This window comes from Strongylocentrotus purpuratus, unplaced genomic scaffold (assembly GCF_000002235.5).
Source record: "Strongylocentrotus purpuratus isolate Spur 01 unplaced genomic scaffold, Spur_5.0 spur5_scaffold_20, whole genome shotgun sequence".
Classification (NCBI taxonomy): domain Eukaryota; kingdom Metazoa; phylum Echinodermata; class Echinoidea; order Camarodonta; family Strongylocentrotidae; genus Strongylocentrotus; species Strongylocentrotus purpuratus.
This window is the reverse complement of record NW_022145606.1, coordinates 36632851-36688013: the sequence shown is the minus strand read 5'-3', so window position 1 is coordinate 36688013 and position 55163 is coordinate 36632851. Positions and strand designations below refer to the sequence as shown.

General features: G+C 36.2%; 4 protein-coding genes and 1 long non-coding RNA gene across 5 annotated transcripts; 4 read left to right on the top strand and 1 right to left on the bottom strand.

Moving 5' to 3' along the window:
- Nucleotides 1-16: 16 nt before the first annotated feature.
- Nucleotides 17-7251, top strand: LOC105447454 (receptor-interacting serine/threonine-protein kinase 4-like). The gene is made up of 7 exons (XM_030993907.1): nt 17-22; nt 529-706; nt 1429-1505; nt 2131-2292; nt 3384-3608; nt 4015-4108; nt 7244-7251. The coding sequence occupies exons 1-7, from the start codon at nt 17-19 to the stop codon at nt 7249-7251; spliced, it is 750 nt and encodes a 249-aa protein (XP_030849767.1).
- Nucleotides 7252-13499: 6248 nt separating this feature from the next.
- Nucleotides 13500-26039, top strand: LOC115927712 (transient receptor potential cation channel subfamily A member 1 homolog). The gene is made up of 5 exons (XM_030993906.1): nt 13500-13729; nt 14009-14123; nt 22277-22425; nt 24803-24924; nt 25876-26039. Exons 1-5 carry the CDS (start codon nt 13500-13502, stop codon nt 26037-26039), a joined length of 780 nt encoding a protein of 259 aa, XP_030849766.1.
- Nucleotides 26040-32164: 6125 nt separating this feature from the next.
- LOC100888874 (transient receptor potential cation channel subfamily A member 1) lies at nt 32165-35714 on the top strand. The gene is made up of 5 exons (XM_030993905.1): nt 32165-32282; nt 33133-33224; nt 34256-34468; nt 34793-34861; nt 35643-35714. Exons 1-5 carry the CDS (start codon nt 32228-32230, stop codon nt 35712-35714), a joined length of 501 nt encoding a protein of 166 aa, XP_030849765.1. The 5' UTR covers nt 32165-32227.
- Nucleotides 35715-35856: 142 nt separating this feature from the next.
- On the top strand, nt 35857-38291 carry LOC115927117. Its single transcript, XM_030992592.1, has 2 exons — nt 35857-36027; nt 37941-38291. The coding sequence occupies exons 1-2, from the start codon at nt 35863-35865 to the stop codon at nt 38253-38255; spliced, it is 480 nt and encodes a 159-aa protein (XP_030848452.1). The 5' UTR covers nt 35857-35862; the 3' UTR covers nt 38256-38291.
- Nucleotides 38292-48387: 10096 nt separating this feature from the next.
- Nucleotides 48388-54661, bottom strand: LOC105447450. The gene is made up of 4 exons (XR_004065426.1): nt 54525-54661; nt 52457-52652; nt 51437-51476; nt 48388-48607 (listed from the first exon to the last, which is right to left on the bottom strand). It is a non-coding gene; the product is annotated as an uncharacterized LOC105447450 (long non-coding RNA).
- Between the last annotated feature and the right edge of the window lie 502 nt (nt 54662-55163).

Below are 55163 nucleotides of genomic sequence, written 5' to 3'. Positions count from 1 at the left end.
TTAAGCCTATTTCAAAATGCATGCATTCTGATTCGTCTTTTATCCATCTGTCCAGCTCTTTATTTTGTTTACATGACTATACCCTGTCTCCCTCTCTCTCCTTCTCTATATCTATCTAATGCCATCTCTCTCTTTCTGCACCTCTCCATATGAGATCCTTAAAACAAAACCCGGGCCACCGCATTCGTTTTCAGTTACGAATTTTTATCTCGTTATTATTATTATTATTATTATTATTATTATTATTATTATTATTATTATTATTATTATTATCATTATTATTATTATTATTATTATTAATATTGTTATCATTATTATTAATATTTTTATCATTATTTTCATTGTTATCATTACTACTATTTGTATCGTTAGTATTGTTATAATGATCATTATGATCTCTATTAATCGTTATATTTATTATCATCATTACTCTTATTAGTAGTAGTATAAAAATAATCATATTATAATATTAATATCATCATTATTATTATAATCATTGATATTATCATTATTTTCTGTTGATCATAGCTCGTGAAAGCCGAAAACCCCAGCATCAATAAGGCCAAGGACCTCCTCTCAGACTTCACCCCTGATGAGATTAGACAAGCGATAGAGCAGAAGGACGCAATAGGAAACAGTGTGATCCACTATGCCTGTGCCAAGGCACTCGTACCCTGGGTAGAACTTCTCATATACAACAGAGCAGGTAAATAGAGAAACACGAGCTTTTCCAAAGACTCGGTTTTTTGTAGGTTCGTTTTTCCGAAGGACTGGGTCTTCTTGTTCCCGTTACTGGAACATGAAGACCCAGTCCTTCGGAAAATGAACCTACGGGATTCTAGTTCATAACTTCGAAAATGAGATAAGTTTTACGATTAACGAATCATATTCAATTTTCGTAATTGTGAACCTTGATAATTATGAACCTTACTTTGAGTTCCTTTGTGAACCTTCGGAGTAGCGAATATTCGAAATTGTGAGCTATTGAAAAAGCGATATGTAACCGGTAAATTGTAAATTGACAAGTTCATAAATTCGTAAAACTATTAAAGCCGATCTCAATTAAATTTAAGTACTGGCAAGTGGTAGATCCAGGATCAGTTTCTATCGGGGTGGGGCTGTAGGGGTGTTGGAGTTGAGAGGTTTTAATCATTTGACTTGAAATACAAAAGTCTCGGGTTCGAGCCCTAGCACGGCACTTGTGTCCTTGAGCAAGGCATGTTATCTACATTCCTCCTCTTCACCCTGGTGTTAAGCGGGTACCTGGTAGAATGTGAATGGCATTGTGGTTGGATTAGCATGTACGTGCCCATAAAAGGGTGATTATGTGAAATACTCCCCATGGACGGAAGAATGACGTCCACTGTAAATGTGGAGAAAGTCTGGAGATGCTACTTGTAACAATTCGATATCACTTTTCATTCCTAGATTTTAATGTGGCAGGCGAAGGTGGACAAACACCTATTCATTTCGCAGTTAAAGGAGAAAACAAAAACGTCAGCCAAGTAAGTTTTTGTATATATATACAGAGCCTAGCCGGATCTCTTGCAATAATTTTGTTCATTTAAACGCAACTTGATTTCAACCGAAATCATGATCGTGTATTTGGGACTTGGTTCAAAGATTTTTTTTTATTTGCCTCTAAGCGCACCTTTTATCCCTTTTTTTTTTTGGGGGGGGGGTGCAAGAGGGCCCCAGTTGTGTTTGATTCACCTATCTATATGCCAAAGTACGGAGAGTTAGCCCCATAGCGTATTGAGAGAGATAGTTGTGACACGCGCACGCGTACCCGATCAAATGTCAATTCATGGAGCTACAAAAAGTTCGCTCCCACAAATAATTTCTACGAAAGGGAACTTTTTCAGACTCCATGACTAGACATTTTTCTTATTTTAATCAAATGTTAATATGCATTAATCTTTGCTAAGTGCCTGGTTACAAATGATTTCATTCGACTGTTTCAAAATTGTATTTCAATCGTCAGAATATGAATTTCAAACATTATGTAGCATTACAATACAATTTTTTTTGGCAAATAAGAAAAACATCATATGATCAATTAAGCCCGTAGAAAAAAATCACTTCCCTGAAAGTGTATATTGTTATACATGTAATTGTACCTTTTGTCAGGTTAAGGACAGAGTTACAGTGGTGAAACTATTAATAAAGGAAAAGGTACCTGCAGACAAGAAGGACTACCATGGTCGTACACCATTACAATTAGCTTGTGACGTCAAAGGTCAACACAAGGTCATCCGTGCCCTACTTTCAGTTAGAGAGATTGATGTAAACGTAAGTACAGATCAAAGCCCTGCTTCACAAATACAAAATCATCCTTTTTGGGAAATGACAAGTGTTAACAAATCGTTTAAAGCCAATGAAATGAATTGAATTAAACGATATGAAACAAAAGTTTTACTTAAATATTTTTTACTTAGAGCCTTAATTCTTTAAACATTGAAGTAGAAAAGGCCAAACAAAAAATTAAACAAACAAACGAACAATGAGGTCCTTGAATTTACATACATTTCAGTTCCCTTGAACTCCGTTTCTTCTAAATCCATCTGTTATTACGTTTTGAAATATAGTTTGGTCTATATGAAGACAAAAATCTATTTTCTGTCTTTTTTTAGTGCGTTTGTCAAAAAGCGATCAAGGGTAATTAAAGCAAAATAGTTGACAGAAGTGTGTTTAAAAAACAACCTTCCTGATATATCGTGAGGAAGCAATGTCGTTTATTGGTAATTAAAGGTAATACAAAGTTTTGGGAATTTTAAAAATTGGGTGGATAGTGATTCTTTACAATTTTGATATATTTGGATGCCCCTTTGGATGTATTATAAGCACTAGAAAATGTAGCTCCTAAAACACTTCTGCTTTTGAGAACGCTCCTGACTCTCAAACAAAGGTTCCAGGTTCGATTCTTTCTTCTTGTTTTACATCCCTGGACAACGCGTACTGCCCACAATGGTGCCTCTCGACACAGATGTACATGGATACATGGCGATGCTGGGGTATTAAAATAGCAGGTTCGCAACGAGGAAGAATCAAGTAGTTTATAATGAATATAGATGTGTCTTTCAGCTTGCAAGGAGGAACTTATAGGAGAAGAAAGAGTGGTAGAAACCAAACAGAAATGGGACATGGATTGCATTGACGGGAATTTCAGTTGAGCAGCTAACTGGACAAGCTTAAGACTGACTGTAGCCCCAACGGCCTACATGCTATGGGACATAGATAGACAGATATCTTTTTTATTACTTTCTTGGAAAAGCAGACAAAATCATTATTTATTAATAATTTATATCATGCATCGCGTGAGAGTTAAGCAATATTAAATCATATTTTAATGAAAATTGCGCTTTATTCATCTTCCTTTCTAGCAAGATGTAAAGACCGGAACAGTAACTTCATCCCTTTTCCACATCACATGCCAGAACGATCAGTTTGAAAATGCCCAGGTGCTACTCAAGCACCGTGCCGATCCTCTGGCAAAAGATAGCCTTCGGGGTGATACACCGTTTCACATCATCCTTAGGAAAGGGCAAGTGAAGTTTGCCCTTCGATTCCTTAAAATTTGCAAAGAGAACAGAGACGTCGTGCGAGAGGTTAGATATTTTATTTTAATTAAATTTGAATTTATTTGATCGGTCATGTTAATGGATTTATTTTTATTTTTGCCGTTTTATAGAGCAATTTGCCAAGCAAATATTAAATTTAAAACTGATGACATGTGATGAGGAAGGAAGTACAGGGTATATCCCATGCATTACCAAGTATAATTGATGATTAATTTGATTATTGATAATAGATCATTAGGACTATTGCTTTCACTTGCTACATGTGCCCCACGTTTTGTTTGAAGGGGGAGGGGCATGGTGGGGGAGACTTGAGAACCCGACCCAACCTCGATTAGAACCGCCCCTGCTTGCAAGCCATTTGTGTACTGATTTTGATATTAGCATTATTATTTTCATTCACATGTGAAAATGTTGTGCTTTCGTTGTAACACAGATTTTGTTAGCCCAAAACGCGTACCAGCAAAGCGTGCTCCATGAGGCGGTCAAGTGCGGTGACAAGGAACTCGTCTCATACTGCTTGGAATACGGTGAGTATAAAGCCCCGGCCTCCCCACTCAGTAGGGCGCTTTAGCAACGCGATGGAAGGCAAAGCGGACGGGAGAAATCACTCAACCAATCGTCCTGTACTATGCTCCCGTCTTCATTTGTAGCCTGTATATAGAGTGATTTTGCAAACACGACGGAAGGCAAAGACGAGGTTAACCGCGCAAAATAATCAATCTGCGCATGTGCGAACCAGAATTTTCTCCGTCTTGTTGATTCCCACGACCGTTCTCAGCCATAATAGCGTTCGTTCCCTAAACACGACGGAAGAGTTGTATCGCCGTACAATAGACAATTTTCATAATGTAACCAAATTAAATGCATAAGTCTTTGTGAAGTGCCTTAATACAAATTATTTCATTCACCTGATAAGAATAATAGTATTTCAACAGACAGAATCCGAACTGCATACATTATTTGATCTCGGTTTAGTGAATTCTCCCGTCCTCTTTGCCTTCCGGCGCGTTGCTAAAGCGCCCTGGTGTTATTTGGGGTACGCATATTAATGTTCCCTCCTTTCGAAAACACCCCCTAAGTCCGGTGTGTAAAACGGGCTTTTGTGTACTACGAGCCGGACTTTGGTGCGTAAAAAGTACCCCTTTACCGGACATTTTGGTAAAACACATGGTATCCCTCCGATCACGGAGTAGGGGGGGGGGGGGTGAATAAAGCCCACCGCGCACTATGTATACGACCTAACTGCGAACTTACTGCAACTTGACTACGATTTTGATTTTGGGGGTGTTGGAAATGTTGAGTGTGAGGCATACACATGGTTTGAGTCCTATCTCATATCTATCACAGATTGTTTATATAAATGGTTGCAGATCAGTTGCCTTGCCTCTCTCCTATGGTGTGCCACAGGGTTCCGTTGGCAGGCCGATTCTTTTTTTTTTCAATTTATTTAATAATCTTTGTTACCACTGACAGGATGCTTACACATTCTCTGAAATTGAATTTAGACAAATGTGAATTCCTGATATTTGGTTCTAAAGTGCAGCTCAGTAAAAATGAGAGTAGTAACAGCACTAACAGGGGTATGCGTAGCGCAAGCGCGGATCCAGGATTTCTTAGGTGTGGGGGCCCAAATTTGAAATCAATTTGAAATTTAGGTTGCTGAAATATGAAAATCGTGCCGGCCAATAATTCACTCAGTGGGCACTAATTTTTTTGGGGGGCCCTCGAAAGTTTGAAAAATTGCACCCCCCTCCCTTGAGCGTTGGGGGGGGGGGGGGGGGAGAATCTCCCAAAAAAGGTAACATTAACGTTAAACATGTAAAAATACACATTTTTTTTTCCCAGGGGGGAGCCGGGCCCCCCAGGTACCCCCCCCCCCTGGATCCGCCAGTGGCGTAGCGGTTTCATTGTTGGTGTACTAGAAAATGGCGTTTTACTACTTAATTCATTAGGGACTTTTAGATTTGCGTGGACATGGACGTGTGGCGTCCTTTTAAGGCACTGGCAGTGCCCTAAAAGGATGTTACACGTTGCAGTCCACGTTCTCGTCGTGCAAATCGAAAAGTCTCCATTGAACGCCACTCTTTGACGCCAAGGAACGGGCATAATAATAACTGCATTGAGGATATTTCGGACCACAATCGTATACCATACTATAAATGTTTATTTTTATATCAATATAACCCGAATTTGATTGAATTGGAGAAAAAAATGTTCCGCGCCAGGGATCGAACCCACGACTTTTTGCATTTCCAAACGAGAAGGGCGTCTGCACTACTTTGGCCAGAGGGGATTAGACCTCCTTGCAAGATCATTGATAGGTGGTTATCTTATCAAATCAGCTCTCAACTAACATAAGAAAAAGGGGATCATGGGGGACCAACAGGCACTGATTAGGCATTGTTTGCTATATAGAGGGCGCAAGTAGCTTTAAGTAGTGCAGTGGAGCTTTAAAGCACTCGACTACGACAACCTTACGTTTTTGAAATATTGAAATTTTTGAAATATCACTTTTAGTTGGTCGCGCTGACCTCATGAAGATCATTTCAAAGGACAACTCGACATTGATGCACACTGTCTGCAGACATGGACATCACGGTATTGTCAAAATGCTCGATGAAATATGTCCTAACCTCCTGACCTGTCCAAACATGAGACGATTAACGCCGCTACACGCTGCCTGCAGTCGAAACCATTTCGAGGTGACTAAAGTCGTCTGTTACCTGTTAAAAGAGAGGTAGGCATAAACATTTTGAAACGAAACTCTGAGTTTTCTCAACCTTTTCATGTCATTGATTGACAGCATTTGCTTTTGGGGAAACACCCGAACGGTGGCGATTTCGCAAGGAGAGCCCGCCCTTATACGTTTTTAAGAGTGATAAGTAAATATGACCGTGTGTGATACTTCTTAAGTATTTATTGACGCTTCCTCATTTATGGGATGATATTTCATGTTCGGCTGCACCAAGGTCAACCTAAGTGCCTTGCTTAACAAAGTAAAATGGTGATATATATTTATATCGCCCACATATCCACCATCCAAGGTGCTCAAACCGGTACCCATTTATCACCTGGGTGATTGTGGCTTTGGATTGCTAATCGAGAAAAAAAACTGCTTAAGCCCCTTTGACACCGGATCTGCGTACAGTTGCGTAGTGTGACGTACCATGTGGCGTATACGAATTAGGCTGCGTATTCATTAACAAATATGTTGCTTCGGCGTAGTCCCTGCGTAGGTTATGCGTAGGCTGGCATACGATGGCGTACGTTACGTGCTCTGTGCATAGGTACCGCGTACCTTCGGCGTATGCAATTGGCGTACCTACGCGTACGATTGCGTATAACAGGCGTAGGGTTGGGTACGGTTGCTTACTGTGTGCGCAAGCTTTTACTGCTTCGTCGGACTGGCGTAGGGTAGCGAACTATTGCGTAGGCTTGGCGTACTGTAGCGTAGTGTTGCGTAGACTTGCGTACACAACATATGAACAAGTGTCTTTTGGCGAGTCTCGAACACATGCTCGCGCATGTATTATAACCAATGGGCACAGGCTTAACAAAAATTATTTTGTCAAAGATATTGGTGTAATGTTGCAGTGCTGCTAAATACAAGGCTGGCGCGAACGGTATTCTATTGTCTATACGTTGTTTTTTGTATTCTCCAGAATATTAGAAAATAACTCTATGTATTCGCGTCGAAAAAGGCCTCGAAAGAATGATTTTCAAGTGAATTTTGACACCTGTTCAACCCTTCCATAGCAATGCACGTACTTGCACAATTCGAAGCAGGAAACATAATCGATAACCCCGTGTTTGAGACTCTGTATCCCGGCAACGGATTATCCTACGCATACAGCGCTTTCACTTTCCAGTGCGAAATTTATCCCTCCCTATCCTTGAAAAAGTAAAAAGATTAATCTTTTCCGTCCAATCACATTTGGCGACACTCCGAGCTCATTAGCACAGAGAGTTATGACGTCATATCACGCCATGACTCGCCTTTGCGTGGGTGTGTGTGTGTAGGGTCATGAATTATTCATGAGACGTACCTGCGCGCTGAGCAAAGAAAGACACGCACAATTCCACTTTAGTGGAATTTCGGCCTGAAACTTTTCCATATGGCGTCTAGCGTCTACGCCGAAAGTACTTTTTGTGTCCATCCCCAGTACACCTTTGCGTCCTTCAGCGTATATTTGCGTAGGCCAGCGTAGGGCTGCATATGATTGGCGTAGTTGGTACGCAACACTACGCAACTGTACGCATTGTTCGGTGTGAAAGGGGCTTTAGAGTTGTCGCAACTGGGTTAATACTAACTTATATTGTTTGAAAATTGACAAATCACTCTCATAGCAATAGGCAATAGAACAGTTTACTAACATATCAAATTTGTGGGCATAAATTTTAAACAAATGTTGTTCTTGACCACCTGAAGGCTTGTCCAAGGCTTGTCCTACATAGCAAAAGAAATACATGCAAACTGTATTCCGAGTTTTGAAGTTTATGCATTAATAATAATAGATTAATGAATTTACTCGTCCCCGGGAAGGAAACATCAATAAGTTTGAATATGTTAGTAAAACGGTATATTAGAACAGTGAAATTTGTTTTTACTCACACTGTAGGACTGTTACCTGAAAAAAAGCTTTTACGATACATTAAAACATATGTTTATACATAGCACTTGTGATGAGAAAAAAATGATTAAAAAAGAGCAGCGATTCGATGAAGGTAGAAGTAAGAAGTAGTGTCATCTTACAAGTTCTCCCTATGGCCCTTTCCCTGTTCCATCTTCTTTGTATCTATCATCTTTTCTCTTCTTCCACATTCAATTTTGTGTTACTTTTTTCAGGTTATTTTGTTTTAATTTCAATATTTTTTGGTAGAGGGTCCCTGTGCCAAAGGTGTCTCTGCACCACTATTCTGTAATGATAAACCCTTTTTTGTATATTCACAACATTACCTGTAAAAGACGGGATAAAGACATTCATATCGGTATGAAGGACAGCAATTCAAGAGAGTCGCCATCTTTATTGAAGTACGCAGCCGAGAAAGGCGCTATCGACTGTCTGGTGGTCCTACTCCAACATCAAGATCAGCAAACAATATTTGAGTTACTGAAGTGGATCGCGGCGGAGAAAAACCTCTTCAAAGTACTTCAGGTATGTCCACTCCACGAAGCCGGTGCCGTATGAGACGATATACGGACCGACCTTAGACGGAGGCTTGATTGCTTAGTGGTAGAGCAGTGGTATCGTATACGGGAGGTTCTGGGTTTGAAACCAAGTCGATGCACTAGAGCCCTTTGCATCAGGACTTTCGTCTTTTTTGTGCATGTTTGATCGTCAACGAAACGAAATTCTCGGTTTCGTTTTTTCTGGAACGCTGTGTTTATATATATACAGTAGAGCTGTGAAAGTTTTATCATAACGTAATCACAATCATAATTAATATAAATGACACATATTTGTGTTTCGTTTAATCAAATTATGGAAAGGCAAACATTATTTTAAACAAGTTCCGGTTTCATTTTTCTGGGACGCACTGTATAATCACTTTATTGTATTTATCTGTTCGCTCTTTCGCTTATTTTGACTTGTTCCCGCTATGCAAAAATGTTTATACGTATGTTTTTTATTAGACATATTTTTTTATTTCCGTTTTCTTTTGTTCTCATTTCCAGAAATTGCTTAACAAATCTGATGAATTCAAGGTGAGCAAGAAGCAAATCCGGACAAGGGAATTGACCCGACTTTGTGCAGAAAAAGGCCGAACAGAGTAAGATTTTACATTTTTACAATACACGAAATATGAATAATATTTTTCCAAGTCAATTCCAACTGATTGGTCAAACCAAGCCACGTGTGATTTATTCATTGAGACTTTCCCACGTTTTTCCATGAAAAAGCGTGCAACAGTTTTCAGTATTATTCAACTAAGCACATGATGCGCATCAGGGCGTGAGGAAGTTAGTGCACTTAAACTGCGTGTGGGCCTACACTGTCTTGCGTACCACTGCGTGTAAACGGGTATAGGTGTAAGTGTATCTATATCTGTGTGTAGTTTTTTGGTCAGCGATATTGACACGAAACAATATTAAAAATAAATCCCATTATTTATATCAAATAACAGAAATCTACGAGTGTCGTTTATAAAACAAATTATGCATGTTTTCATTTGCTCATTGAACATTCTATCCCCTCTCAATAGGGCTGTTTTAAGCAGCTATCGTACTCAGCCTGACGGCTCCGTACGACGGATGGCTACAGCCTCAAGTCTAGTATGGTTAGATCGTAAAATGAACTCGTTATCATGCATCATTTATACAATGTCACATTACACACAACTACCTACACACTTGAAAACCAAGCCGCACCAAAAAGAGTATTTCTTTATGCTATGAAAACGCTTTTCAATAATAACCATGGGTGGTATTCTCGAAAGCGGCATAAGTTAAACCTGGCCTAACTTAGTCCGTGGTTTAGTTAGGCCAGACTTAACTTAGGACGCTGACCTAAGTCATTTTCATTTCTCGAAAGGTGGCCTAACTGATCCAATGGGGCTGTTTTAAGCAGCTATCGTACTCAGCCTGACGGCTCCGTACGACGGATGGCTACAGCCTCAAGTTTTGCATTTATGCTACAGCCTCAAGTATGGTTTAAACCTGGCCTAACTTAGTCCATGGATCATTCACCATGGTTACAGTTTGTGCACATGCTCAGTACCGAAGCTGCGACGTCACAATGGACTAAGACAATGGGCTACGACAATGGATGCGCGCAGTGTGGAGAGGATGCACCAACGTGATCAATGTGACGTCCAGGGGCGGCGGAGCGACTTCCAAAGCGGGGGGGGGGGGGGGAATTTACCCGGTAAGAAATTGCTCAATCTCAGGAAACGAAAATTTTTACCGACAATTTTTTGCACGTATGGGACTGGTCTGCGAACACTGTGAACATTTACCAAGTTTTCCCCAAATTTATTCAGTTAAAAGCATTTTAGATTATCACCAGTAAAGCAACATGAAAGTAACAAAAATACTTTATTAGCTGGTGTAACTTTGATGAGCGCTTATCCATACAGAAGAGTGTAAATTGTTATCAAATATACAAATTCAAATGCAAAACTTACCGTTCACTCTCCGCGGACAGTCGATTTAACTCAAAAGTGACGTCACGCGAAGTTAGGCCGAACTATGACGTATTTAAACCTGCCCTCTCAGCGGCCTAAAGTTAGGCCGAACTATGACGTATTTAAGCCTGGCTTATCTTTAGGCCACCTTCGAGAATAGCAAAAAAGATAGTCCATGGTTTAAACCAGGTTTAGGCCACTGATTTAACTTAGGCCGCTTTCGAGAATACCACCCCATGTGTTTAAGGTAAATATTTGTGATAGACAGCACACAAACTAAAGCAACCGTTCTTTTAGACTTAATTTAATGTCCTCTACTTTTTTTGCCAACTACCTGGCGTTTCCACTAAATCCTTTAAAAATGTACTAATTTGTAAACCGCCTCGTTAAGGTAAGCCTATTATTACAAGCCCTAATATGTTAATAAATTTCGTTTTTTACCCGTATAGATCTTCATTAGCGAATCAGCAAATACGTCAAAATATCTTAAACTTTGTGAACATTTTCTCCGAAAAATTATTGTACTTTTTCTATCCAAGATGTAATTAAACCTAAAATAGGTATACATTTCGTAGAATTTTTATTCCCTGTAAAGCGGGACTGCACTACTTGCGCCCTCTACATAGCCAACGATGCCTACCGAAGTAGGATGTCACACTGGCCAAGTTGTCAAGGTTGCTGTTTCCAAACAATGTTAAACAATTGTATGAGGGTCACCTTGCCCTAGCCCGTAGCTTGAATGATTTCGCGATGAACCTCATGCGCTGTCCCTGTTGTTTATAACGAGTATACTGGACGAGGAGCAAATTGATCTACTGCCTTGATTGTTGCTTGTCGCTCGCCCAATCAGCTGAGAAAATAACCTTAGCCTTTTTTTTTTGTGGGATGCGTGTAAAATATTATTGAAGAATAACAAAAACAAAAACGGCCAGAATCTGGACTACGCGCAAATATGACGTTAGCACTTTGGTACCAAATGTGAGGTAGATAGCATTTTGTTCATCAAATGAGAAATAGTCTTTCAATTACAACTCTGTGATGATAATCGTCACATTTGTATAGCGCCTAATGCTTCGTTTATATTATATACCTCTCTTTAGAAATCTGGCCATCTGATTGGTCAAAATTGGACTCGCAATTTTAGCCATTTCCGTAAAGAAACGAACAATGCCAGTAACGGTCAATAGTTGATGAAGAGCCTGATTCCAAAAGGAGCTAAATCCATTTTTTTTTCTTGAAATAATCAATTCCTACATGAGAACAAAATGCACTATGTCACAATATAAAATTTCACCAGGAAGTATGAACATTTTTAGGTTCAATGTCATGTTTCATTCCAAAAATGAGCTAAATCCAAATCGGTTCCGTCCCAAAAGAAGCTAAATCCAGTTGACTAATCACAGCACAATATAGAACACACGCACCTCTGACTTGGCGTTGCTTCCTGGCACAATGTACTTTCTGCTTCAAAGATTTCACACTTATGCTTGTGATCGTCATTGCTCCAAATAAAATACAAAAGCTAATGTGGAACTGAAATTGATTTATCCGTTTTAGAAAAATAAAAAAAGAGATCACTGTACCTTATATTCAATCTTAAAGCAGCTTTTAATTTAAAAAACTCTGTTTTGTATCATGATATTTGTGTCTAATTGTTACATTTATATAAACACCGCACAAAATGGTCTATGTGATGAAACAATTGTGAGAGAGAAATATTCTCGAAAGTTAACAGATTTCGTGATAGGACAATGCGTGTATAATTTTTTTTTTTTGTTCTTCTCAATAAAGTCACTGAAATTTATTCAAATTAAGTAGCAAACTTTTCCTTTTAAATAATAATAATAAAATTACAACTAAAAAAAACTTTTAAAAAGAAACTAAACAGCATATCACAGTTTAATTCCAAAAGGAGCTAAATCCGTTTCATTCCAAAAGGAGCTAATTCCATGTTTTATTCCCAAATAAGTTTTATCCACACAATTTATTTTAAAACTTTAGTAAACATCATAAAGAACTGGTAGATTTTTCTTATGATAAATATTGGTCCAGGGTGACACCTGTAACATGTATATAACAACATGAAGCTGCATGACTAAAGGGAAAGTTGAGAAATAAAAGGGAAAGTCGAGAAATAAAGTGGATTTAGCTCCTTTTGGAATGATACTCTTCAGTTCATGAGTAAGATTCCCTAAATATTCCGGTTACCGAGAAAATAGTAAAGTTTTGATGATATCCCCATTGGTTTACGTGTAAACATTTGCTTTGTGCGAGCGCGGACACCATACAGTGCTTTTTGTCTGCGATTCCCAAATGATTATAACATTCAGTCATCTTTCCAGCGAAGATTAACAGACAGTTTCTCAGATTGTTCGTGATGTTTAAACCAATCTTTACTCAAGAAAAGGATAATGTAAAATTATTTGTAAATTTTTGTGTCAATTCCTTATATAAAAGAGATATCGACTGCTCTATTACTCGAGGCCTGGATGTTGGCTCTCGGGGACGTTGCATCCGGCTATGACCCCTTGAGCCTATAAAACAGCCAGGCGTCTCATAGCAGTCGATTTAACTATATTATTACCCAAGGCATTTGATTCAATTGCTAATCTGCACGTGATAGTGCACGCGCTCCACTTCCAGGGGACTATTCCGGCCAGGCATCACCTTGTAAAACTAAATTAACGTTCGCATCCTAGCGGTTACCTATTTAACACCTTGGTAGGGAATAAAAAAATGTAGGTTAATGTCTTTCCATTGCGGGACTTGAACCATGTGATCGACAGTCCGAAGATGTTTTTACCAGACTACGACACTTCTACTTTCGAAACAAAATCTTGTCTCTACATCTTTGTCTTTTATATCTTATTCAGGAGTTTACTTGAGCTGGTTGCCTGGGACAAGGACATTATCAACAACGCTTATAGTGGTGGTAACTCATTGCTCCATTTAATTGCAGGAAATGGTCATCATCAAACAACAAAGGCTATCCTCAAGAACCCGGATGTTCAAATGAAGAAAAAGTAAGATTCCCGAATACATACAAAAAATGGTCCTAAAATCCCTATCTCAAAATTCCATCTCAGGTAAGCTGTAGCAGTACGGTCTTGTAACTTGCCGCGCTGTTGGATGTCGCATCGAGTCCTCTTTTTGCGAAATCGAAATTACATATTTCGTTACGCACTGTTGGTATGTTGACCGTGGTGCTGTGCAATAAACATTGTGCTAAGGTAGAAAGTTCGGTATCGCTTTAAAACGTATTTGTTTATTTTCAACGATGAATTGCTTTATTTTATAAACAGGAATGAGAAGGGACAAACAGCACTCCACGTGGCGATTGAAAAAGGTTACATAATGACTAGTGCTCTCATCTTGAAAACTGACAAGGGACTAGCAGAAATCAAGGACAACAACAAGGTAATAGCTATTACTATCATCATTATTACTCATATCATAATTATCGTTACTATATTAATGCTAGCAGTAGTAGTAGTAGTACTTAAGAGAGATAAATTGAAGAACAATAACAAAAATACATATACAAAGAAACAGACGGACAGACAGAGAGATAAACAAAAAGAAAGAAAGAATTCTTAACGGAGCTTTGATATCTTTTATAGCAACTATAGCAAGCTGAAAAACGCTTTGGCTTGGCATTTGCTCAAGACATTTGAAATATTGACATAATATCCGAAATGATGATGGCAATAATAACTAGACATGCACTCGTGTCACAACGATATGCGTGTAATTACGCACGTGTTTCTACGTTTCAAACGAAAGAGCTTCTCTCGGACTTTCCAGAGCAATTTGTAAGAAGTTGGTAGCTTTTGTGATTGTGGAGATAGGTAGGGCGAAAAAAGGCCTCCAAAACGTCCCGAAAAGGACAAAATGGCGCCTAGACGGTCACACAAGAGGGATTCCAGGGAACGAAGAATTTGTGACCTTAAAGGAATGCTAAAGACTCTACCTACGAAGTTTGGAGGAAATTGGAATACAGGAAGGGACCTAGAAAGGGCTCGCAATAAGCACTGCGTGCAAATTCAATGGGATTTGGTGCATGATAAACACGTGGTGCCGCCCGCCCCCCCCCCCACTCAGTGTTATTTAGGGTACGCATATGCGTGTTCCAAGCGACCCCCCCCCCCCTTTCAGCAAAAGTCCGGTGTGTAAAGTCAATACGGGTCGACCTTTTTCTTTTGTTATACGAGCCTTTTTCAGCACCCCCCCCCCCCCCCCCTTTGCAGCAAAAGTTCGGTGTGTAAAGTCAATACGGGTCGACCTTTTTCTTTTGTTACGAAAAGGGCATTTTGGTAACACGCATGGGGTCCGTCCGTTCTCGGAGTGTGTGGGGGGGGGGGGCGGGCGTGCTGCCCTCTGTGGCACACACAGCCGCCCATACTAACAAAATCATGCAGAGTATAACATGGCGTCATAATTGGCCCCCTTGGAGATTTTCAAAAATCCGGCTTCGAGGTGCCTTGCGCATTGCAACTCAGAATATCACTGCATAATTTCAAGGGAAAAAACGGGGGGGGGGGGGGAGGAGGCGAAAAGCAGTCAGAAAAAGGACGTCATGGCCGATACGTGTTATAATTGGGTGGAATCTCAGCAGAATTTGTTTAGTGACCATTTTTCAAATTCGATTTACTCAAAATTTTCTTAGTGAATATATTCCGTAGTTGGTATCATTCGAAAGGTCAATTCATTACAGTCAGTTTGACACCATTGGCATCTGCGTACAATGTCTTGTAAGCAATAAAGTGGCTTATACGTAATGCACAGTAAATCATTTTATTTTGGCAATAATTTTAAACTGACGCCATCAAATATACAAAAACTTGGTATTAAGTTATCACGTGTTTGGATACATGTGTATGCCAAGTTTCATAGACGTAGGTTTAATGATCATTATTTTAGAGCAAGTTGAAGCTATTTCGCCATTTTCTTGAAAATGGCGAATTTGGAGGGCATTTTTCTCAAATTTGGTCAAAGTTAGGGTATATAATTTCGTATTTTTTGGCTGGAAAGGGCATATCTTTAAGTATCTTAATCCAAAAAAGGGTACCGGTTTGGCCAGAAACGATGAAGATACGGTCACAGAAATAAAAACCAATTCCCAGAACTTTTGAGGGCGCTATTTATCTTTTCACATTTATTGGAGTGTGAAATTCAGCATGGCTTTGTGTAATTATGAGATAAAGACAATGCAAGAAATTGAGACGAAACGAAATGGGTATCAACAGGTTATGGTAATTTCAGATTTGTAGGGGTCCATTTATCAAGTAATTTAAATTTTTTTGAAGGAGCAGGTTTCGGATTTGAATTTGCAGTACGAAGATGGCATTTGAAGGTCAGGTTATGCTTTGCATATAAAAGAATATCTCTTGGACTATTTATATGAATGTTTTAGAACTCTTTAGGAGGTAGGATAGTGGAGATAGCAAGGAAGAAAGGAAGGCCTTAAAACGGACCAAAAAACTGACAAAATGGCGCCTAGACGGTTACGCATGAGTGATTTCGAAAATCGGAGAATGTACTGACCTTGACGAGATGCTAGAATTTATGCCTATGCAATTTAAAAGGAAACAGACGTGATGAAAGGGCATAACTAATGATTACAAGAACTACGAGCAAAATGAAAGCGATTTCCTGACGAAAACACGAAGAAGACGAATATTAACTAGAAATGTAATTCGTCACGAAGACGAATAAGGTGGTCTGTCTAAGTCTTATGATAGAATTGAGAATGGGAGAAGTTATATAGACATGTAAACAATGATGATCATGATGACCATGATGATGATCATGATAGTAAAGGTGATGATGATGATGATAATGATAATGTTATATGATGATAAAAACGATAATGTTAATGATGATGATGAGCACAAGGATGATCCTGACATCTGATTGAAAAAATAAGGAAATATTCAAATAGCAAATAGTCTCAGCTACAACATACTAAAATTTGGGAGAAAACTGTTGAATAACAACCGAGATACTGGTCAAAACACCTTGTCATGCAGATTCATGTTTTGAAAAAAGTGACCTCCCATAGACATAACACGCAAATATGACAAATTATGCATTGTCGCCTTTAATGGAATATTTAACTATGATGACGTCATCAAAATGAAAAATGAATGGCATATTTCTGATAGAGAATTATCTCAGCTACAACATATTAAAATCTGAGAGAAAATTAATCACAGATAAGTGAGATAATTTCAATTAAACAAAGACAAAAATTACGTCATTAACAAAATACATTTGTTTGAGTTTAGATGCCAATATGATGACTTTATTTCACTTTGTACGAGTCAGGGTGGTATGAAATCATATCTCCAACTCATGCTTTTTCCAACCATGATATAAAAAATGGGGGTCAATGGACTATCTGAAAAGCTATATCGATTTTTAAAATGGCATGTTTTTGATGAAATTTGCATTATATTGCCCATAGCAGCACGCGCGGATTTTGAACTTTGACGCACGCTCACGGCCTTATGAAATATGAAGAGTGACTGAAATTAATGTAAATTGTTAATTACATTAAGAGGAATCCAAATCATGTAAACATTTTGAATTTGACCTTTTTCGCGCGCTGTGAGCGCGCACACCGCGCGCGGGGACACAAACGGACGGAAAATGTTGAAATGCTTAAAATGACCTGATTCGTACTCTCGTTTAATAGTTAAGTAATTTTGAGCAATTTAAAATTTTGACGCGCACATACGCGTGCGTCATGACCTTTATGTGACCTTTGATGACATGACCTGTTGACCCTGGACCTAAAGTATATGTGATATGAATATGAATGACCTTTGCTGATGCATCATGAAGATATGATGGATAACGTGATTTCACAAAATGGCGCCTGGATGACGTCACGATAACCTAATGACCTTGAAAATGTTCCTGTCACGTCTCATTACAATGACCTATAATTGTGCCGAAATTTAATGAAATTAACTAAACCAAACTTGAGTTATCCGGGCCACAAAAAACGGGGAGAAATAAAAATAAAGAATAATAATAATAACTAGAAATTTAATTCGTCACGAAGACGAATAAGGTGGTCTGTCTAAGTCTTATGATAGCTTTGAGAATGGGAGAAGTTATATAGACATGTAAACAATGATGATCATGATGAACATGGTGATGATCATGATAGTAAAGGTGATGATGATGATAATGATAATGTTATATGACGATAAAAACGATAATGTTAATGATGATGATGAGCATGAGCATGATCCTGACAACTGATTAAACAAAATGAGGAAATATTTAGATAGCAAATAGTCTCAGCTACAACATACTAAAATTTGGGAGAAAACTGTTGAATAACAACCGAGATACTGGTCAAAACACCTTGTCATGCAGATTCATGTTTTGAAAAAAGTGACCTCCCATAGACATAACACGCAAATATGACAAATTATGCATTGTCGCCTTTAATCGAATTTTTTACTATGATGACGTCATCGAAATGAAAAATGAATGAAATATTTTTCATAAAGAATTATCTCAGCTACAACATATTAAATTCTGGGAGAAAATCGATCACCGATAAGTGAGATAACCTCAATTAAACAAAGACAAAAATGACGTCATCAACAAAATACATTTTGTTGAGTTTAGATGCCAATATGATGACTTTGTTTCACTTTGTACGAGTCAGGGGGGTATGAAATCATATCTACAACTCATGCTTTTTCCAACCATGATATAAAAATTGGGGGTCGACGGACTATCTGAAGAGCTATTTCGTCTTTTAAAATGGCATGTTTTTGATCAAATTTGCATTATATTGCCCATAGCAGTACGCGCGGATTTTGAACTTTGACGCACGCTCACGGCCTTATGAAATATGAAGAGTGACTGAAATTAATGTAAATTGTCAATTACGTTAAGAGATATCCAAATCATGTAAATATTTTGAATTTGACCATTTCCGCGCGCTGTGAGCGCGCACACCGCGCGCGGGGACACTTACGGACGGAAAATTTTGAAATGCTTAAAATGACCTGAATCGTACTCTCGTTTAATAGTTTAGTGATTTTGAGCAATTTAAAATTTTGACGCGCACATACGCGCGCGTCATGACCTTTATGTGACCTTTGATGACATGACCTGTTGACCCTTGACCTAAAGTATATGTGATATGAATATGAATGACCTTTGCTGATGCATCATGAAGATATGATGGATAACGTGATTTCACAAAATGGCGCCTGGATGACGTCACGATAACTTAATGACCTTAAAAATGTTCCTGTCACGTTTCATGATAATGACCTATGACTGAGCCAAAATTGAATCAAATTGACTAAACCAAACTTGAGTTATCCTAGGAACAAAAAACGGGAAGAAATAAAAATAAATAATAACTAGAATTTAATTCGTCACGAAGACGAATAAGGTGGTCTGTCTATGTCTTATGACAGATTTGAGAATGGGAGAAGTTATATAGACATGTAAACAATGATGATCATGATGAACATGATGATAATCATGATAGTAAAGGTGATGATGATTATAATGATAATGTTATATGATGATAAAAACGATAATGTTAATGATGATGATGAGCATAAGCATGATCCTGACATCTGATTGAAAAAATGAGGAAATAGTTAGATAGCAAATAGTCTCAGCTACAACATACTAAAATTTGGGAGAAAACTGTTGAATAACAACCGAGATACTGGTAAAAACACCTTGTCATGCAGATTCATGTTTTGAAAAAAGTGACCTCCCATAGACATAACACGCAAATATGACAAATTATGCATTGTCGCCTTTAATCGAATATTTAACTATGATGACGTCATCGAAATGAAAAATAAATGACATATTTCTGATAGAGAATTATCTCAGCTACAACATTTTAAAATCTGAGAGAAAATTAATCACAGATAAGTGAGATAATTTCAATTAAACAAAGACAAAAATTACGTCATCAACAAAATACATTTGTTTGAGTTTAGATGCCAATATGATGACTTTATTTCACTTTGTACGAGTCAGGGTGGTATGAAATCATATCTCCAACTCATGCTTTTTCCAACCATGATATAAAAAATGGGGGTCAATGGACTATCTGAAAAGCTATATCGATTTTTAAAATGGCATGTTTTTGATGAAATTTGCATTATATTGCCCATAGCAGCACGCGCGGATTTTGAACTTTGACGCACGCTCACGGCCTTATGAAATATGAAGAGTGACTGAAATTAATGTAAATTGTTAATTACATTAAGAGGAATCCAAATCATGTAAACATTTTGAATTTGACCTTTTTCGCGCGCTGTGAGCGCGCACACCGCGCGCGGGGACACAAACGGACGGAAAATGTTGAAATGCTTAAAATGACCTGATTCGTACTCTCGTTTAATAGTTAAGTGATTTTGAGCAATTTAAAATTTTGACGCGCACATACGCGCGCGTCATGACCTTTATGTGACCTTTGATGACATGACCTGTTGACCCTGGACCTAAAGTATATGTGATATGAATATGAATGACCTTTGCTGATGCATCATGAAGATATGATGGATAACGTGATTTCACAAAATGGCGCCTGGATGACGTCACGATAACCTAATGACCTTGAAAATGTTCCTGTCACGTCTCATTACAATGACCTATAATTGTGCCGAAATTTAATGAAATTAACTAAACCAAACTTGAGTTATCCGGGCCACAAAAAACGGGGAGAAATAAAAATAAAGAATAATAATAATAATAATAATAATAATAATAATAAAGAAAATTCTGACGAAATCAATAGGTGGTCTGTTGATAACAGACCACCTAACTAGAAATTTAATTCGTCACGAGGACGAATAAGGTGGTCTGTCTTCATGTCTGATGGTAGATAATACTATTTACTATATTGAAAAAAGGTAGAAGTTATATAGACATGTAAACAATGATGATGATGATGATGATCTTGATAGTAATGGTGATGACGATGATGACGATGATAATGATAATGTTAATGATATTGATGATCATGAGCATGATCCTGACATCTTATCGAAAAAATGAGGGGTGAATTAGATAACATATAGTCTCAGCTACAACATACTAAAATTTGGAAGTAAACTGTTGAATAACAACCGAGATACTGGTCAAAACATATTGTCATGCAGATTCATATTTTGAAAAAAGTGACCTATAGACATAACACGCAAATATGACAAATTATGCATTGTCGCCATTAATCGAATATTTCACTATAATGAAGTCATCTAAATGAAAATAAATGGCATAATTTTGATAGAGAATTATCTCAGCTACAACATATCAAAATCTGAAAGAAAATCGATCACAGATAAGTGAGATAATCTCAAATAAACAAAGACAAAAATGACGTCATCAACAAAATACATTTGTTTGAGTTTAGATGCCAATATGATGACTTTGTTTCACTTTGAACGAGTCAGGGTGGTATGAAATCATATCTCCAACTCATGTTTTCTCGAACCATGATATAAAAATTGGGGGTCGACGGACTATCTGAAGAGCTATTTCGATTTTTAAAATGGCATGTTTTTGCCTATATATGCTATGTATTACAATAGCTCGCACGCACGGACATTATCTTAAACGGACGCTCATTCCGTTATTAATGGGCAGAAACGGGTGAACAATGTATCAAAATGCTTGGCAAAATGATTCAAATATGATGACGGAGAAAATTTGGAGATTTTATGTTGCTAAATGCCAGGACACGCGAAAACGCGCGCTCATGCGCGTGTGCGCGTTTTTTTGCAAAATGCTTAAAATGGCCTGAAACGTATGCAAAATTAATTTGAGACGATTTGAAGCATTTTTATTTTTTGCGTGCGCGCTAACGCGCGGACGTACGCATGCGCGCGCGTTTTCTGACCTGAAACTGACCGGACGGATATTGACCCTAATCATGATAAATATAAATGAGAAATGCCTTTCAGTTATGAAGATATGATCATGAGTAAAAAGTATCCCAAAAAACACAAAATGGCGCCTGGATGACGTCATGAAGACTTGATGACCTTGAAAATGTCCCTGTCACGTCTTATGACAATGACCTATGACTGTGCCAAAATTGAACGAAATTGTCATAATTGATCTTGAGTTATCGTCGGAACAAAAAAGTGGGAACAATAAATAAAAATAAAGAATAATAAATAAATAAATAATAAAGAAGAAAGAAAATTCTGACGAAAACAATAGGTGATCTGTCGTTGACAGACCACCTAATAATAATAATAATAATAAAGAAAATTCTGACGAAATCAATAGGTGGTCTGTTGATAACAGACCACCTAATTAGGCAGAATGTGAACGAAAACAAAGCAATACCGACATTCGTCATTGCAATAACAGTGGGTTCTTGTGTAGTGCTCATGTATGTCAGATTTGACACTCCTGGCGCTCCACGATTATTACTCCGGCTTTAGCATGGCGCTGTAGCATTTTATTTAATTATTTCCCGCCAGGTACCCAATTACCGCATCCCGGTGGAGTGTGGGAAATGTAGATTAATTGTTCTAAAATTTTGTTCTTAACATTAGATGACACCACTCATGTATGCCTGCCGAATAGGGAATATCTACATCGTTAAAATGCTCTTGGAGATGCTGACAGAGGCTAAAGTGAAGATAGGGCTTCTTGATTGTGACGGTCTGAATTGCTTAGACCATGCCATCGACAATGGGAAAGAGTAAGTCGATACCAATATGATTTGATTAAAGGGATAGTTGAGTTCTGTTGCAGAGGGCGCTATACAAATTAATTTTTGTTGTGAGATAATGAAAAACTGAGTGTCAAATTTGAAAGAACATAATATTTAAATGACAAATTCATCTTTGTTTGATCAAAATCGGTTCAGAGACGGCTGAAATATCCATAAATATAACGATTTCGTACCACAACAAATATTATATATTTTGAAAATTTTTTAAAAAACCGTGGAAAAAAACGAAATAACAGCTTTTACGTCGTATTTCAGCCAATGCCGCTGTATTTTTGTTGTTGGCATTTTCGTGTTGCTTATATTACGCACAACCAGCCGGACCATGTATTGTTATTTTTAATTAAAAAATTAATTAACGGTCGCCGTGTTTTTTGGAAAGTGGAGCTGTATAGGTATGATCGTATTGGCTAAATTTACACATTTTGTGGTCTAAAATTAACCGTTCATAGAAATTTTAGGTTCTAAAAGGGCACTAGAAACGTCATAGATAAGAATAAGAGCAATAACCATGCACTTTGAACGCATTTGCGGTCTGAAAACAGAGCTCAACTATCCCTTTAAGTCTTTCCTGTTCCAATGGACCTGGGCATTGTTTTACGAAACGTTAAAAGTATAGGTTCAACGACATCCCTTTGAAACGCGTGTAGAAAACTTTACTTTTCGATAGGATGTCGGCGAACTTGTACTTATGAAAGTATCTTTGAACGATCCTCAGTTCGTAGTTAGCACATGGTACAAATGACCCAAATATCCGCCACTGATAGAGAAGATCATTTTGTGCACTTAGATGGCGATGAGGTCACGCTGTGGAGTAAACATTACGCTAGGGCAGAAAGGTCATCAGTTCGGTATTGCTTTAAGACCGTGCTTTTAACCCTTATCGTGCCACAGGGCTAATCCCCATTCTGCCAAGCCGCAAATCCCCCAGTGCCAAGTTTATTTTGAGATAATCGGATTAACGCGATAGTACTTTCAATAGCGCGTGCGAAACACTAGGTACAGTACAATAGACATGAACAATAACAGTTATTACGAATGGTTGCAAACATGCAAGAAGCAGCGAACAGTAGCTTGCTCGCGTGTACAACCACTATAATGGTAGCGTGCATGCAAGCTTATGGCAGCCTATGAGTCATTATAATTGCGACAATGCCCTTTTCACACGAAGCGTTATGTAGACTCCGCTATTAGGGACTTTTAGAATGAGTGGACGAGAACACGACGAACGCCAACTGACCATGCGTGTCAACGTACTCAACTGCCCATGTTGACTACAATTAGAAATCGTTTAGATTGCACTCAACGATATAAATGCATGTATGAAGTAACACTATGAACATGAGAGACAAAGAAAGAGGACAAAATATACAGTTCCTCATTCTACTCTCAACAATAGGCCATTTTCGTAATGTAACCAAATTTAATGCATAGGTCTTTGTGAAGTGCCTCAATACAAATTATTTAATTCACCTGATAGGAATAATAGTATTTCAGTAGTCAGAATGCAACTGCATATATTAAGTGTTGCTAGGTAGGTCAAGCCATAATGTTTGTCCAACCTGGCTGACAACAACTATAATGTATGCAGTTTGGATTCTGTCTATTGAAATACTATTATTCCTATCAGGTGAATGAAATAGTTTGTATTGGGGCACTTCACAAAGGCCTGTGCATTAAATTTGGTTACATTACGAAAATGGCCTATTGCTACGTGGTAGAACATCCCTTCACTGCTATTATGTAAAAATGTGTGGAACAGGTGAACATGCATGTGACACCTGTTCTACACATTTTTACATAATAGCAGGGAAGGGATGTTCCTTTGTCTACCTGAGGAACTGTATATTTTATGCGCACGCGGCATATACTAGTACCGTACTAGATTTAGGAAAATCAAGGTTGACGCATTCTCGATCGCCGACTGAGACGACGTGACGCATGCGCAGTGCCTTAAAATGACGTCACACGTTGCAGTCAAGGCTGTCAACGTGCAATTCTAAAAGTCCCTATTACCTGCGCCGATGAAAACCATAATCTAGCAACGTTTGCACTGTTCGATGTCACTCTAATACCAAGATTCAAAAGTCACGCTAGTCGCTGACGTAGTCCTATCAAAGCCAGCCAAATAACGCCATGTGTAAAAAGGGAATGAGATACGGTCCATTCGTGTCATTCAGAAATTCGGTAATTCAGAAATTTATAAATTTTAATTCTATAATTCATGTATACTTTTTCCATAGGATACTTAAACAGTGAAATATTGTTATATATAACTGGAAAATAATTGATAGTATTACCAGAAAATTAATTCATATTCTTGGAACATGAATACATTTTTGTTTAGGATGATTGCTGTAGAGTTGCTCGATCAAGATAATTGGAGAAGCCTTATGACGCGCGTTGCAACAAGTGCAGTTGGAGGACCCAGACCGACACCTATGAGGAAACTCATCAACTCTATGCCAGGTAGTAATTTAACCCTTTAATTTGGACGTAATCGTTCGATAAACTTGATAAGATGTTGTTTTTTCTGTTACGGACAGATTGAGCCTATTGTTATTAATATGACGGGCAGAGTACCGGAAAATAATTACAGGGATCTGTGTTAAGGTTCTTAATAGGAATACAACCGGGATGTCCCGGGTTCGAAACAACGTTAATGCGCTCACGCTCTTGGGTAAAGCATTAATCTTCATTACCAAGTCCCTCAGAGAGGACTAAAAATATGTCGGTTCCCTGGTTACTTACTTACATGCATATATACGTAGTGTCTTAGCAGTCAGTTAAAACAATCACTAAACTATTGTAACGGTTTAAAATAGTCTTATTGCAGTTAGTAAATTTCTTATTTTCTTCCTTATCCACTATTTCATATTAATTTGTATGTTTGCATTCTTCATTTGCATATTCATTTTCCCAGCTCATGTTCCCTTTTCATCCACCTTCTTACAGCACAGTCTTTCAGTTGCACTTCTGCCGCACTCTGTTTTCCTTCCTCACCTTCCAACCCGTTTCCTTTTTTGTCCTATCTTTCTCTATGCATTGTTACCTTGTCCTGCCCTAGCAACATGCACTTTCTCTTCTCTCATTCGTTCTCTTCGACTCTTACCTTTGATCTATCTAGCCTGTTCACCTCATTGGTTTCTTTTATCACATGACTTCCCCTGATTGGTTTATTTTGAAATGATGCCTGGTTTGTACTTGGACACATGTTATAATTTGGGATATTAAAGTTAGTTTCATTCCATCCTTCTTCGAGTGAGGTTGTCATCATCTACTGTCCTGAGTTACTTCAGTTAAGTTGGAGAGATCAGTTTGATTTGATGCAGTATGTTTGATGATTGATTTTGGTCAGCTATATTGTCCCTCGGTTAAATAAACACGTTACACTATCATAATTGTTGTGATTTTTAAAAGGTGTCTGCAAATTTGTGCTGGATAAGTGCATCAAACCGGAAGACGAAGCTGCAGATATAGAACTCGGCAATGTCAAGATCAAAGTGGACTTTGAATTACTAGAGGACTGGTACTCAGAGTGGATGAGGGAGGGTAATTATACCACAATTACTGAAACACTATAGTAACAGAATTTCGAGAAATCAACGTCATCACAAAGAAATAATATTTCATTAGCTGATGCAAATGGAAATTTCTCAAAGCTGATTTTTAGAAAGTCTTTGCGATTGTGTTTATTTTGGCATATTTGGAATTATCGGGTCATCGCGCCGGATCGGGTGGTCGCGTTACCCGACCTTTCGTGAAAACACGCATAGTAAATGCTTACGAAATGTCGGGATAAAGTTTGTGAAATAAATCCCTTTTAACTAGAAATGGGTTGCTTCAAATTACCCGACTCTTTGTGGAAACCCTAGGGCAAATTTACGAAAGGTCTCGTCCTTAACGTACGTATTAGCATGATCTTCCACTTTTGTTTCACGACCGACCGGCGCGATGATTCTAAGTTAGCATTTATCTTGATACAAAAGATTTTGTTATTAATAGTAACATTCATATTTATATATGTGTATCTTTTCATACTTTCTATACAATATCAATTTTACTGCATATTTGTATATAGTACTCAATTCATCTCTACATTTCACTTTTCCCCGTGAAAACCTTTATTTTCCTCGGGACCAAACTGCTACCGGTGATATAAGCTGGCGCTAGAGTGAAATTTTGCGGTAGGGCTTCTAGTACAGTGTGGCTTTAAATGATGAAACAATGCCATTTATCAACCTTAAACGTACTCCCTGAAGGAAACTAAACATAAAGTTACAATCAGGTGCTTATATTATTGACTGGACTACAAACTATTGTCAATATTGCATTTAACCGTTCTCTCTTTTTCTCTTAATCGTTAACAAATCAAAACAAATTAATGTACTGTCAAATAAACTCTTCGTCAAAATATTAGAAACAAAATAAACACTTAAATCAATTTCCTCGCCTCTGTGCGTTCACTCGTTTGCCACACTTGCAATTTTGCACAAAACATTAGTCACCAATTTAAGTAGATATTCGTTGATTTTAAAAACTAAATTTACTTTCATTATTGCAAAGTTGAAACTTTGATTCGACAAGGTTATCAAAATTCGATCCTTGGAAATATTAGAAGTAATGATTATTATAAATTACAAAACGCTTAAATACAGCCTCGGCATAGCACCTGAAGAGCTCTCCGAACGCTGCTGAGATGTGTGAGATCACAGTATGGACATGATTTGCAAAACAGACGATGTCCCATGACATCTCACACATTTTCAGTGCCTGTGTTTTCATCTTCTCTTGAGTTCTTTCTCTTACTTCACTACCGTCAGGCTAAATGTACAATCTATTGCCTCACTCTTAACCCCGCGCATGGTTTTATTTTGATGACAAATGCAGCGATACAAAAATAAAGGAATCTGTCGCTTGTAAACAAAATAAGACGCCGTTGTATATTCAGCTGCACACACCGCGGTATGTTCGTCGTATCAAGAGGGAACAAATGCCGTCCTTCATATCAATCCGGGTTTTTTTCAATTTGAAAGTCTGGTTTCTTTGATTGTTAATTAACCCCTATCCTGTGTATTTAGAAGCAAAAGATTTTACTTATCAGAATCGGGTCATATCCACTTTTGAATGGTTTGACATGCCATTTTATTTAAATACCTTAAACTCATTATTATTTGGCAAATAATAGCTTTGCAATTATTATTATTATGGCAGTATTGGTCCATATAGTGACGTCATTAAAACATCGTTATTTTTCCTGCGTATCTCTCGTATATCCCAGCTGCTATGGAGGTGGTTGTATTTGTACTTTTATAAATCACCCGATATGTAGTTGACCTAAAACTTGTACGATGGCCATCTGTTAGCTTACCAGTTTCTAATGATACATTACTTTACATATTTGTGATTTTCTTTGAATTTCACCTTTAACTGAAGGATCACTTTGTAACACAAATATTAATACTTATGTATATAATTCTAGCGCTTGGTATTGTGAAATTATATTGAAGCCTTCAAATGGTCTATATAGGTTGTTCCATGATAAAACAATGTGCCACAGGCAGACCTTCTATGCAGTACATACAGCGATCAACAGTTTCATATTATCTATTCAGATTCGAACACCGGCGACAACAAGACGAATACGCAGAGAAACGGTTATAAAGCGGTAAAGGTTGATCTCAGCACTGCATCACCTGATAACGACAAAAGCAAGGTAAAACTGATAAGAATTACGAAACAATTCTCTTGAATCTTTAATTTTGTAAAATATTTTTCTACAAATTTGAGGAGTTTTTACGATTGAGATGCTTGTATTTGTTAATATTCCTAAACCTTAATTGAGGGAGTTTGACACGAGACTTATCATGATATGCATATTAAAAAAGGTTCTGCTTAGAAATAGAATTTAAATAAGTATTGTTAATTTTAGGCGATTCAAAAATTACTTTAATAGTTCGGTTACTTTCTTCGCATCTGCACACTCGTGTGTTTACCCCACGTGCAATATCGCATGAATCAATAGTCACCAATTGCATGCCAATGACGAAGAGATTGCTTTCTGTGACACGATGAATGCGGAGAATTACCTGTTTCGGGTCTTTGTTTTGCTCCTCATTAAACTTTTTAATACTGGTATAGATTAATCTTGTACTGGAAATAGTGATATAATCTTGAAGCCTTTGGTATAGGCTTATTTATCCCATGATAAATATTATAATGGAGCACAGGAGGATTCTTGTTTGTAGCAAATAATTATGAATAGTAAAACGTCGATTCTCTCACCCAACATCGAATCATAAAAGACATGATTCAATATAAAAGGCGATTTTTTTTTTTATCCCAAACTCGTCGTACATAGTTGCCTTTTTTAATATTTATAACAATTGTGTGCATCTTGTTTTTATTTTTGGTTTCTGCGAGGCCTATGCCTTGGGGAAATTGAACGTAACGCTAACGAACATGAAAACATGAATATTATAAGCAAATTTGCAGATTCATATCATTATGTTGATTATTTTTTTTATTTTTGTAGGTGCCTTCTAACTTCAATGAATATGGGAAATTGAAAAGTGGTGCCAGTATCTATGTCACAGATCGCTTATGCCGCTCCAAAAATCATCCTTTGCAACACATGGTATGATGAAGAAAAATAATAAGTACACATTTGGCCCTCTCCACCCAGGTTTAGTAAATGGGTTCCTGACATAAAATGTATTCCCTGAATGCTTGGAGCGCCCTAGGGCAGCTGGGAGATCATTACAAAAGGTTAAATATAATTATGCGAAATACGAAACAAAAACAGAAAACTGAAACTAAAATGAACACTAGACATGCTCGCAACTCTTTTCTCTTAGAGAGATTAACTGTATTCTACGAAAATCAAAATCTGATGCTAGCTCTAGGCTTTTGTCCAATATCGGGTTTATGAAAAAAGTTGATCGCAACGACTTTCAAAAAAGTAGTTTTTCCTTTTGTGAAACCTGAATAAGCAAAAGACGGGCCCTAGTGTTTTTTCTTAGGTATTAGTGAGTGGGGGATACAAAACGCCCCGCATAAAATATAACGAAAAAACTGACAACAACAACAACAACAACAACTAAATATGATAAGCAATCAGTACCTGTTATAGAAAATATCAGACAAAATAGCAACCAGCGTGGTCAATTGTTGGAAAGTCATGATTTATTTACAAAATAATCATAGCAATGATAATCACGGATGGAACCAAGATTCTCTCGAATAACTACCATTCTGCATTTTTTCCAGATTGCAAATGATAAGAGTAAGGAGTTACTGGACCACCCTGTAGTTCGTGTGATGTTTAAGTACAAGCACACAGTTTTTCGTGTCCAATACTGGTTCCGATTTTTCATCCAACTCACACTGCTAGTCTTCCTGACACTCCATAGCCTTATCATCCCTCCACCGTACTATGTTAAAAAACACCTATCAGGGGGCAACTACACGTGGTTGGCTGATGGAGAGGTCAAGTGGAAGGAGGACCTGGACCCGATCGCTTTGATCCTGTTTGGTTCGATCGGGACCTGGCTCATTCTCGTGCTAACTGTCATCTATTTCATTGAATTTGTAAGACTTCTTGTGTATTCTATATGCTTTGATACCTAGGCTTGTATCGGAAACATCTCGCGAAGGGGTATTGAGCACATTTTTTCTTTTTGTTTGTGCTCGAAAATTTGAAAATTTGCCCCCCCCCCCTTGAGCGCAAGAGAGGGGGCATCCCCCCCCCCCCAAGCAAAAAATCACGTGTTTTTACACGTTTTTATTCCAGGGGGGCCGGGTCCCTCGCCCCCCCCCCCTGGATCCGCCACTGTCGTTTGTTGAACAGTGGGGCTCGAGAAGCTTATGTATATGTCTCGGAAAATGTCTGTGTCGTTGGTTATTCGTTTTGTAGTTGGTAGGCCCTATACAATCGGAGAATTTCGCAACTGTTTTGGCAGGCTGTTGCAGAAAAATTAACATTGACAAAGATACGATTAAAGTGCAACAAGATAAAATAAAAGAGTCAAACATTGAAGAATTAAATCAGATCTTTTTTAACACGTCTTATGGTATAAATTATTCTCATAGCTAATTAAATTCCAAACCACATTATGTTTCATTAAACAGTGTTTATAACTATATCAAATGGAATAGGAAAAAAAAAATTACTCTGTTCTTTCTTCGCATTGTATAATATGTAAGCAATAAGCTTTTTTGTGTGGCTCTGAATAAATTATTATTCACTTTGTATTGGGTGTGTTACATGCTTTTTTTTGGGGGGGGGGGGGGGTGGTATGTTTTATTTTTATATGTCTACGGTTCAATAGATTCAATTAAATTCAATGTATACAAATGGATAACACCATGAAAATAAACACACAAAATCAATCACATACTAATATTCTGCAGATCAGCATGAACAGGAAGTTATACAAATAGTTATGAGAGGAACGAGACTGACTGTATATGATAAACGAAAATCACCCTTGATTAAAACCACATGCTCACAACAAAGCTAATTGAATAGATTTTAATTAAATTTATTTCTTCAGCAACACACAAATCATATAAAATTTTAGTGATACGACATATATAAACTACAACAAACTTTTTGAAAGTGTACACAATATAATGATAATGTAAATGCACCTGATGGCATACTACCATTAATTTTTCATTAACAAATGTGCATAAGAAGGGCTATCATAGTAAGCTTTGTAATAATAAAACAAGTAGATACACGATCGCAAACTTACCTTCTTTTTATTTTTGTTTTCTTTATTCAGCTATATAGGAGGTGGTTGTACTGGAAAACAAAGTCTAACTGGATGCATGTATTGCTAAGTGTCGTCCGAGAGCTCACTCTCCTAATCTTGATCATTCTGTTCGTCATACCGGTGTTTGGTGATCTCTACTTTGGCCACGGTGTTACCGTAAAAGCCGTGAGTTTTACATTATCATCTTTGATCATTATAGAAACTTTATCAAAAGCGATATAAGAAAACGCTCACATTTTAAAACAACACCAACAACTATTACAACTACAGCTACTACTACTCCTACTACAAAAACAAAATCAACTTCTACTTATACTACTGCTACTACTACTATTACTTCTATTATTAGTACTTCTTCTACTACTACCACTACTACTACTCCTACTTTTCTCCTCATACTACTACTACTATTCCTCCTCATTCTACTAAGTTTGCAGAATAGTGATACAATACATAAAGTAATATGAGGAGCTGTTACAACTTTTGACTTTTTACCAACCATTCCAAATCTAATACATTAACTATGCAAGATACATATATGATCCAAGTTTGGCGGTTATCTATCATTCGGTTCTTGAGATAACGCGATCACGAGCTATTTTTGTATACATAATGAGCCCTGTGATCTTTGAACTTTGACCTCGTGACCTCTAAATATTATCAATTAATTAGCTCAGAATGATACATACATGACCCACGTTTGGCGGTAATCTATCAATCGGTTGTTGAGGTAACGCGATCACAAGCTATTGTTGCATACATAATGAGCTCTGTGACCTTTGACCTCGTGACCCCAAAATCTAATCAATTCATTAGCTCTGTAAGTTACATAGATGACCCAAGTTTGGTGGTAATCCATCAATTGGTTCTTGAGATACGGACGGACGGACGGACGAACAACCAGAAAATATAATTTTTGTTTCTTTCTTTTATTGCAGGACTGGCAATGGGAACTAGGTGCATATGCAGTTCTCTTAGCCTGGATTAATTTCATGTTTTTCTTGAAAACTGCTTCATTCTTCGGCATCTACATTCTCATGTTTATAGGTACCAATACAATTATACAGTTGATTATTGATGGTTGATTGTTGTTTCACCTGACTGGTAAGAAAACTAGAGGACCGATGGATTTAAGTCCCCTCCAAGGGACATGGTAATAAAAATGAATGCCTTACCAGAGGACCCGAGCGCAGTAAATTGGTTTCGAACCTTGGACCTCTCGGTAACGAGACCACTGCTCTACCACCGATCAATCGCGCCTCCTCGTGAAATCTGTCTACGCGAAATCCTGTAAAGAAAGTCCAATAGTCTATAAAGACCTAATTTTCTGTATTCATTGATTATATTTGTCATTGAAACGTTTACTTGTACATAAAAGACCTGTGCATGAAGACCACCTGCCTATTAAGACCGCTTTTCTTGTATCCCTTGTTTGGTATTTATAAACAAGTTTTACAACATAAATTTCAATACGTTTATTTGATAAAACAACTTCGCACCGTACGTCACGTTATCAATAAAATAGAGATGCCCTTATCGTGACATATCGTAACTTTACATTACGATAACGACATCTTGCATCATATCTCTATCATGTACTTTGGTGGGCAATCTTCTTGGTTGAATGGGAATAACACAAACAATATCTCAGATTAAATTAAACTATTTCGTAGAGTGAAGTTTCCTTTTTACAGCTCCGTATCTTGACAAATGATTGAATGGTCAGTCCCTTGTCATTGCATTTTTTCTCCATTTTTCTCCATTCTTTCGAAAAATCATATCGCTATTTAATCTGAGCATGTTTTCTACAGGGTATTTAATAGTGTGTTAACATTGACCTCGTTTTTATCTTTTGAAAGTCAGAGATATTTGTTTTATTCTACTTATTGTTTTACAGAAGTTATATCGACTATGGTAAAATTTTTGCTTGTTGCTGGAATCTTTATTTGCACCTTTGCTGTGGTATTCTGCATCCTTATCATCAATCAGGTATATAAATTATTCTCTTTGTTAGAGATCATCCTTTTGGCTGAGAAGTTGTCACGTAAACACTCAGCAACTGACACTGTCGCTCATAGTCATATAGTTGGAATATCTTTTTTTTACCCCAATTCATGGAATTATTTTGACAATGATTTATTCCTAATAAATCTAGATAATAGTATACATTCTTAGATTTTATTGACTAATAATTTGCCAGCGTTTCTTTTGCGTGACTGCTAAAGCATGTGTATGCCATTATGCTTATCAACTAGTGGACCTACGCCCTTAAGTCATAGATGACAGTAAAGAGGATTAATGCCCCATAAAAAGGCACTAATATGGCACATCGACACGGTTTTGATCCTGGAGCCTCACAGTTACGAGGCCATTGCTTTGCCACTGAACCATGACTGAACGCAGCGGGGGCTATGGTAGGGGGCAGTTCCCATAAATAAAAAATAAATAAAAAATGCAATAAATTTTGAATAGTTCATTGCATTTTACCACGGTTCCGAACATAACAAAATTCTCTGTATGACCATGCATTATGGCTCACTTTTCCCCACTCATAGAGCCCTTTCGTTTTTATGGAAGTTGTAAATAATATTGTCTTTCAAATGCCGTTGGAAGTAAACCTTTTCATTTGTTTTGGCCTGCAAATGGGACATAGTACCTTTAAAACCGGTAGTTTGCATGCAATGCTGATTTTAAATTTTAACTAAAAGGAGAGTGTAATATGGAGGAGCCTCTGGTGAAAGGTAGACTTATTAGCTTTAGGCCGCAAAGGATTTTTTATACATTAATATAGTCTTCAAAAATAGATATTACGAGCATAATACGTTGAATTATGTGTACAGGCCAAATAGATGTAAATAACAGCAATAGCTGATTTCAAATTTAAAAAAGACGTTGGATGTTAGCGTTACAACAGTATAACAATACAAATTGTTTAGATACATTTCCATAACATGTGTACTATATTTTTGCGTATTGTAGAATTCTTCTTAATATCAACTTTTTTCTATTTCTATTCTCAGACGCAGTATCACACATTTGGGGACTCCTTAGTTAAGTCTCTGACCATGCTTACCGGTGGAATAGACTTTGATACAGTCTTTCATCCCATGGACTATTTATACCAGCCGTCTGCTGCTGAGGACTTCACAAGCGTAGTCTTCTACCCTCACACTACCCATGTTATCTTTATCATATTTCTCTTAACCATGCCGATGGTCGTCATGAACCTCCTAGTAAGGAGTATAATATTCGCAGCACATAACTTTGTTGTTTTTCTGCATGTGCACGTGTGTGTGTGTGTGTGTGTGTGTTTATGTGTAATAGGGGTTTTAATTATGTTTTTGTGGGGGAAAGGGTGAGAGGGGATTTGACTTTATGTAGGCCTGCGCTTGATAGTGAGGCATTTCAAAACATAAGGATAGTTTTCGAAGGATGTTCGCGTGTGAAGAAAAAAATATGTTTGAAAGAGCAAGAAATTTGAAGTTTAAGGGTACTTTAATAACCTATTTACTGATTGCTGTCTGATAATTTTATCCTTCTTTGACTTTACGTTTTAGACTGGTTTGGCAGTCTATGATATTGCCCGCATACGGAAAAAGGCCAACACTATTAAACACACTATTGAGGTAAGTTTTTCCTGCTGTCTTTTCTTTTTCTAAAGCTTAATTAATCACATGCTGTTCTACAAATTGGCAACAGAACTACTTTTTTCTTTTATTGCTATATTACATACATGACTTCGGAAACTATGCACAAATACGCCGAAAACGGTGTATAACACACTTTTATTTAACGCCATCAACGTTCAATACTAAGTAGTGTGTACAAAAAGCAGGAGGGAAATCTTGAAAAGTCAACCTGCTTATGGTGGACCATATCCACAAATATAAAAAAAAAGGACTCCATCTACAAATTGTGTGTTAATTCAATGATAATGTGGCCTCGTATAAAGGAACGCAAAAACGTGATGGATGAAATACGGCAGAATAAGGCCCCGGGTTTAGTATTGAGAATGCAAGGGTTATGAAATATAATAATGTTATTAGCAATGATATCCTTGTACACAGCAAGGCTGTTCTCATCAGTATACATACTGTACCGTTTCCTTATTCCCATTCTTAATCTTTATGTATCCTCTTACTCCATTCATAATGGAGTGTGGGGGAGTGGGGGGGGGGGCTGACCCCGGCTACGCCATTGAAGACAAATATATTTTTGTGAGCAATTTGACCTGATTTCTATATATACTTGCCTTATTTTAAAGAAATTCAAAGTGTTCCTTGTGAAATTCCTGCAATAAATGCACGCATTCATAAGCTGTGTATTATTATGATATTTTTTATAATCGTCTATTTTATTTCTTGTCCCTTCAATTTTTATAATTATTATTTCAACTTAAACATGTAGCTAGCCCTTGACGAGACAATGGCCTCTGCAGATTCTTCCACTCCTAATTCAATTAATTCCATCCCCGCTTAATCGGTTATGGTGTAATTATTTCAAGTATTTGTTTATGTGTATGTGTTTATTATTCATATTTTATATATATTTTTTGTTGCTGTCTTTTTATGAGAAGAAAATAAACGTGACACTTGAAATTTGATGTGTTTTATAGGCGGAAGGGATCATGGTCATGCAGAATTACAATTTGGAGGAAAGTGTATTGCAATACAAAACGATAACAGTCTTGGACTCGAAGAATGTCTCCCCATTCCACGCCATCTACTACAGCTTCATGTGTAATACATACACAGATGATTACTTGGTGGAATTTCTGGAAAAGCTCAAAAAGGTGATTTGTTTATATTTACTTCCTCAGAGGTGTCATGGTCTATAGAGGATACGTCGTTGGACCGTGGATCACATGCCAGTGGTTCGCGGTTCGAGTCCCGCTGCGACACTAATGACCTTAGTTAAGTCATTAATGTACCTTGTCCACTGTCTGCCATGCAGGTGCTAAATGAGTACCGTTATTAAAAGAACATTTACTTCAATGCTGTGAGCACCTTAAACGGTAGCCAAGCAGAGAAAGGGTAGTATAGGAGCACCTCGAGCATCATTTGTGGTGGACATGTGCGCTATAAAAATGGCCTATATTATTATTACAATCTAGAAATATACGGTAATATTTTATTTGTTGGTATAGCACCTCTCATTGTTTAAAAAAGATTAATATGATCTTGCGATTATAGAAAAATAAGGCATGTTCCAAACGGATTAGTAATGTGAAGCGTGATTAATCAACTCGCTGGATACAAGAAAACTAATGACAAGGTAGTGACAATTATAGAGAATCTAGAGAAAGCAGTAATTACTTGTTGTTCCTTACCCCTTAATACGAAATAGTCAATACTTGTAATAATGTTTTTGTTCTGTAACCCTCAAAGCAAAACTAAATATGATCTTATGATTGAAGAGCAATGAAGCTATAAATGACCCATAAATGAAGGTTGATTATCAATACAAATTGTCATTTAAGTCGTTATATACAAGGAATCCTGTGAATAGTTGTTAATATTTCTATAGGATCCGAGGGACGGGGTAATATCCTGGTTTTGTATGTGCCCTCACTTTTTGTAAACAATAATACGACCTCGCAATTACACATTAATAACGTCCGGTTGCAGTGTATACTTTATTGAGAACGGGATTAATTAAGTGTTAGATAAGAGACAACCTGAGACTAGAAAATAATATTTCTAGATGATCTGGGGAAAACTATAATATCCTGGTTTTCTGTACCCTCATTGCTTTAAACAAAAATAATACAATCTCGCGAGGATAATAACGCAATGTCCCGTTACGGTTAATAAGTAGAGGATACTAAATTTTAAATGGGATTAATTTAGCTCGCTGTATATAAGGAAAGTTATGACTGGTTGGTAATATGTCTAGGGAGTTCGGAAAAAAAAACAGTACTATCATGTTTTTTCTTCTTCCTGTGGATATGGGTTATGTTTTTAAGAAAGGTCGTGTAATCTCAAAAGCCGACGAGAACATCCGATAAATGGATAAAAGGCAAAGCTTTTTATGTTGTTATTCAGAAATAATGATAAAGTATCCTGAAAAAAGCTTATCTGATTGGTAGTGTATTGGTTAAAAACTTTATACGACCATTTAGTGAGTACTTTAACGCTAACAGCGTTTTTAGTGAGACTAAGGCCGTCGTCAATGGCGTTAATAGACAAGTATAAAATATTGTCCAAAGAGCACCACAAGCCAGCCAGATAGATACGGGAGACTATCAACATAAGAATCAGCAGTGACTACACTATGAATAGAGAAGAAGGCTAAAACAATCTGTCAAAGTGACTCGGTAATATTCCTCTGACATGCAAAAAAACCTGAACAAATTCTCAAACCACAAAGATATCTATGGTTTTCTTTGAAGGCATCACTGTGCAACACCCTCTATTAAACAGTGATTAACAGTAAATTCTCCCAACCATTTTTGAATCCTCCCAACTGTTTTTTCAAAAATCTGTCAACACTTTCTCTCATCTGAACAATGTTACCAAGTCCCTTTAAACGTATTCAACCAAATTCTCTCTAAGCTGTGTAACGCCATCTACGACGGTCTCAGGCTAACGAAGAACGCTGTTAGGGTTCGAAAGTACTCACTAAAGGAATGGAAATTACCTTGTCGATTAATTTAAAAGTATTTTTCATCCAATGATAAATATTATATTGTTCAATACATTTTAGGCGGGGCGTGTTAATTACACGAAGACTCCCGATATGAAGATTGATGGAATGATGGATAGAATCGACGAAGTCCGGAATAGACTCTATAATCTGTCTGAGATTACCCTTGACGCTCAACTTGAAGCAACCAGCGGTAACGATCAACTTCAAAAGCAAATACAGGATATACATCGTGAAGCAAACATGAGTAACGAGCAACTTAAAAAGCAAATGCAGGATATACATCGTGAAGCAAACATGAGTAACGAGCAACTTAAAAAGCAAATGCAGGCTATACTTGAGAAGCTGGATAAGAAAACTGGTTTGAAAACTTGACTCTAGTGAAATAAATGAAAATGTCCTGGGTTTGACCCCCCCCCCCCTCCAAACTTGGCACGGCACTACCTTGGGAGGCGCGATAGCTCGGTCGTTAGAGCAGTGGTCTCGTGATCCGGTGACCCGGGTTCGAAACCAAGTCGATACACTAGTGCCCTTTGGTAAGGCATTAATCCTCATTACCGGGTCCCTCGGAGAGGACCTAAAGCCGTCGACCGTCTGGTTGCTTACTTACAAGCATTTATGCTTTCTTAGCAGTCAAGTAAAATAACCACCGCCACAACAACCACCACATTTTCATCTTCTTCTTATATTTCTTTTATTTTATTTTTCTTCTTATTTTTTTTTTTTACTTCCCCTGCCTCATCTCCTTCTCCTTATAATTTAGAAAATTGGTATCATTATCAAAACCATCATCATCAGTGTTATTGTTGTTAACATCATCATCATCATCAGTAGCAGTAGGAGTAATGATATTGTTATACATCATTATTATTATACCGTCTCAAGGAGAATTGCCTAATTCAACAAAATAACACATCTTGCGTGGTTTTGGTTACATTGTGAATTATTCACAGACAAAATACTACCAAGAATCTGGCAACACGGCGTTTACTTGTGTATCCAAAATCATACAAATTTGGAAAAACACTTTAATGTAATAATACATCCAATAGTATTGAATAAATGACCAAAATATTCAAATTTTCATAATTATTCATTCAATCATATCAGGAGTTTCTTATTAAATGACTTAAGTTTCTAACATCTCTTCTTCAAATCGGCAACAATTTTGTTTTATTGCTAGTCCATAATTCTAATGAAATATGTGAAAGCAATATCACTTTATAATCATAACTGCAATTCCATCTTTGGTTTGCTTAAAAGGGCATTCAAAGCAGTAGGCAAATCGCAATGGTGAAGACTAAACATAAATAATGCAATCTGTAAAAAAAAAGTTAGTATCCGACATTGTGAGGGTATTTGTTTAATAACTATATCAGAATTTACATATATTTCGCTTTCTTACAGATACTTGAGATTATACACTGCTTGTTGATCAAGTGTTGTTGAGACAGCATTTTTATATTGAAATATAGTTCAAAGAATGGATGAATAAAAGTAAAGATTTTTAAAGACTATTATATTTTACATTTGAAATAATGTGTTAATTCAATACTGCACGTTCATGAAATAATTATCAGAATGTCGTTCAATGTACACTGAAATGTAGTATACAGAAAATTGTGAAAAACTGTAAATAACATAAGAAGTTACGCATGCTTTGCTTTTTAAATGGATTTATGCTTATAGACTGCAAGAACATCAAGTTATGTTAAGTTTGTATTTTTTATATATTGAAATATAGTTTCAACGGATGGAGGAAGAATTTTGAAGATTTGTTAGAACTGTTTAATTTTACAGTTAATGAATGTTATAATTCAAAACTGCAAGTAAATCAAATTCTTGTCAGACTGTCATTTTATGTTCATTGAATTAAAGTTTAAAGGGATAGAGGAAGAATGATTAATAATTGTTAAGACTATTATACTTTACTGATTGTGATAATTCAATACTGCACCGTATATTTGTAAAACTGTAAATAATTGTTAAAGAATTTCCATATACCATCATGCTTTCTTAAATCGATTAAAGGTTCTACACTGCAATTACATAAAATTCTATAAAATTCTGCTAAGACTGCATTTTATATAGATTGAAATATAGTTTAAAGGATAAAAAAGAATTGTAAATATTTGTTTAGACCATTATAATTTGCCCGTTAAAGAATGTTATGATTAAAAGCTGCTAGTACATATAATTATTGTCAGCCTGTCATTTCATGTTCATTGAATAAAGAGCATGTGGAAAACTGTAAATAATTGTTTAGGAATTTACATATATTTTGCTTTCTTAAATAGATTTAAGGTTCTACACTGCAAGTAAATCAAATGTTGTTAAGACTGTACTGTACATAGATTGAAATATCGTTTAAAGGGATAGAGGAAGATTTATTAATATTTCTTAAGACTATTATACTTTATACTTTAAAGAATGTGTGAATTCTATACTGCGCGTATTTGAGATTATTATCAGAATGTCTTTTTATGTACACTGAAATGTAGTGTAAAGAGTATGAGGGAAACTTTAGATAATTGTTAAGACTATTATACTGTACATTTTAAAGAACGTGGGAATTCTATATTTGGCGTATATGAAATAATTATCAGAATGTCATTTGAGTATTGTATTGAATTGTAGTGAATAGATTATATGGAAAACTGTTAATGATTAAAGAAGTAACATATTCATTGATTTTGAAATGGATTCATGCTTTTAGATTGCATGAACATAACGTTTTCCTGAGACTGCATTTGATATCGATTGAAATATGGTTTAAAGGGATGACGAAAGAAATGTAAATATTTGTTAAGACTAGTATACTTACATTTTAAAGAATGTAATGATTAGAAACTGCAAGTACATCAAATTATTGCCAGAAGGCCATTTCATGTACATTTAATAATAGTTTAAAGAGTATGTAGTAAACTGTAAAAAAAAAATTAAGAATGTAAATTTACATTGCTTTCTTAGATAGATTTAAGGTTCTACACTGCAAGTACATCACATTTTCTGAAAACTGTATTGTACATAGATTGAAATAAAGTTTAAAGGGATAAAACAACAATTGTAAATACTTTGTAAAGATAAACTTGAGTTCTGGTAAAAAAAAACAATTCTCACATAATCAAACGAAACTTACACTGAATGTTTAAGATTACAAATAAATGTCATTTGCCAATTTTGGTATAAAATATATACTGGCTGAGTAATGAGCACAGAAAGATAACAAAATCAAGGTATACTAGCCCAGACACCATTTGTGAAGTCCCATATACACCTTTCTGTGTACAGTGCTTGTTACTTTACCAAGACTGGGTCAACTTTATTATCATTTTGATGATTCCAGAACCTTGCAGTACACTATAATACTTATATGCTAGATGATCAACCTCTTCCGATCCATTCCACATTTTTTCTTTCACAATGCAATCGCATGACCAGAACTCAAGCTGTCCGTTTGATTGCACTTCAATAGCTGATATTGAAGTGCAATTAAACGGATAGCTGGAGACTGTGGATCGGGAGCTAGCGGATGGGGGGGGGGGGAGCTGACGGGAAATGAAATATCATATTATGAAACATTTTAATTTATGACGCATGTTACTTATTCATACGACTGTGCCGGTAAATTTTTAACTTAACTTTTTCAATCGTTAAGAGTTCATTTTACTGTAAAAGTGTTGCGTAATTATATCACGTATTTATAATTATGAAATATGAATGTAAATGTATTTATTACTGTTATTTTTCTGCAAATCCAAACCATCTGTGGATCGGGAGCTAGCGGATGGGGGGGGGGGTGGTGACGAGAAATACTATATTATATTATGAGACATTTTAATTTATGACGCATGCTAAATGTAGGCAATAGGAAATTGAGGGGCATAATGCACACTATAAACAGTTATCCATATTTATGTACATAGTTTTCTATTGTTAAATGTTATATTACATTTTCTATCATTTGTATTTTCACTGTCAAAAAAGCCATTGGAAGCAAAATTTCTATGTAATGTTTGCATGCATGGACCAATAAAATAATCTTGAATCTTGAATCTTTAAGACTATTATAATTTACACTTTCAAGAATGTGATGATTCAAGTTATTGTCAGACTGTCATTTCATGTTCATTGATTTATAGTTTAAAGCCTATGTGGGAAACTGTAAATAATTATTAAGATTATTATACTGTATATTTTAAAGAATGTGGGAATCCTATGTTGGGTGTATATGAAATTATTATCAGAATGTCATTTTTCAAGTACATTGAATTGTAGTGTAATAAAGAGTATAATATGAAACACTGTTAATGAGTAAAGAAGTTATATATACATTGGTTTTGAAATTGATTTACGCTTTAAAACTGCAAGTACATCAAATTCTCTTAAGAATGCATTTACATAGATTGTCATATATTTTTAAAGGGATAGAGTAAGAATTGTAAATATTTGTTAAGACTGTTATATATATTTTACAGTTTAAAGAATGTAATCATTCGAAACTTCAAGTATATCAAATTAATATCATACTGTCATTCCATGTTCATTGAGTTATATTTTAAAGAGAAGGTTGAGTTCTGGGAAAAAGTGAAAAATAATTTGTGAGCGTTATCATTTTATTACGCATGTGTGGAAGAACGTTAGATAAAAACTGTTTCCTGAGAAGCATGGCTCTTTGCATGCCTTAATATTCTAATTATGGCACGTAACATTATTAAAAATCGGGACTGATTTTTATGCCACATGTTCGTGTAGTCCCATATACATCTTTCTGTATAGAGTGCTTGTAACTTTACTAAGTCTGGGCCAAATATCTTATCATTTTGAGGATTCCCGAACCTTGCAGTGCACACTAATAATACGCTAGATGATCAACCTCTACTGATCGCTTCCACAAGCTTTCTTTCACAATGCAATCGCATGACCAGAACTCAACTTCATCTTTAAAGAGTACGTGGAAAACTGTTAATGATTAAAGAAGTTAAAACTACTTTGCCTCTCTAATGGACTTATGTTTTAAGACTGCATGAACATCAACTAATATGTTAAGAATGCATTTTGATATAGATTGAAATATATTTTAAAGGAATAGCAAAAGAACTGTAACTATTCTCTAAAACTATTATACTTCACATTTTAAAGAATGTGGGAATTCTATATAGCGTGTTTCAGAAATTATTATCAGAATGTAATTTTAAGTTCATTACATTGTAGTGTAAAGAGTATGTGGAAAACTTTTAATGATTAAAGAAGTTACAAATACTTTGCTTCTGAAATGGATTTATGTTTTTTTGGACTACAAGAACATCAAATTATGTTTAGACCCCGGTTGATATATATTGAAATATAGTTAAACGAATAGAGAAAATATTTAGAATATTTGTCAGAACTGTTTAACTTTAAATTTTAAGGAATTTAATGATTCAAAACTGAGATTACATCGAATTATTGTCAGATTATCATTGTATGTTAATTGAATTTAAAGATAAACTTGATTTCTGATAAATGTAGAAACAAATTCTCACATAATCCAACGAAACTTACGATGGATGTTCACATGTTTACACATAAGTGACATGTGCCAATCAATTTTCGTAGAAAATGTTTAGTGGCTGAGTAATGAGCATAGAAAGATAAGGAAATCCGGGTAAGTAGGCCCGACACCATGTTCTTAGAACAGATCACTTTGTGGAAATATAATTATTATCATTACTATTTTTTTTAAATTCAATATGATGCCAAGTAAGTTTTGTGCATTTGTTTCTATATTTCACTGGTGCAAACAACCAGTCTACTGCAGTAATAATAATCCAGAATAAATCATAGCAACTTTCTCTCAAATTACGATTCCCATACCAGAGCTCAATATTAGCTTTTATATGTTATATGTGATGAGTTTCGTTTGCTTCCTGTAATGATAAAAGCTGTACGTATTTTGTCAGGCGCTTCGAGTATACTCAATGGGTTTGGGTGCATAATAAAATATTGCTATTAGCATAATTATTATTGTTATTATTGTTATTATTGTTATTATTATTATCCTCATTATTATTATAGTTTTATCAATCGCATGTGTGCTTGTATGTGTACGAGTGAATGTGTGTGCGCGTTTGTGTGTGTATTTGTGTGTATATATATATATATGTGTGTGTTAGTTTTCTTGGTTATGCGCAGTGGCATGGACGGTGACGCTTTCCTCCTGATTGGGACTTGGGAAGAAGGGAAATGGAGGTTTATTGTTGTAAAAAGATTGCATTAAAAGTGTTACTTGCAAAGCTATCATTGTATATACATTTGCTTCTCTCCCTAAAGTATTGCATTTCTGCAATATTAAACTAAATTCTGTTTATTTTTTGAATGTTTTGTGTTCGTGTAAACACGATGTTAACCTTTTTTTTGTAGTATTAAACTTTAATTTGTTAGAATATGATTTTTAATTTTAAGCGAATAGAAAACATGAAATGGAAACAAAAATGAAAGAGGAAGAGATATGAATATTTTTCTATATTTTACAGGAATGTATTTTATACCCTTTTCAATGAATGTAACGTTTGTAGACTCAAGTTGGTAATGAAAACTGTTTTTATAGATTAAAGAAAAAGTGGAATATTAATTGAGTCTTTAGACATACCTTGCTTTTTCATTTACAACGATGTACTTTTTTGGTAACACTTAAAAACCTTCCCCAACATTTCTTTGTTTTTTAGATGACTTGCGTGCATAGAACAAATAAACATTTTTGCACATCAACAAATAATATGCAATTTCTCTGGACTCTTGTCGGAAAAAAACACAGTACTCCAGCACAATGACTTCTCTTTTTACGTTGGAAATGAGCAAAATAGCGAGTTTCAATTGCTCTTCGGCCACTCTCGCAAGTCCTCGCTCGTTCCATTTTGGTCAGGCGGCTTTGGGGTGAGCGGCTAATGAATAAACTAATCGTTAGATTTTTTTTTTTTATATTAAACTTGTTTTGATTGGTTGTATATTTTTTCGCGGAATTTACGCATTCACATAATAAAACTACCTGCCCGATGAAGCAAGTGGCTCGTGACCACAGAACTGTAAATATACGTAGAAGGCTCAAAGTGGTTCGAGAAATGTGGCAAACGCTAGTACGTGATCTCGTCCATCTTCGTTAGTCCTCTGTTATGTTCACCGTTTTATTTCTCAACGACAGGCCAGGCTTGAAATTTGTGCGCTGAAAAGATCAAGGACTGTAAAATGGCGTACTCCCAGCACGTTCAACGGCCACACGTCGATCTGTGCATTGTAAATTGAGACGAGCGTTCTACGTATATTACAATTCTGTGCCCGTGACCCCTGCATCCTCAGCGCTGCGCGTTGTGGTCAACTTCTTTTATGAGGCAAATCCAAGCAAACGTTTCCATATGGTCGCAAATTACTTATGTGACGAATGACGACTGCTATTCCTAATACCACATTCTTTTTTTTTTAATTTATTTTAATAATAAGATTTTTTTTTTCATTCATATGGGGATAAGATATCGAAAACAAAAATAAATAAATAAAATGTATATATATATATATATATATATATACTTTTTTATAAATATAAAAGGGGGTTGGGTTTATATAATAATAATAATAATAATAATAATAATAGGCATTTCTATATAGTGGTCTGGTTGACTGACAGTCGGTTCTCTGTGAATCTTCTGGATAAGGAGATATGTTATGAGGAAAAAGCTACATGGAAAATTTGATTTTTTTTTTTTTTCTTCTAGAGAAATGGAGAAACTATGTCGAATGTCTAGGATACCCCATTTTTTATTTGATTTACCTTGCACTTGGTCAGGATTGATATATATATATATATATTGAACACCCATGATTACAAATATATTAATAGCAACATAGTAAAATCATATCCAGGTTTTGCAATTCAAGTTATGTGAAAATGTTGGGATTTTTAGTCAAGGACATTGGAATGATGTGGATTTCATGTGTCAAAAATGTAAGTTTCAAAAACTGTTGTTTTCTTTCAAATGTTCAAAGGTGAATAAAACCTTCTAAATTTCTGCCTCGATTAATACAATAATGATTTGTATCAAACACATCACCCTAATTTTATACAAATATCAACTGGTGATGATATAAATATTTCAAATATGAAGGCTAAACAATTCTACTTATATTTTGTGTAAAACAAAAGAAAGAATAGTCTTTTGTGTACAATGCTTGGCAGCTATACGATTAGTAATGCCCTCCGATTTAAATTGGAATCCGGTATATATTTTTAGGTTCAATGCTATACGAGATAACAGAATCAAACAATTTAATTTTAAACTTTTGCACACGTTTTTACCATCAAAATATAACCTATACAAATTGAACATTTAAAATTATTAGGTATGTGAAGATTGTTTGTTGTTGTAGTTTGTCGATCGACCACGATATTTCACTAAATAGCGCCTTTAGGATGAAAGCAAGAAGATATCATTTATTTACAATGTTTTTCTATTTGCAGCCATCAACTGAAATGATTCAATTGATAATTAGATTCTCTATTTGAACTCTAAGAAAATGTAATATTTATACTACTCCACACTAACATATGAATGAATTTTTGCTTCCCCACGTGCTTAACAAATGATTAGACGTATTTATTACATGAATTTATGATATATGATGGATCCACATTTTACAATCACTGCTTGTTAGTGGATTTCTCCGTTTCCACAGCTTTCCGTTAAATCAAGCATACATGAATTACAGTATGTCAACATTTTATTTTGTAATTCAATTAATGATTTTTAAAATGCATTATATCATAGCGCAGTGATATTTTTGGATTTATTTTTTTGTCCTAACTGTATGTTTTGATTGTTGTGTGGGAAATTTAAATAGAAACCGAAACTGAATCTGAATCTGAAGCTAACACCATGTACTAAGTCGATGTTATGACATCTACAACATCAGCACATAAAATAGATGAGTGACATCTTGAGATCCCTCCGTAAAGAATCAAACTCCTAGCGTCAAAATCAAGGTTAACGGGTCTGAACAACTGAGCTTGCGCATGAGGTTCACCGCAGAAGCATACAGGCTGGAGCAGAGCAAATTTTGTGATGTACACCGTTGTTTAGCACCAAATTGTTTAGAACCAGCAACCTTAACAACTTAGCCAGTGTGACCAAACACATAATAATATAGGTTTTTGCGGCCTATTTCACACTTCAAATTAACGCGGCGCTCACGATGAGCCTGTTTTTTCGGCATTCAATTTCGTTTTGTGGTGATCGATTTCATACTGCGTGCATTCATTTTAGTGTAATATTTAGAGGGATTCCAGATAACAGGGAAAATTTGATTTCTTTAATAGATTACTTGGAATTATTGTTAATCAATGTTACACAATGAAATCTCCACAGTTCAGTTAATGATTTCAGTTTATCTGACAATAATATTTGTCTTTTCATAATATATTTGATTATCATATCGCTAATTATATATAAACATGAATATCCCGTACTACACCTTTCTTTCAATATATATGTATACAAGTTCTAAATAATTTTAAACATTGATATAGTTTTGATGTCTGCAGTAATACTGCAGAAATGCATTTTCCCTCAATTTTTTTAAAATTCAATTACTTTGAAATGCATTTCCACAGACTTAAATGAAAAGACTTTTGAATGACTAGTTTTGTGTTTGTGTTCTTCTCTCTCTCTCTCTCTCTCTCTCTCCCTATCACACCCTTTCTATCTCTCTCCCTCTCTCTCCTCCATTTTACCCTCTCCCCATTCTCTCTGTCTTTCGCTTTCTGTCTCTCTTTAATCTCTCACCCTAAACTTTTCTCCCATTTTCTGTTTTACCAGCCCCCCCCCCCCCCCCCCATTTTCGTTATATTATATTTACCTCTTTTTTGTAGGCCTCATGAGATATGATATGCTGAATACCAGTCACCTATGTATCCAAAGACACTTCCTATAAATATACACTTTACTAATGAAATCACACATTATTAAACACGAATATCTACCCCCTTCAAAAACAAGTACACTTCACCCATCCTAAGATCATCATACACAATTTTACAATACTCAGACATAACACCGAGTCCACAACAAAATAAACAAACACAAATTGAAATTTTCTTATCTTATAGGCATATCTTGGTATGTGCATTTTTATTTTGAATATGCCACGAAAAGTGTGATATTTGTACATCATTTTGATGAGTTGAAAGGGATAAAGTAACCGAGTGTCATGTTGGATCCAGAGATATGACGCTTCACAAAAAAATTCGACCATATTTCTTAGTTTCTGCAGTTCACATGTACACTGTATGCAGCTTTTTGTTATGTGTGTGTGCCATGAATTATATGGCAAGTTTTATGTTCATGCGTTTAACTTTTTGTTAGCTGAGAGAGTTTACAAATGAGAATAGAGTGCCTAAGCTGTGACATTTTCTCAATTTTTCTTCATTTCCGAAAGAGCATTAAAAAAAGTGTGCAAATGTAAACAAAAAAACACAATTGAATAAGTATCGGCTGAGATATGACCATCTGAATAAATAGATTTTCTATTGGAAGTCTGTATTATTTAGCTCTGGTTCATAAATTACGAACCTAACGTTATTATAACTCTTATTAGTATAATCATCAGCCTCCGGGGTTGTCGGTTTTGCAGGTTGTCGGTTTTGATGATTGTTGATGTTGTAGTTTGTCGCTCGACCACGACAAATCGCTCAATAGCATCTGTAGGAGGAAAGCAAGACGATGTAATTTATTTTGATAAGTAAGTTCACCCTCGTAAAATTTGATATAGGATTTCCCGGCCAAATTCGCGAGTTTGTCATTCAAATTAATTTGTCTTGCGTTCAAATTCGACGGTTTTAATGCAGTCAGCTATATATCGGGTTTATATTCCCTTTTCTAGTTTTCAAATCTATGGAATTTTTGTTAGAATCTACATATGTTTCATTCAAATTAATAAACAATGTGCTTCTTTCGCTATTTGGTCATTCGATTTGGCTCAACACGATTTTCTGACAACGCGACGATGTACCTCTAGCATTCTAATTCATCTGTAGCATTCAAATTAGCACTTTGTGCACTTAAATTGATGGTCAATATACATTTATCGTTTATTACACACTTTTTATAGCTCATTCATTTTCTTTCAAGATTGTTTTTTCATGTGTATTTCATCATATTTCAATTTCTTGCATTTATACACTTATACTTATTAGATTGATCTGATATTCATCAGCATTTAAGTTTGATTGTTAAGAAGAAAAAAACGACTTGCATCTACGGACCTGATAGTCTCGGTATATTTGTAAATGTTCATGTAAGGAAGTTGTTTGTCTTATGTTTCATCATAAATTTATCATAATTTCATCATAATTTCATTATGGAAGAAGGGTACAATATTGTGACTGGGGTAGGGACTAGAGTCAACAATTTGAACATGATTCATTATTTAGCCATGTCTTTAGTCGGATCTGCTGGCGGGCAAGTAAACTATGAAACTCTTGAAGAAAAACAGAGTGGTGTGCTGGGTATAAGAGACGATGTGAATTACTTTTGTAAAATTCCGAGTCTGTAGTAAAAAGGGGCGATTGAGGGTACCCCCACCTTTCCCGGGTATATGAACATGTCTGTGCAGAAATGCCTTATCCCTTGATTTCGCCCCTTCTTTACTTTATGTCTGACTACACCCATCTGCATTGTCCTGAAAATAAATAAATGGAATAACAGCTTAGACCCCAATGGCAAATGATGCATTTTAACTGCATTGTTTAAAAACTGTAAAAATTTGTTGCAATTCTTCCCCCTAACATTCCTAACTTGAATAAAAATATTACGAATACGAATGACAGGAGTTAATTTGAATGATAAAAAAATACGCTTCGACAAGTGAATATTAATTTGAATGCTAGTTGAGCAGTTTCTAAATTGAATGACAGATCTATGAAACCCTTCGACCAAAATCCTTAATTAAATACAAAAACTGGAAAATTGAAAGATAATTGGCATGGCAAACCCGATCTGCGCTAACTTAAATGCAAAGTAAATGAATTCGAATGACAAACACGCGAATTTGGCCGGGAAATCCTATATTACCACTTCACACGTGCAGATTAATTAATCTTTGTTTCCCTTTGTGCTATAATAAAAATTAATATACGTATACTATTACATGAATCTAGGATTATTTTTATTTAAAGGATCCACATTTTACGAGCCCTGCTTCTTGGTGGATCCCTCCGTTTCCACATTTTTCATTAAAATAAGCATTCATTTTTTACAGCAAATGTAAACATTTTCTTTTGCAATTCAATGAATGAATTTTAAAATGCATCAAATCAAAGCCCCTAGATTTATGTTGTGTGAGAAATGAAAATAAAAACCGGAATCGAATCTAAAGTTAATACCATGTATTTAGCCAATTTGATGACATCATCAAGAAATAAGATAGATCAGTGAAATGTTTAGATCCCTCTCAAAAAAACCCGAAGCGCTAACGTCAAGTTCGCACCTCGTCCAGGTTAATGGTTCTAATGAGACTGCGCATGAGGTTCACCGCAGAAGCATTCAAGCGACGGGCTGGAGCATGGCAAATTCAGTGTTAGGGCGCTTGTGTGATCACAACAAAGAAATCCACCATTGTTTAGCACCAAATTGTTGGGAACCAGCAGCCTTGACTACAGGCCAATATGTCCGCGAAGTTTGGTACTCTTTAGAAAAAGAAAAAAAAATACATTCCATTTCTTTCCACCGATTGACGTTTAATTTGGATTGATAAAGCGCCTTTTTCCGAGGGGACACGAGGCACTACCCTTTGTCGAAAGAAAAATAATTATTGTAGAAGTATGTTTTCAGATGCTTTCTGTAGTTCGGCGAGTTTGTTCATAGGCGTGATGCTACAAAATGGAAGGACTTGGAGGAAGTATGCTTGACATAGCATTAATGCGATACTTAACTTTCTGCCCAAGTGTGCTGTTTATTGCCATCTCATGGCTAACTTGCTTTCAGTGCTAAGCCCAATATCTAATGTCCACATCGCAGACAATTAGGGGCACGATGCAACAACCAACAGCAATAAGGGAGTTTACAGATAGCACATGATACAAATGACCCCAAATACCCACATATCTTTTACACATGGAGAAGTTCCACTCTGAGCATATTAGAATAATAACTGCCAAAGTCCTAGATGTGCTTCTAGAATACCTTTTGTTTGCCCTCTTGAAAATAATACTTCCACCTGCGTATCATACAATGTACCGTTGGTGCATAAATGAATAATGTTACATAACTTTCATGAGCGCATATCCATTATTCATCTCTGTGGTTTTTACCTTTTTGATACAAATGACCTTTATCTGCCCACGCGCAGATTGTATCTGTAAACTCCCTTATACGGGACAGTAATGCTACAGCTGACCTGGGAGGGCGCTAGAGGGGTTTTAGGAGGTGTTTCTAGTACAGTATGACTTTCAAAGTTTGAAAAAGTATGTTGAATAGTATTCTCTCACAAGATGAAAGCAAGTGTGGTTCGTTTTACAATATTGTACTTACTTTGTTTAGCAGTTGAATACTATACCGCCTATCCTGCACTCTGAAAGAAAATGTAAAGTAATAATTGCAATATTAATAACAATAATAATAATAACACTAGTTATATAAATAATGATTAAAACATGAATGATAATAATGATAAAAGTAATAACATTAATAACCATCGCGGGTTCTCGTATGACATATTTGTAAGCTTTGACACCTATGACGCTCCACAGTGTCGATTATTATGCCGGCTTCAGCATGACTGCAAGTATGGTGCTCTAGCATTTAAACCAATAAAGTCCAGCCAAGTATCCATTAACCTCACTTGGGTCGAGTGTGGCATATGGAGAATAATAAAATCACATTTCTTGAATCAAACAAATATCAGAGAATAAAACTACATCGTCCTTTCACTTTCGTATCAATTCGTTAGATTCCTTTTTAAAAATATATATACGCAAGATATAGAATATTTAAATGAACTAGTAATGAATTAAAACAAATATGCAAATATAGTGGTGGTGGTGGTTATTTTACCTGGCAGCTAAGAAAGAAATAAATGCTTGTTAGTAAGCAACCAGAAGACCGACAGCTTTAGGTCTTCTTCGGGGGACCGGGTAATTAGGATAAATCCCTTACCAAAGGGGAATAGCGCATCGACTTGGTTTCCAACCCGGGTCACCGGATTACGAGACCACTGCTCAACCGACTGAGCTATTGCGCCTCCGTAATAACAAAGAATATTGTGAGAACGTTCATATTAAAAGCATCTGCCCCTAGCAAAACCTATTCTGAAGTACACGTCGAGTTTAAGAAGACCCCCTTCCCCAACCCTCATTGCAACACATGTTGTTTTATTTCCTTTTAAGGCACTGTCAGGCACTAGCAATCTGCCCGGCATTGCCTTAAAATTACGTCACATTGCCTTAAAAGGATGTTCACGAAGCAGTCCACGTTCTCGTCGTGCAAATCTAAAAGTCCCCCTTAGGCTTACGTACTTTGACTGAAAAGGGTTTGTACCTGCAGACTACTTACTAAATTTAAATTGAGTCTCCTCCACATTCAGCATATCTGGCGCAGGCTCCTGAAAGTCGGTTTCGCTAAGGAGGATATCGCGGACAACCGCAGAATCGCCTTGAGTTTCCAGAGAAGCACTGGCTGTAACTACAACAGCGAGTAGAAGTAGCATACTGATAACAGTCTTTGATGCCATTACTGCAATTGCTCGAAACTGTGGAAGACAGATACATTAAATGGAGTGGGTTGTCAGTTTCCATGTGCAGAAGGCTTATATTAATTAAATAATTTGTGTATAAGTCTGCACACAGCAAAGCAGTAGGCCTTTCAAGAAATGCCCCTCATCTCTAGGCGAATCTTCAGGCGCGGGCAAAAGTAAGATAATGACCTTTTCATTTGAGGAAATGGATGGGGGAAATGCAGAGCATAACGTGAAGGCTTTTTCTGTTGTCGGGTAAACGGTCTCGATGCTAATCATATGCGTCTCTAAAACCGGGGAGGGGGGGGGGGGTGTTTCACAAAGACTAAGATCGACTTTAAGTTGGACTTAAATTAAAGCAAGGCCGCTCATGCCACTGTTTGCTCTCACCATTCATCTTTAGATAGTATTTTTTCCTTTGATAATGAATTTAAATTCTGTAGATTTGTGACCATTATTTGTACGTCCCTTGAGAAACATACGCCAATAAATGATTAGAGCAAACAGTGACATGAACGGCCTGTCATATGTAAGTAAAACTTTAAGTCGATCTCAGTCTTTTTTAAACAATCCCCACGTCCCCGAACACCTGGAACGAAAAACCACCTGTCTTTATTACGATCACGGTTTGTTTCCTTGGGGTAGTATTTCTTATTAAATCATGCTCTTTAATAAGGTCGTTCCACATTGTCGTTCGTGCGCTTCTTTCGTACGCAGGGCCAGTTCGTTATTTGGACAATTAATGCCAAGAGTTCCTGAATTAATGCAAAGTTAATGCATGAGTATCAGTCCCTGTCCAGCTAAAAGTTATCTACGAACTTGACATCGGATCTTCCTTAAGGGCCTTGAATACATAAGGTAGGCCACATTAACATAAATACCATTTTATCGCATCCTTTGAGTAGTCTTTATGTAATGCAAATGTAACTGTACTTTTATTTAATACGTTGTTTATTTATTTTCATTCGTCATCATGTTTCCAACATGATGTAAGGTCACACTAGAGCCAGAAGGGTGTTAACCCTCTAGGCCCCAAAAAATGAAAAGGATAAATTCCAACGGCATTTGAAAGATAATACTAATTCAGAACTTCCCTATGAAAAGAAAAGGGGGCTTGAACATGTCTTTCAGTGGGAAAATAACGACTATTCGTTGTCGAATCGACTTAGGAGCTACAGAGCCAGTAAGTAATAGTCTGATTTTTCAGATCATACCGAATGGTCGTACGTTTTATGCTGCGCAAAGATTCAATCAGTATAATTTTGGCCATTACAAGAAGTGGGTTATTGATGTAGACAAGTGTTCATGTACCCTTTACAGCTCGCTTAATACGTATGTTATTACCAAAGATGATAAAAGCCAGTCTGTCACTCAAAAGTGTTTGACAGTGAAGTCTAGCAAGTAAACGAGTTTCCTTGCATAAATTGAATATTAGGATACTGCTCAAGTTTAAATTTCACAGATAGGACGTACATAACATGTTCATAATTCCTGCAAAGTTCTACAGAATTTGATGTTGGCTGCAAAAGGGACATAGTACCTTTAAAGGAATACGAGTTCCCTTATGTTTGTCTTATGTTCTGTTAATAAATGATTAATGTAAGATAATATATTGAGTTAAAATGAATTACAATTAAGTTCATATATGTGTACATGAGCATTCCTGTTCATTTTAAACAAAACAAATGTAACACATACTTTGTACTTGTTTGTGTTTATTGTCTGACAAATAAAACATTTCAATAAACAAAATAATGAGTGTATACAAAAGCTAAAGGTATAATTCTTTTCCAGTTAACACATAAAATCGTATTTCATTGAACAAAATTGGACATAAATAAGTAACAAACAAGTGTAACTAACTAAAAACAGAAGAAATAATATTACCTGAAAATTGTCCTTGGGTAAAGAGAGGAATGTTGTACTACTGCAGGACGTTAGATCTTCAGTTGCTTTTGAATCGGTATGCAGCAGTTATCAGCTTTTATTACGTTTTATTTTCGTGGAGTGGTAGGAGCCAGTCAGGAGATGTGATTGGCTGAGATACAATAGATATCACACCATATGATTTTTACTTCAATCACTAGGTAGGTACAAGAGGTTATTATTTGAAAAAACGCTTATTTCGTCAAACCATCATCAGTGCGAAAACCAATTTATATCTGTCAACCACATTCGAAACGTTTTATTTAATTATCAAAATACCACATATCTTCAGTTGCTTTTGAATCGGATTTTATTACGTGATTTTCGTTAAGTGTTAAACCTAGTCACACCGACAAGAACGCCAAGAGATCGATAACAAACAGGTCATAAAATGCATGACCTCGAATGGACATGGATCGGTCGGTTCGGAGTCGATGTGCATGGAGCTAGTCAGGCGATTTGATTGGCTGAGATACAATATATACCACACCATATGGTTTTCACTTCAATCAATACGTAGGTACCAGAGGTTATTATTTGGACGAACGTTTATTTCCTAAAACCATCAACAGTGCGTTAACCAATTTATCTCTGTCAACC

Excerpts from the sequence above, each read along its gene's own strand:
- LOC115927712 (XM_030993906.1), top strand. The coding sequence starts at position 13,500 with ATGTTTTTACCAGACTACGACACTTCTACTTTCGAAACAAAATCTTGT. Across the intron at positions 13,730-14,008 it reads GATGTTCAAATGAAGAAAAA|GAATGAGAAGGGACAAACAG; the intron begins GTAAGATTCCCG and ends TTTTATAAACAG. Across the intron at positions 24,925-25,875 it reads ACTCATCAACTCTATGCCAG|GTGTCTGCAAATTTGTGCTG; the intron begins GTAGTAATTTAA and ends GATTTTTAAAAG.
- LOC105447454 (XM_030993907.1), top strand. Across the intron at positions 2,293-3,383 it reads TTAGAGAGATTGATGTAAAC|CAAGATGTAAAGACCGGAAC; the intron begins GTAAGTACAGAT and ends CTTCCTTTCTAG. Across the intron at positions 3,609-4,014 it reads ACAGAGACGTCGTGCGAGAG|ATTTTGTTAGCCCAAAACGC; the intron begins GTTAGATATTTT and ends GTTGTAACACAG.
- LOC115927117 (XM_030992592.1), top strand. The coding sequence starts at position 35,863 with ATGGTCATGCAGAATTACAATTTGGAGGAAAGTGTATTGCAATACAAA. Across the intron at positions 36,028-37,940 it reads TTCTGGAAAAGCTCAAAAAG|GCGGGGCGTGTTAATTACAC; the intron begins GTGATTTGTTTA and ends AATACATTTTAG.
- LOC100888874 (XM_030993905.1), top strand. The coding sequence starts at position 32,228 with ATGTTTTTCTTGAAAACTGCTTCATTCTTCGGCATCTACATTCTCATG. Across the intron at positions 32,283-33,132 it reads CTACATTCTCATGTTTATAG|AAGTTATATCGACTATGGTA; the intron begins GTACCAATACAA and ends ATTGTTTTACAG. Across the intron at positions 33,225-34,255 it reads GCATCCTTATCATCAATCAG|ACGCAGTATCACACATTTGG; the intron begins GTATATAAATTA and ends TTCTATTCTCAG.